This window comes from Eleginops maclovinus, chromosome 18, assembly GCF_036324505.1.
Source record: "Eleginops maclovinus isolate JMC-PN-2008 ecotype Puerto Natales chromosome 18, JC_Emac_rtc_rv5, whole genome shotgun sequence".
Lineage (NCBI taxonomy): Eukaryota > Metazoa > Chordata > Actinopteri > Perciformes > Eleginopidae > Eleginops > Eleginops maclovinus.
In genome coordinates, this window is record NC_086366.1 from 24,543,227 (window position 1) to 24,615,315 (window position 72,089).

Here is a 72,089-nt window from a genome sequence, read left to right on the forward strand (position 1 = left end):
CTGATAATGGATATCATGTCTGCTAGCCAACGGTGCCAAATAGGATTCTGCTTAACATTATTGTAATTCTTCCTATTTCTTACACATCCTTACAGTTACAAATGTTAGACCAGGATCTGTTTCCAAACAGGTCGAGAAAAGTAAAAACAAAGTGGCGTGTAACAATGCCTGCCAGTCACATCTTCGTAAGTTTGCAATTGAAATGAGCTAAGGGTTGGCTAGTTATTGCAATCGTAAAGAGAACACTGACTGGCTGCAGTCCAGAGATAAACACGGAGCTTGCACACTCTTTTAACATCACTATTCTTAAAGGTCAAAGCATGAAGGCAGTGAGTATTGTATAACCACATTCACAGACTTTGGTTTAGAGGAATATTAAAGACTTCCCTTAGAAACTACAGCCCTTTTTTCTACACTATGAAGTGTAAAGAATGTGCCATCCAATAGCATGCCTATTTTAGTCTTACGTGTGGGTGGATTTCTGACTAGGCTGCTTGGTGCAGAAGAGAGGAGCCTGCAGCCATAGCAGCCATAATGTGTTAAGGTGAGACAAGACGAATGGGGCCAAGCGGGACTGGCTGACAACTGACTGGATGTGAGATGGATGGAGTGAGTAAGAAGCCAGGAGGGAAGGAGAAGATATCGAGAGAGAACAAGATACTCTTGAATTTGGTTCTTGATAAAAACCTATGTCGACGCCAACGGTGAGGCAGAGCAGATCTGAGGGTTCGATATCCTCCTGGGTGTAAATTAAAGCCATCAACATAACTGCTGGCTCTGCAGTAACGAGGGTCTGTCCCTGTGGGATTGAGCGAAGGCTGAAGGCTTCTGACAAAGCTTCTGTGAAGTCATTGCAGGCAGAACCAGGCAGGTATTTATAGACATGATGGTCGGACTTTAAGGAGCTGCTATTGTTAAGAGAAAGCTCCTGCTTCTTAGTTGTTGCCGAGGGTTGTACAGATATAATAAAGTCTATACTCACACAGATGCTAGCACACATACATTACCACACTGTGAATGTAAAAACAGCTGTTTTCTTTGAGGATAATTGAGCAGGAACATCTGGACAGTAACTTAACTGCAGGTAGAAAAAAAAAGCTTCCTTCAACCTTCATCTAAAGTATGTGCGTGTGCATGTGTTCATGTCATTTGGTGTCGATACCTCCTCCATCATTCATAGATCATGTTTCCCACTCTGCAACAGGGGAACATGACATACATATTCCAGATCAGAAAGACGCTCTTTGTTCTCAAAACTGTATACAGTCTGGAGGCATCTAAACCCCAGTCGTCCAATTCCATCACAAAGTACAAACTACATTATGCCACGGCATTATGCAACATATCAACACAAAGGTTTGAATTGGCTCATTGGTAATTCAGAGCCGCTTAACCACAAACACAACAAAACCACTACACAAGAAATTCCTGCTGTTTACCATTCTCACTCTCATCTCAGCCAGCCGGTTGGAAAAAAGAAAATGAGGAATAGTGCGATGCAAACAGTGGCATCTGATAGCAGAGCCTCTTTTCACTGCCCATACACTACTTGTAAGAAGTTGAAATTGACAGAGTATCGCCTGAGGGAAACTGCAGGGAACATTGCATTGGAAGTAAAATATCAAGCTACTGAAGCATGATTTTCTCCGTGTTACCTCTTCAACCATGCTAGATTCTCAAGTGGGGTCCATCAGCAAACACAGCCAAGCACTGGTCAAACCCACAGAAAGTTATTTAATATTCTAGCCCAGATCTTAAAAGTTTCCAAATAAAAAATATGTTTGCTTAATGTTGAGGAATTGTATCAAGCTGATGCGCAACACATCTAGAATATATCCATTTGTAAGGATGGAGCCATAACAAAAAATCCAATCTGGGTCTGAATATGTCTCACTATGTCAGCATCGCACAGAACACATATGTGAAACTGTCAAACAGTGAGGAATAATGAGGAGAAATGTACGGGGTTATACGTGCTGTCGCTTTCCATTGCTAATAAACAATTTCAGGAATAATAGCGGATATAACCTCTGAGAGTTTGATCAAAGCTGTGCTGTTTATAATGAGGTCATGATAATGGAACATTCATTGGCAGTTTCAGTTCATGTTCTACATACACACATCAGGAAATGTAGGATTCAATTTCTTGCAGCAGGACATTTTGACACGTGGACAGGATGAGCTTGGAGTCAAACCACAGCTTTTTGCCATATCATTAACATCATTGCAAGCCGCAACTTCATGGACAAAAGCGATGCAAAATCTTCTAATTCTAAAGTCAAGAATGCAAAAAAAAATATAATGTTCTTATAAACACACATCTCCTTCAATGCTTTTCTTGCAAAAAGAACCGATCTGAGACAGTATGATAAACATTTAGGTCTTAAGATAGGGTTGGAAAAGTTTAAAGCTGCGTTTACACAATATGGTACGGCTCAACTCAATTCACGTAGGCTATAGTACCAGGGTTTTGTCTAAACCAGCGACGTGTAGTCAGGGGAGGCAGAGCCTCACCCGCCAAACCAATGTAACGAGAAAAAAGAAGAAGAAAACAATTATAATAATATTTAAAATGTCTCCACTGATCTGTGTTGTAAATGCGATTCCTCTATGATTCCAATCGCTTTTTATAGATACATTTGCAGAGCTCCGCTAAAACTACATGGGAGCGATGATAAGTGAGAAAGGGACGAGCTCTGCCTCACCTTACCACACAGAAACTGGTTGCACAAATTATTGCCCGCGTTCCAGCCAGTTTCTGTGGGGTAAAGTGAGCCAGAGATGAGATCTGCCTCACCTCAGATGCGTCACCCCACAGAAACTGGCTGGAGCGAAGTCACTAAGCGCATGCCTGTTACCATCTCACTGTAGGTCACAAATGTAATGTTTGTAGATCCCTTTATTACATGTGTCATCGCCATCCATAGTTTCTAAATAACTTATTTCACGTAGCCTATATATGATATTTAGCCAGTGGACGAGTGGCAGGCAGCAGGCTGACACTGAAACTGAGATGTCTGAGTTACATCCTTTCTTATACTCTCATTTTTTCTGTAGAGAAAGTACAGAAACAGTAACTCTGGATGTATTTGTAGTTTGAATTGCAATATATGCCTCAGCAGCTTTAAGACTTGAAGAAACTAACATTTTCCCCTTCGCTATAATGCAGTATGTTCTCCGGAAAGTGGGCAGGGCCGTAATTTTGGCCGGAAGTGACGTTAGCGCCCTCATACTATATTTTTCTAGAAAAACCCATCATTCCTTTACAGGAAGTCAGGTAAAACCCTTGACATGAAGGCAGCACTGATGCAGTAGCTAGCCTTAACTACGGACCTATAACCACCTGACAATGTCACTTAAATATTCCAGGATCCCCTCAGCATCAATCTTTATCTTCGAGTCACAGTTTTCTGTTTCCTTGCATCCCTATCACTGTTTTCTGGAGGCTTTTCCTACCCTGAGTTTTTCATGAATCATGTATGTCCACTATGTAAATTAACCGATGAGGTCTGTTCATCTGTGATGGTGTCATTGCTCGCGACCATACTCTTCCTTCAGGGGAGAGTTTGGGAACTGGAGGGTAATTTCCAGCCTAGTTCCTGCTCTTGTTTCTGAGAAGCACTTAGGAAACAGAGTGAATAGGAAACGAGCTGAAGAGCATCTGCATGGATGAGTGGCAGAGGAGTGGATGTTAGAGCTCTGAGCCAAATAACTCATTAGAGGAAATGTTCCTCTGCAGATCTGACCTTTGCTTGTTGAATTGCTTACAGCTATAATAAACACATGGCCCATTCATCCATAGCTCATAACTTATTAATTTGTATTTTCATAAAGCAGAAGCAGGCGAGTTAAAAATGGTTGCAAAAACGGATATCTCTCTGGATGCTCTGATATTAAAGCATTGGTAAGAGCTTCTTTGGCATTAATTATTCTATTCATATTTTCATTGCTAATTATTCTTATAGTCTATAAAATGCTATTCAAGAAATTCCTAAAGCCCAACACAAGATCTTTGAATTGCTTGTGTAAAAAATGTCCAAAACCTTAAAGTTTTTCCGGTAACTAGCAAGTGAATAAAGACATCAGTGAATCCTCACAGTTTTGGGATTTTTGCTTTAGAGATGTACTTAAACAATTAGTTATCAAAAGAGGTGAAATATTTGTTTTTGTTGATTGACTTATTTGTGAATGGACTTGGCTGAAAGCAGTAGTTTGTGCAGTCTAAAGCTGTTGCATGACCATGAATTCTATTAACTTATGTTTGGAGATAGAGCTGTCTATTCTAAAACCAATGGTATCCGAGACAAGAAGTGTGTTTATTTTATGTTGGCTTAAACTTACAGTTGCAAGTGAAAGTGTTTTGTGAAAAACACTTGACTGTCAAACAAGATAATCGGCTATTTGTGCGTCCTTGTATTTTACACTGTGTTAAGAGTGCTCGAATAACAGTATATACCAGGCAACAGAATGGGACCACATCTTAACTAAACATGGCATTATTCCAAGTTCTTTCTATGTTGTTAATGTTGGACATGGACAAAGTGGCAGAGCTGCCAGAATACATTACCTTTTCTTCAAAAGGTTTTGCAATTTTCTGTTGTTTGTTCAGAGTCTGCCACTGACCTTTCTTCACATCCTGATATCCTGCCACCAACAATCATGAGCATAATTGTATCTTCCAGACACATTTATTTCTGGGGATGCATGCATTCAAAAGAATCCCTGGATTCGGAACTGGCAAAACACACAGCAGCTAATAAAGCAGCATGTTTATTAGCTACACCAGAAGTGGAAATTACAAATACTTTTGGAAATGTTGTAGTGTTATAAGATTAGTGGCGCACTGATGACCTGGGGGTCATGAACAAAGATTATTCTATGTTCGGAACTTCATATTTTCTGATTCAACACTTTTAGAAGACTTGCAACTGTTCAAAGGCAAATGTTTTGGCATCAGCAGTACAGGCTGTGCTATGGTTAGATGGGAGCTTAGGCTAAAGAAAACCTAATTTATCATCCGAGCCATTTTTGAATATTCACGTCACCATTGTAAGGTATTGACTATAAGACTGCAAATACAAGCAGCCAAAAATAAGTTTACTTTGGAGGGCGTCGGACCTCAGCCATTCAGATTGAGTTTGAACTGCTTCTCATTTTTGTCTGATGGTGCCAGTTGACGAAGCTCTGGCATCTGATAAGGATACTTCCTTAACGCATTCTTTTCATTGGGTTTCCAAACACACCAAACTACGAGGGTACCTCAGGACAAGCCCCAAAAGAACGTGCAGGGATTATGTACCCTATATCTGCACGGGCAACACTTAGGATCACTCATGAGGAGCTGGCAGCATTTAGATGTATAGGCTATATTACTCAATAACATGCTTAGGAAACTATAAGCTCAATGTCAGAAGTTTCCCTGATGACCTCAAACGCAAACGCATGAATTAACTTCACCTTCCCGGGCGAATACATTGCCTGCAGTGATTTGACTGAAATGAAATCGATTTTGAGGTATGTTTGACTGAGCCTTGTACTAACTTTACTGTCACGCTCCAATTGAAAACAAAGGCCGCCTGGTATGGACACAGTAAATTAGGAGTAATCCTGTTTAGCCAGGGCTATGCTGGCTCATACGATGCTCCCGACGACTGGAACTCCTGTGTTGGTCTCATGTTTGTTGTTCTTTTCATTCTGACTGAAAACCTGCAGCCAAGCACAATAGCCTGTGTAGCAGTTGCTCTTCTGTTGTGTAGTGCTGCAGACTTCACACCTAGTACACTTTCTATTTCCTTCTACTATCCATCTTATCTCATTTTGCGATTCACTTTGTACAACCCGTTCTCCTCCTCTTCAAGCACTCCACTTCCCTCTGCCCTTGCAAGTGAGCTCAGGGTTCAGGTCTAAAACTCATTAGTTCCAGCGCCTTATAATCCGTTACAAACAAACAGGCAAACATCCAAGATTAATGGCAGCTCAGTGGCTGAGAAAAAGTCTGCCTGAGATTTAGGGCTACCACACAGCTTCACCCTGGCATGCATTTTCCCAGACAAACACCCCCACATACACACACACACATCTCTGCCTCGGTTCCAGTGTGAGAGGGACTGAGAAACTGACCGTTATTTTACCTCTGTCCCTATCAGTTGTTCAGCTTGTCCATCAGTCTTTTGTCTTTTCTTTCCGCCGTCTCTTCTATCCTTCTAAGTACAGCCACAAATGGAGGTCTGGGGGAGGGGGGGTTGCCATGGCAGTGGATGCCATGGACCTCTCTGGACAGTACCCACAGCCTAGCATTCCGACATCCCAACACTAACCCCTCTTGCCAACTGCAATAACAGTCAGTAACAGACAAAGGCTGACTGGATCTCGCCTTTACCATGTTAACGGTTCAGAAATGACATCATCATTCCACATCCAGTTCACATGAGTCAACAGCAGTCTGTGCGTGTGTGTGTGCGTGTGTGAGTTGGTCTTTGGTGCTTCTTTGTTTGAGAGCCAGTTTGAATTTCCTTTGGAGTCTGAATTTCAAGTTCAGCCAACCTATCCTAAGGCCTTGGTTTACAGTCAGTTCAGGATTTACGTTTGCCACCCTAGGATTAATTTGACAATACAAACCAAGTTTTCAACAAAACATAATGAAAGAAAAGCGCCACCAAATTTCATTTTCACATTTAAAAGAAAATGTGGGTACAGATATCACAGATCATCTAACAGACATGGGGTTGATCTTAAAATTAAATCAGGAAAAAAGTCATTGGAAGAGGAGAGATCCAAATACTAAATACAAATTGATGAAGTCTGGGAACCGTTTTCTCACTTTCACTTGTTTTCTTGAGTTTATTGCCTCTAATCCCTGAATCTGTGGCTAAATGTGCAGCTACATGTTAATCCATATGCAAACCGAGCTGATCCGGTTTCCATATTGAAGTTTTGAAGGCGTAGAGCTGATTGACATGAAGCAGGTGGAGACCAACAGGACCTAAACAGACACACCAATGTTTTAGCACATACAAATCCCCCGGACTCCCAAAACAGAGACTGGGAACTTAATCGGGATATGTAATTATGATCCATTGTGGGTAGCTATGGGGAAACGTATTTGTGGTTATAAAGTTTCAAGGCAAGTTTCACAGGAAATCTAAAATGTAGTAGTTCTGAAGAAAGCACAGAAGAAAAGCAAACTTCAATAACTCACTTTCATATCTCCCTTATGGAATAAGACAACAAAGGCTACATTTACCAAAGCAATATAACTTAAAAAGGATGATATCAATCTTCCAGGTTCCCCAAATGATTAAACGAGGACCTGAACCATCGGAGCATGTTGCAGCTGCTGTAGACTATACATTACAGTGGGTCCTTTATAAATCCCATTATGACTAAAACAGATTTCCTGTGGCTGGTTCTCATCGCTCTCTTACCACAACAGCTCATAAAGGTACCTCAATCCTAAGTAGACATTAACCAGGTTCCTTTATTGCAAAAGTTTTGATGGAAAACATGAGGCTGTCATGTTTGTGGCATTGACGCCTTCTAGCTGTCTTGTTGGGGCTGAGTGGGAACACAGGCCTGCAGGGTACATAAGCACATCAGGCTCGGGAATAATGAGATTTTCCATAGCTCAGTTTCATCAGCCCTCCACTCAGGGCCACATGGCGATTCCTTCTCCAAATCACATAGTGCTGACAGGGTTGGAGTGCTCTCATAATGTAATGGACTAATATACACCACTTATGTAAACCTTGTTAGAGCTGCTGTTGCTGGCTTTTGTCTCTGCAAGGACACATTTTTACTTTGCTGTTTTGACCAAGTTGCTGTAAATGTACATATTCAGTGCTTTGCAGCTTGACCTGCTCATTACCCACAGCAGGGCTCTATGCTTCACTGATTTTTTTACATGCTGAGGTGACCCTGTCGGTACAACAATGAAAAGAAGATTGTGAATTAGAAAGCCAGAGCACAGTACATCATTAAATAACATTATCCAAAAAGGCAAGGTTCCTGAGGATGATCTTAGAAAGCTTCGGAAAAGGTTACCAAAAACATTCAGAACTTAAAAGAACTATTTTGGAGATTTCAATTTTGTTTCTTTTTTTTCAACCTTTTCCACGTCTTCCAGAACATGCAGAACCACTCAACATAAGAGATTCATTGGATCCATTTCAGCGGCAATGCTGACCTGGTGAAGTAGATAAGCTGGAAGCCAGATGTGACTAATCCACTTCAAATGAAGTTTCTCTGCTGATGCCATTACATTCATTGTTCCTACTTTGAGTGAACATTTTTTCAGCCATGGCAGACCTGGTACATATTAACGTCTTATTCACCAATTAATGGGTTGGTCGTGAAGTCAGGTACCAGGAGAAACTAAGAGCAATTGTCCGGTTTTTGTTTTGTTTTTCTCAATTTTTGGATGAATATTTGATATGAGTGAGTTCCTCTTGATGATGGTTGAACCATTTCTGACCAAAAAGGATAGCATTTTTATAGCAGTTGTACCGTCTTCAACATTACTGCAAGCACTTTATACAGATGCAGGGGCTACCATAATCAACTTCCAAACACCTTTAGTCATACCATCGGGAGTAATTTGTTTGTAGATACATCAAGGATAATTCAAAATGTTGTCTGCAGGGGCTGGAATTGAACCTCCAACTTTCCGTGGGTAGACAACCACAAAAAACTAATTAAATTTGTTTTGAAACACCATGATTGTCCTTGCTTTTCTAAGCCATCCATACTGGAACACCAACATGAAAAATAAATGAAGGTAAAAAGAAATTTCAAATTGCCAGCATTTCTTTGAAGAAGGTAAAAACACAGATGTGTGAAAGGGCTAGGCCGGTGTGCTCCTCCAGACATGGGTAATGATCCTAACCATAGCCTGCAGGCCTCCAAGAAAAGATGACCTGTGGTGCTCAGATGGCAGTAAGCGATGAAAGTGTGAGGAAGCTGTTCTCTGCTTGTGTTTAGTATGCACGGCCACGCTCCTGGCTGTGGCATGGCAGCAGAGTGTTGATTCAGATCAAAGCCCGCTGCTGAGCTCAATTCAGTCACTCATTCACAACTGCAGAGCTTGCATCCTAATAGCCTTCGTGCCATGATCTCTGCCGAGGGATGAACACTTCTTTAGCTCCGGATCAGTGTAGTTGGCCTTAGGTGAAGTGAAGCTCATATTTCACACCCTCTCCACCCACTCTGTATTTGCTCTTTTTGTTTTGACAGTCACTTTGAGTTGCTCTTACCGATTCACTGCTGCTTTACTGCCTGTCTGCAAGCTCAAGCTAACTTCATCTTCTTTTTTTCTTAAAATACCAGAGCCAGTTCTGACATGAAAGTCAAGGGGGAGTGACTGTTTGAAAAATGAAAGAGAAGGGCACCATGCCTCCGTCAGTGATTGTAGTTTATACAAGAAACAAGATGTCAGCTCTTTCTATAGTGGGCCAATCACAACACTGAACAGGTGAGCTTGAACAGGTATGAGAGAGGTTCATAGGGACTGTTTTCTTTGACCCATACCTAAAGCGGTGCACATATTCTCATCTGCTGACACCAATTCAAATTACATGTATTTGATACCTAACCAAACCCAAGAACTGTTCTGATGATCGTAAGAATAGTTTTGTAATTGTAAAGACAGATTAGAGACACCAAGCACATGGTCCCGGATTTGAACCTGGCTCCTCTCCACATCCCTCAAGCTCCAGTACATGTGTTCTACCAACTGAGCTATACAGCGGCCCATGGTTCAGTTTTTTGATAAAGCTTACAGTTAAGGCTAGCTGGCGTTAAATCTGCCCCCTATATGCTGCTTACTGTTTGAGGACTTTCACTTTTCATTTGGTATGCACTCATGTCCCATAAATTCATGTAACTAACTCAGCAAAAACTCTGTGGCTGTTTTTGTGTCTCTCAGCTGGCAGGTTGCCACTATTAAAGGTTACGTCTGAATCATGAATTGTGGTTTTGCCTGTTGCTCGGGTCTTTTCAGGCGCCCACTTTGTTATTTTTTGGCGGTACCTGGAAAATGTTTGGCATCCTCTTGGATCTACTTCCTAGGAATGAACGGGGGCCTGCCTCCAGCTTTAGATGTCTTTATACATCATGTTGAGGATTAGTTGCTGTGGTCCAGAGGACTACGGACAAACCAGGTCAAACGGTTTGCATTCACCTCTGCTATCACAACGTAGAACATTTAGCTCCTAAGTGGGACAAAAGTAAAGCTGTATGTCTGGAGGCTTGACTACCCAACAGCTACTCTGACAGGTGATGGACAGGTGTTACTACTTGTACGCTGACACGTCACATAGCTTTACACACACACACAAACACACACACACAAGGCTAAATTCAGTTTGCATGTCCAGTCAGCCTCTCAGGGTTAAATATTCTCCGCACATTCCTCAGAAGACCGAGCCCAACAATCAGTGCCCTCCGCCTGGCTCATGCCACTCACACACAGCCTGCAGTGCAAGATAAACAGAAGGCCACTGCCGTTTAACCCACAGTTAATGAGTTCACTGTTTAACTCTGCTGCTTTGCTTCCATTACAATCTCTTTGTCCACATATCGGCAACTTTCAGAACAGTCTAAAAGTGAATTTGAGATGACATGATACACATAACAACGTATTCTAACAATGTTTCTCTCAAGCATTACTATTTTGTCTACCTTGAGGGTTATATTTGTGGCCTGCAAAGAGATACAATTAGTCCACACAGATAAAGCTAGATTAGAGTTGAACAATAAATGGATTCTTACCCAAATCAGAAGAATAGAAAGAGTGCCATTTTCTATTGGTTGACATATTTTTATAGTTGGAACCTTCCATGGCCTAACAAGTTGTTAGTCCCCTTAACATGCAGCTAGCTAATTTTGTAAATTAATCTGTGAACACACAGATAACACACAGGCTACGTAGTCAAGTAGCGACGTGTTTTCATAATTTATGTGTTAGGTCGCATGGCTTTGGACAATGCATTAGCCAGTCAGTCTTTAAAGCTAAAATCTGAAAACTAAGATGTGGTTTTAAATGCAATGAGACAAAATGTGAAAAGACACATGTCATTTTGGCTGGTGTGAACTACCAGCAGTACATTGGAAAAGTTAGCTCCTATCAATAAGTACAATGCAACTCCTTAGATTTTTGCATTCCTTGACTTTGAGTAATCTATCACTGTCTGGTTTGAAAATAAGACTCTGACAACGAGTAGCTGCAGAGAATATAAAAATGTCATTATACTGTGTACACAACCAAATAACTGGATTTTGAATTAAGAAAATGAATGCGAGTTAGTGAACAACGCTGCTCTTGGATTAACCTTAAAATCTTATGTCATACTGCCTTGCATCACGAAGTAGGAAGCCTCAAACCACGCTGCTGTCACTTACAAGAAAAAAAAAATCACTTTCTCCAATCCTCTTGGCCTCTGTCCACTCTCTGCATAATTCATGGCCATGGTACTAATACATTCATGTTTGGTGGCTTCATGAAGCATTTTAAAGAGAGAGGCCGGACCGGGCTGACGGTCTGTCTGTCAGCTGCGCTTCCCTGCTCTGCTGGGAGCCTCTCAGTTGCTAAGTGGCTGTTTCAACATCCACGACAAGCCGTAGAGCTGGGACGCACGGCAGCACCGTGTCAATATTCATGCAGGGCTGCTGAGTGAGCTGACATTTACAATGTGACGAAACATAAAAGCAATGGGAAGTGATGCTCACACTCCTGGGCTGCACACGCACTGGTACACAACGGAGTAAACACATGGTGGCCTTGCATCATTTCTAACCCCCTCACGCCATTCAAAAACAGTATTTCATTCAATTTCTCGCAGGTAATTGCAGTAACAGATGCATTATTTGTTGACACTTTTATCCAAAGAGGCTTACAGTACACACACGTCAATACTGCACACATGCCTGGGACTCTATTATATGTTTGCAGGGGCGGGAAATATAATGTTCTGATAAGTAGACTCCTATTTAACCCCTGCACAAAAAATAACTGGCTCCTGTATGAGGAACGAATGAAGAAAAAATACACTGACACTGGACATTACATATAATTTAGCTGACGTTTTCATCCAAATCAACTTACAAAGCACATCTACATTTTGAGGTAGTGGTCATTTACCAATCGAAAGGCTTTGAGTTTGATCCCAGCCCCCGCAGTCAATATGTCGATGTTTGCCCAGACAGATGAAACTACGGTCATACATGCAGCCTCTGTCTCTGTATGATTGGTTGTATATGTAAAAGTGGTCGAAAAGGCAGAAAAGGCGCAATTAAGATGCAGTCCATTTCACATTTTCAGTTTAGTATCTTGCCCAAGGACACTTCGAGTTCATCAAGTTGACAGCAGGTATCAGAGATCAAACTACTGACCCCATGGTAGGTGTTTTTTTCCTGAAACAGAGCACAGATACTTTACACACACAGCAAAAACCTCACTGTGTGCATGTCAGAGGTCAGAGATTGAAGCTCCTGCTAATCCCACAGCCAGACCTCTGTTGGCACACTGTGAGCCTCCAGAATGGATGGGAAACAGCGTCAGGGGGCCCACCACTGGCTGTTTGCTACAATTTGGGGGCATTTTTTCATGTTTTTAAATATCTCGTTTATATGCTCAGCCCAACTCCCTACAGCAGCCCTAATCTGTCACCATCAGCGTGGTGGCAGCGGGAGTTTCTTTGGTTAGTCATCTTCTTTCATCTGGCTGGCCGGCCCTCCTCCTGTTAGACCTGATCCTCCCTGGTTTTCTGTCCCTCTGCCTCTCCTGGCAGTTCTGCTGGACAGCGAGGAATCACACCAGGGCGAGAGAGCATCTCGTTCACAATGACACGGAGGGGGGAGAATCGACAGGATGGAAGAAGTGTGTGGGAGACTGCCAGAGGGAGTGAAGGAGGGAGATAAGAGTTGAGGCAGACATAGATAGAGAGGACATATGCACGGGCCTCCCTGCCTATCTGAAACTAAAGTGTTTATTTTGACTGCCTAAAAAGCTTAGGGGAAAGAAACAACAACTCTAAGCAGAAGTAGCACCAGAGGGTAAGGTAAAACAGAAGCATAAACATTAATATTACACGGATTAGTGAAATACTGAATTCTGATTGGTCAATTTCAATATTCAGCAGTCTGCTTTTCCCTGATACTACACCATTCATGAGGATGCCCTGGTCAAGGGACTCTGGGATTGGAACATTATCCAGCCCAGCTCAACTGATTTTTTTTTAGCCCCTGCCTCAAAGTGATGCCTTAGACCAAATGTATTTGCATGATTGCACATTATGCTCTATCCGCATAAAGCAATATTGTTCTCAGAGCTTGTATTACCAACATTCTACTCAAGCATTCACATATGTGTATAATTTAGTGGTGGAGATCTGGCCCATTTAGCCAGAGATCCAGGCCAGTCTCCTGATCCCCTGAATAAGGGGAGACTAAAAATGCATTTGACCTTAGCAATATTTGATGAATGTGTTCTGATCTGCCAGTTAGATAGTTTCAGTGTCAGTACAACTGTTGGAGATCAGAGCACAGGAGAAATAAGTGTATCCTGTGGTGGTAAATGTACAGTGTAGCTTTGAGTTTGCCCTGTGCCTTGCAGTTCTCCTGCTGAAGCAGAACTGTTGCAAGAGAGAACCACAAAATGGAAAAACAATTCGACATAACAAAATAAGCAAGTAGCCTGGCGACAGCAGCAGAATCCAAACACTAGAGAGGGGGTTTGTGGAAGAACAGTTTACAAAGCAATCAATTACACGTTGGGAAAACTTAGTTGATGACACCAGGAGGTAGCTATGCCATGTACTCTATAGTTCTGTACAGTACTTTCATAAATGCAATTTGAAACCAAAACTAACCGAATCCAATGTATTTAATGTTCTTTCAGGTTTGAAAAAAGTGTGAAACATTCCTCAGTAAAGGAAAACTAGTGATGAATGTTGATGGGAATTTCTGTATTAGCCAACTGGTGGTTCTACAACCGTCAGTCACATTATTTGACGCAGATGAGCCCAAACATGATGCTGCCATGGTGCAACATGAAGGCCGAGCTTATACAAAAGTGTACATTCTCTATAGGTCCAATTGCTCAAAGATCCCTGGAAGTTTTAAGTATTTTTGAAATCCATAGTCAGGCCATTTTGGTTTCAGGCGCCACTGACCAGTTTTCCTCTGAATGAACGGAGCCTTGCCACTAACACTGTATCCAGTTCTCTTTATACATCCATGCATCTAACCAACCTCCTAACTTAAACAACCAAACTCTTCCAATTTGCTTCTGAAAGTCACTATTTACACAAAATGTCCTTGTGAGAATAACATAAGCTTTAACAGTAACCATGCAGCGGAACTGTTGGCCAACAAGCCACACTATATATACACGGCCCAAGCATCGAATCAGAATTTCAAAGGGCATTTGTAGTGACACACTCTAAATTGAGTCTTAAACTCATCACAGGCCATCAGTATCACCCTTCCTCTCCAGTCTCAGTGCACTTACCCTCAGAGAGCCCGCAGCTTTAGCCATCATATTAGCTTGATGTGACAGTCTAAATCTCCAAATCCAATCTCCAAATTAAAGTTCCCTCCAGAGATGGTAGCCTAGGCCAGTTGTTACTCAGCTGGGACTGTGAAGCATCGTGCAGCCAATAAAAGATTCCAAATAGACTTCCATTTCTATTATCTACATATGTTCTTCACTTTGCTGTGTGGACAAATGTTATTCCACAAGAAGCTCGGCTGAGAAATTGCCAATTTATCCAATTCACCAAGTCCCACTCTCGCTCTTTCTTCTTCTCTTCCTCCTGAATGTGCACCCCAAGCCTCCCACCTGCCCCACCATCCAAACACACACACACACACACACACACACACACACACACACACACACACACACACACACACACACACACACACACACACACACACACACACACACACACACACACACACACACACACACACACACACACACACACACACACACACACACACACACACACACACACACACACACACACACACACACACACACACGGTTGTTAGCTAAAGCCTACATTTATGCTCAATAAATCCAATAAAAGCCATGTCAAAATGTCATATCAGAGTCACAATCAGGATCCTTAAGTGGTTTAATTATTCCAGAGAACATTCAGTTTCGTGCTAATTTAACAATGACATGTAATTACAAATTTGAATAAAACTATTGATAAAAAAGAATATGTAAAAGTCAGAATGTGCAATAAAAGAGAATAAAAAAATATTGATACAAATGTAAAAAGTAAAATATCCAATGAAAAATAAAATAAAATAGAATTCAAAAATGTGTATAAAAATAGGATTCAAATTGGAAATGACATGACATGTAGCAGTGGTGTAAACTGGTGTAAACATCTCTGAAATATACATATATATGCGGTACAGTGTGCCATGGCTTATCACTCTGTCATCCGACTTCTACCGTGCCATCGACGGACTGAGACAATTAGCAGCAGCATGCTGGGAAACACACTGACAAAGTACACTGTGATGTGATAAGATCGCATCTGTGTGTGCTGATTTATCGTGTTCAAACTAGCAGCAGGGGAAAATCAGCCGAAATACCCGACATCATCGGGGAACATCTGAACAGAATCAGGGCTGTTTCAGTCCTTTGTCATCTGAATTGCACTGATGCTTCAACACAGCTGTTGACTAGAATCTGTTAGTCTCGTGGTGTTAGTAACTGATGGTGAACACATACATAAAAACAAAGCTTAAGGGGTAACAGTGTTACAGGCACACACCCTAAATCACTCAGGTTTTTGGGGGCAGGCCCATTGGGAACCAGTAGACTGGTAGCTGGAGTGGTGCCAGTTCACCTCCTTGGCACTGCCAAGGTGTCCTTGAGCTCTCTCCATTATTGCATGTGTTTTTGCGTGTATGTCAACTGAGACATACCAGCCGGTGGTGGAAGAAGTAAAAATAATAACACCACAGTTTAGAAATATGTTACAGGAAAAATATGGCATTCACAATTTCACATCAAAATGTAATTAAAGTAACACAAGGTATAGTGCTCATTAGGAAGAATGGCCTTTTTGGGGAATTATCTATATTGTATTAGAGGTTTATCATTATTGATACATTAATGAGAACATCAATTTAGTGGTTAAAGGTGCAATTAACTTAAATAACATGTTATACTGCCAAGTATTTGAATCCAGAGTACATCATAATTCATCAGACAATGTCATTTTTGTATTACTGATATGAACCTGCAAAGTTCAAACTTATCTTTTCAAATAAACGTAGAGCAGTTAAAAGTTATCTTTTTCCAAATGATAGTGAAGTACTGTAGAAGTGTGAAGTACCATCAAATCTAAATACTCAAGTTAAGTACATAACTTAAATGTTAAGTAAATGTACCTAGTTACTTTCCACCAATGATGTCAATTAAGTAAATACTGATATTCCATCTGGGATTAATAATGCAGGTTTTCGTTAATTGTAGTCCATCTCAGTGCACACTAAACCTAGTCATGAATGGGTGTGTGTGTCACTCTGTAGTAGTATAACATGAAGTATTCTCTAAATGGGCTTGGTGTCTAGGTTAAAGCAACTAGATTGGAACATTCTGTAGTCATTAAAATAACATATCAAGACTGCTGTGTTTTTGTGTTCACATTACTTCCACATGCCCATATTATTGGCACCAATTGGATAAATAAAGTAAGTTTAAAGCTAGGCTCAATTGAAACAACTTTTTTGATGTATATAATTGTCTCTGATCTTCTTGTTAGCCTACAGTTCTTTGCACCATTGAGTAAACAACATCTAAACTGCAGTTGCTTTTGGGACTGACATTTTAAAAGTTAAAGTAAGTGTGTTTAAGATGTTGTCCAATCGTCGCCGTACACTATCTTTGTGTGTATTGCTCCAGCTGAATTTGAGTGCCGGACAAAATTGTTTTAGTCCCACAGTTGGTTTTGTTTCTGTCGGATAACTAGATGATAAACAAGGACAATAGTGTCGTGTAGAGACGTATCCAGCAGCTACAGTGGAGATTACTGGCAGACAAATGTGAGAGAGAAAGACTGAAAAAGAAGAAGACAGGAACTCTTCCTACAGTGTTGTTCAACTGACACTCAAGAGCCCATGGTTACCATCAGGCTGCATGTGTGTGTGTGTGTGTGTGTGTGTGTGTGTGTGTGTGTGTGTGTGTGTGTGTGTGTGTGTGTGTGTGTGTGTGTGTGTGTGTGTGTGTGTGTGTGTGTGTGTGTGTGTGTGTGTGTGTTAAAAAGAGCGAGAGGGGGTGAGAGAGGTGCAGTGAAATGTTAATGAGGGCAGTGGGATGTGAACAAACAGCTTCCAGCCTGATGAATCCATTCAGACAAAGACGGAGACAGAGACACAGAGAGAGGGCTGCTTCAGGGGGAACTTCAGGGGTCAAACACACCAATTTGAATATAAATGGACACGGATGACCCAGCAGCTCAGTGCTGTGTGTGTGTGTGTGTGTGTGTGTGTGTGTGTGTGTGTGTGTGTGTGTGTGTGTGTGTGTGTGTGTGTGTGTGTGTGTGTGTGTGTGTGTGTGTGTGTGTGTGTGTGTGTGTGTGCAGCAGTAATTTTAGCACGCCTTATATGTGCTCATCTGGTGATTGCAACCCAACAAATAAGGAGTAGCTACATGGTGTTAAACTTCAAGAGAAAATCAAGAGCTGGGGACACAGTCGGCTAATAAAACGTTCGAAAGAGTTCCTGATGATTCAGTTCATCATCCACTTACTGCGTCACCAACAGCTGGTGAAGTGTGTTTTTCTATCAGGTTCCTTCAGTATCAGTCATTACTGTTTTATACCAGGAATGAGAAACACCTGTCTCTTTGAGGATATCTTGTATTTGCAGTGGCATACAAACAATCATTGTCTCTGCTGGCAAATATTCAGTACCGTCTCAGCAATGACTAGTCAAATTGGAAATACAGTGATTTAATAAGATGATTGAAGCATCAGTCAATCCTAAAATTAAATACAGAGTTCAATCCCAAAACAACTGTATGTTAAACGGTCTTGGAAATATTGTCTTCTGGGTTTGCATTGCTATGGTAAATGTCTATGTCCTTGTTTCTGTGTCTTAATATTAGCTCTGACACAAAACTAATATCCTCTCCTTATCTTTCCCATCATAGTCTAAAGGGAGAGCCTGTTGCCTTGTGGTCACAACTGTCTTCCACATTTATGACCCAAATCTTTTTTCCAAATATATCTTAGAGGAAACAAACCTGCTCCCTGGATTATGTCATAGGGTGGATGATTGGGTGTACAGGCACAGGACTTTGACACCAGGTATCAAGGTTACATTCCTCCAATTTCTACCATCTGTTTTTTGATTTACTAACATTGTCAACTACATGAGGTCACATTGAGAATGTCAGAGATGTTAGGGTGTTGTGGTTGGATGTGTTTCAGAGGGTAAATGGGCATCTTCCATTTAGTGGGTCGGTGGTTGGATCCCCAGCCCCTGCAGTCAGTGTGACAAAATGACTTTGGGCAAGATACTTCACCCCAGATTGATCCCGTAGGCATGTAGCCATCTAAGGTACTGAAGTTTGTGTAAGTCACTTCAGATAAAGTGTCAGCTAAATGACCTAATGCAATGCTGTAGAATGATCCGGCCGTGTTGGAAGACCAAAATATTTATCGTTGTTCCAAACAGAGAAGCTCAAGGATTGGGTGAGAAAGCCATCAATCACAGAAAGGGGCGAGTATTTGTTTACATGTAGTGATAACAGAGCATATTTTAATCTCTGCCATTTGCTGAACAAGACTTAGGCTGCACTTGTGTGTGAAAACTAAAAGATAAAGTATTATGTGGTTTAAGCATTGAAGCAGTTACCATCTGTTCTTGTGCTTCAGGTTATTAATCTATTTTTCTTTATTTGACACCGTCATCTTTCTCAGTAATTTGAGTTGGCTAAAGATTTCAATAAAAACATGCATGATATAAGATTCGCAATGATCACTTTGATTACAATGACATTACATTTCATTCAGCTGACGCTTTTGTCCATAGCGATTTGCAATAAATGCATTCAACCATGAAGATACTGACTCAAAAAGCAAGAACCCTGCAAGTATTAGCTTTCAATAAAGTCAAACCAATGTAAGGGTGGTCATTGGCTTCAAATAAGCCAAACATTTCTAATTGACCAAGGTGAAGACAAACAGTTGGTTTTCAGTCTGTGACGGACGTTGAATTGACTCTCTGATGTACGTATATCAAATTGGAGCTGCTCCACCATTTGGTAGCTGGGTCCGACTGGCCGTGAAGGAGTATCGAGCCCATTCGCTGATGCAGAGCAAAGGACACGTGCTGGATTGGCCAGTATCAGTGTCTTGAAGTGGAGACCTTCAGTTTAAATGTGCTAAGTTTACTAAAAAAGATAATTTGCTAATGCCAAGTAGATGTGCATGAAAAACATTTGTAGAGGTGGATTGAAAAGGCAAGGTGAAGTTAGAGGTTGAGGTTTTTTGGTTCCCCACTTGTGGTATGTTAAGTCCTGATTACAACAATAAAGCATTGTGTGCGTGTCCTCTGTTTGAGGTAGCTGGATATGCTGTTCGGCTTTGAGAACATTTGCTTTGCATTAAAAGAAGCTTTATCAATGCTGCTGAAAAAAGGAATTTTAATAAAGATAAGAATTGTAAGTAAGTTTAAAGCTAGGCTCACTATCCTTTACATCCTGTCAGGGTTTAGCTGCTGTTTAGAATTCACCCCTTTGAGCTCCTCTTTCTCTGCATTTATAGATAACAAAGACTGTTTTTCTTCACAGGTTTTGATACCTCTGTGCTCACTTGTCAGGCCTTTCATGAATGCAGCCACACACACACACACATACACACACACACGACTCTCTCTCCCGCTTTAAAAACACAGAGATGATATGTCCGCATCTTTTCAAATACTCTCTGTGTGAAATATTACTATCTGAAGGTGCAGTGAGACTTAAATGTCAACAGCTCAGAGAAACTGTCTGTCTCCGTGGCCTGTCATTGTCCCCACGCTGTTTTCATTTCCATTTGATTGACTGTACACCAGCCCTTATCTATTCCCCAAAGACATTCAACATCACCAAACCACTAAACGAAATGGATGAATATAAATAGAAAACCCCTCTTTCCTGCTGGTCAGAGGTCAGGGACAGATACAGAGCACAGGCCGAGAGCAGCTAAGGTTTCATTGTTCTCTTAAGGACACTTTAGCAGAGTGGGAACTTGAACCTTGGGTCCTCTTCTTGGAGTAGGTTGTCTGTAAATTGGCTGATTGTGTTATTATCATGAAGAGTGGTTTGGCCTTCTGTTAGAGCTGAATGGACCACAAATGTTGAGCAAAAACACTGCAACTGAACTTCTCATGTAAGCAGAGCAATATTATTCTCTGTAGGTATCGAAGTGACAATGATATCATTTGACTCCTACTTTAAAACTAATGTGAATTAATAGACAATATCACAAACATTTTAAAATGTACCTTAACCCTAAAGAGTCGACCGTCATGCCGGCGTGACCAGATCACATGAACATTGCCGGCTGCTTTGTTCCATGCAAATAGACCTGCAGTAAACTCGTAGATACGATGATTTAAAGTATGAAAAATGGAAGCACATATTTTAATATTTCAAAATAAAACTTTTACATTATCAGAGTGACATCCCCTGTGTATTTTTCCAGGTTTTAAAATGTTCAGATGTTTGTGTTACCCATATAAGAAACAAAATCATTTTCAAAATCCATTTTTATGCTTTTTAGTGTGATTTTGGGTCCAAAATGTTCATATAATATGTCAAATTGAAAAAAAATAACTATCAGGTTATATAGGTGAGGTTGTCCCAAAAAAAGATACCAAACATTGACATGCTAAACATTTCTTAATGGGGTTTAGTAAGACAAATTAAATAAAAAGAGTAGCTTGAAAACGGCCAAATTAGCCTCAAGACTCCAAAGGGTTAAAAGGGGCGATCTCCCCCAATTTCTTGTTTGGTTACTATCTTGACCTCAAGACATCTACATGATGGTTGTGAGTCATCAAATGTTGTTGGTGACAGAAAACTTGCCATCAAATTAAGTCATTTCAAAAAGTATCAGTTTGGTACCAATAGTGAAACTGCAGTCAGAGAGATTGTCATCCGTAAATTCAGTTCTCTTCAGACAGTAACTGTCATGAAATTATCCCTGGCTGAGTGAATGTTTTCTCCCTTCCTGCTCTACTCTGGTCCATTACACTTTCTCGTGTTTCCCGTGTTCATCACTTCCATCAATACACTCCCTTAACCAGTGAGGAAATGGACAGTGGGAAACCCAGTCAAGTGTATGGCTCCTGTGTGTGTTTGTGTGTTGGGTCGGGGTACAAAGGTTGAAATGAGACCCATTGCTCAACAAAGTCTGCAGCCTCTCTGTACAGGATGTAATTTAAACTGCTTCACTCTCCTCGTTGCTGTTTCCAGCCTTGCTAGGCTGCACTGCTTTGTAAGGACACTGCTTTTGAATTCCATTAGGCTAGGATACCTGGCTCATGCCCTACTGCAAGCATCAAGACATGATTATCCCCTGCCTGATTTGGATGTTTGACATTTGCCAGAACTGTTTCTTTAATCTCTTTACCTTGTCCAGGTTTTATCCACTGCATCTCTTACTGTACAAACTAGAAAAATACAAATCCAGGATACTATAGTCAGCCTTCCCAGTGGCTGTATGAAAGCTGAATTGAAACTGCTCACATGGCACACATACTGATATCAACAATGTTACTTATTGAAATTTATAACATGACTAGGTCAAATGCTCTGTAGTGATTGGTCAGTTTGATCAATCTGCTCTTTTGAATGGTAGTAGCGATAAAATGTGAACAGATGTGGACACTTGGAAAAAAAGTGTCTAGAAAACCCCCTGTTTTTACTTATGAACTGTCACAAGTTGCTCAACCAAATAACCACAGACTGACTGGTCCATAGGTTTAGGGTAAGGGTAACAACTCCAACCCTAACCATAGCTTTAGGTTTGCCCAAAACTTAGTGTGAACTTGGTTGTGACATGGTGTGTATAAATGCATAGGAAATTAGTTAATTTGAACTTGAAAGCAAGTGTTCCGCCTTCAGGCTGTCTCATAAGACAAAAAAGCCATAAGCTAATGTGTTTACACTCACTGTCTCTTGTAATAGTTAAAGAATGCAACAGCAATAAAGACTGCAAATATCATCCACTCTACATCATGTGTAATCATTTAAATCTGTAATGTGATCTGTAAGGGAATACAGGCTCATTTTATATGCAACTGTCACTGTTCTTAAGTATTTTTAAATTACACGTTCATTTTTTGTGACAGTCCCAGTCAATGAAGACCAATTACAGTGCTTCTACAAAAATCTGAATTGGTTGGCTGGGTCTTTTTCAGCCAGAGTTGTAAATGGAAAAAAGGTCAGAAAAAAAGATTAACGATGTGGGTGTGTGTGTGATTTTCTGTGTGTCTCTGTGTGTGTATGTTGTCCAGAGGCAGCCAATAGCTAAGTCGAGCACATAGTAGGGGATGGGTAATTACCGTTATCAGAGCCCAGCCACGCCGAAGTCACATCTACAGTCCCTGGAGCCTGGTTAGAGCGGCAATCGGGTCTCATCCACACACACACACACACACACACACACGCACACACGCACACACGCACGCACGCACACACACTCCCTGTAGTAATCCATCACACCTAGTGATGTAGTGTAGAAGAAGCAAACCTCATGCTGCCTCAGTCTGCAGAGGAATGAGGAGGAAGCAGACACACTGAGGAGAGGATCAGTGATGCAAGGCGGCTGAAAAGTTAGACACTACCAGCAGGCCTTTTAACATCTACTGACTCCCTTCTTCACATTCACACAGCTCTACACACACAGAGAGACAATTGCAGGTCTTGGGAGTGCAACCAACAACCTCCTGGTCACAAGCCTTGCTGATCTCTGGGCAGCTGCTGTCCCACATGATCACATCCAAAGAGAAAGGAAAGGACACCACAGCCTTCAGGCTACACGGCCACAGAGGCAGGTTGCAGGGCTGCACAGTTATGACTCACTCAAATTACTCCAAAAAAGCTCCAAAAACCATGTTCAACAGAAAAATAAAAGCATGTGTGATCTGCTCATATAAAGAAGAGAGTTCATTCGACTCTGAAGCTGTTTATCTGTAAGACTAAAAGCTTATAGAACAGCAGTAGCCTGTAACTTCTAGCAATACTCCTTTTTCAAGTCAAAACAAGTCAAATATGCACTGTTATAATGATGTCTGGCAGTTCTCTCACAGACTGCAGATTAAATGAAAATGAAGTCGGTACACAAAATCTCACCTTAGCAGAAAACCTGTAGAGGGTTGTTGAGTTAATAAATACTGTGAATATTTGTATATACTTAATAGCTAAGAAATAGGCATACTTGAGGGATATGCTGACATTTATCGTCATGAAAACACTACAGGCATGAAAACCTTTTGGAGTAGAAAGTAATTCCTAATAAAAGGAATAGAAAGTCACAGTGAGGAAGAACTAGGGGCCATTTCTTTTGTCTCAATACCTGCAGATTGTTTTGTAGACTAATAGTTTGGTCTATAAAATGTCAGAATATAGGTAAAAATATCCATTTCAAAGTCTAAGCTGATGTCTTTAAATGTATTGTTGGTCCGTCCTAAACCCAAACATATTCACTTTCATACAAAGTAAAAGAGAAAAAGCAGGAAATCTCCATATCTGAGTGACTGAAAAAAGGCTTTTATTCTATTGTAGCATAAAATGAGTCAAAGGATTATCCAAATAATTGGCAATTATTTGACTATTTGTCGCTGCTCTACTGTAAAAGTCACATAGACTTTCTGTGTAAGACTACAAAGTGTACCTCCTGGGAAACTCCATGCACAACATCTGCAATGCAAGCAAAACAAGTTCAAACTGGTTTTGTCTACAGGCAAGGTAGAGTATTTTCTTTTAAGCAGCTTCATTGAGTTTTGTGAACTCGATTTGTATTACAACATTTTATAAAACACAATTCAATCTCAGGGAATAGTGATTTGTTGAAATATTTAAATTTATCAAACACAAAAAAAGTATAATGTATTTATTTGAGGCTTTAGAGTCAGTTTCAGTTTGCTTGTTTGAACGGTAAGCCTACAACTATCCTTTCTTGTAGTTCGAAGAAAGAAAAAAAACATGGTAGAAACTTACTGTGTGTTTTGAACAGATAAGTAAATAACGGATGAAACGCATAGACCTACCACGTTAAAGGACCGTCTCTCATTCGCTAAAATTCCACAGAAAAATAACTGATTGAACACTTTTGATTCAATATCATTTCCAGTTATATTAACCTAACCTACATTTACATTATCACAACTCATGACACAACGTTTGACAGCAACAGGGTAACTTAGATTTCCACGTAGAAGCAGTTTAAACATTCACCGCCAAGAGCACAGGATCATCTGAAAAGCCGTCAATGGAAACTGCGTGGAATTGGGCAGACTACTTTCAAAAAATGCTTGACAGATGATTGGAAGAACCATTTGTAAATGTAACTCTTTCCAAAGCCTGTTGAGTATTGCTTTTAAATGTCTTCTTATTGGTCACTGTGACTCTCATCAACAAAAGTGCATTCTTCAAAAAGAAACCAACCAAATCTATTTATAGATTTATTGAAAAAAAAGTATTATGAATTAAGTTTGACTTTTAAAACCACCAAACACGCACGCACGCGCGCGCGCGCACACACACACACACACACACACACACACACACACACACACACACACACACACACACACACACACACACACACACACACACACACACACACACACACACACACACACACACACACACACACACACACACACAGCATTATCTCTACCAATCAACTACTGTAAGTATTACAACACATGAAAATACTCCTTCATTTATTAAGGTCAGGTTTTACTACATTTTATTTTCTCTTCACTATCCTTTTTCTACATTTTTCAACGCCTTCACCCACATAAGTTGCCGGGGAACAATGAGCAGCTAGAAAAGAGTCAATATCACATGAAAGAAGGAGCGCAGAAGAACTGTGTATAAAATCGAAATACAATCATAAAGAGAACAAAGTCAAATCATTGGAGAACAATAACCACAGCAAAGTCAAATAATACAAACAAGAAGAATACAGGGTGAGTGAGAAAAACAAACTAAGACGGAACACACCGAAATAAAGTAAAAAAGAGGCCAATAATGGTGTCAGTGCTGGAGGTTAGTTGTGGATGTTTAACAGCCAGTGTGAGTGAATTTTGAGAGAGTAGGAGGGGGTTGAGTGTTGACAGGAAAGAAGGACCTAGGATAGAAGGAGAGCATTGGTAGAAAGATACAAAAAAGAGATAAAAAGGCAAAACACTGACGGGCCACTGAACAAAAATGGCCATCAAGCAAAACCCTTTTTACTTCCATTACTGCAAGTGCCATGATGGATGTGAGCCTGCATCGGTGTGTGTGCCATCCTTCTTACTTGCACTAATGCCTGTTTGTCATCATTTGGTGTGCTCTCCTCAGCACAAACAGAGATGGAGTGTAGAGGGGCTCATTCTGTGAGTATTTGTCCCCTATTTCACACATCAACACATGAGTGACTCATGTTGAACTCCAGACTTGAGTGAGCAGTAGAGGAGGAGAGGTCGAAATAAGAGATTCACCAGTTAATCACAAATCATTTTCCCTGTTCCAAAATTAATATTTGCCCCAGGAATCTAGAAGCTGAAGTTTCAATTGCAGAATGTTGATGACGTTTCAAGTTTGTGTTAACCTTTTATTCATACGGCCTTAGCTTGCAAATGCAAATTATTGAAGACTAGACATCTACCCTTCCTGTCTTTTATATAGATTGGTGCAGGAATGAGTCGTAACATCGGGAAACTTTTATTGGTTTCTTCGACTTGAATTCAACAATTATTTTACACGTTTTTGATTAAAAGCATTAAGTAAGGTCTTTGGTTAACACAAGCTTATGAGAACTTTGTTTCACGATATAAAAGAAATCAGTGATGCTGCACTTGTGAATGCCCAAAGCTTCATATAAACAGCGGTTGCTCACGAGTGAAATACATCTACCAAACAGCACCAAACCAAACATGAGTCCACTTTTAGCTTAGCTTTGTTGATGCAAATGACCAGTTGGTTTAAGAGCTGTTAGAGACGTTTTCAAAGGAAGTATCATAAACGTGTGTGTGCCATCGTTTTTTCTGTAACTGTCCAATATCATAAAGAAATAATCCCAAAGCTTTTTGTCAATGAACCCTTGGACTGCTAGCTTCCAGTTCAGCCTTTACTATTGGTCGTCATTGCTCCAGTCCATTTTCGTTTTCCTATGGTTGGGTTTCCATAGCAGTAGCCAAGTGGATGTAAATGAGCTGACAAAACCATTTCTATACTTTTAGCCGGAGCATGCCACTGACACACACAAATATACACATGCAGACTTATTACCTCTGCCAAGCCCCATGGACAGCTGTGGTTGTGTGAGGGAAAAAAAGGCTTTGACATTCCCTGCAATTGTTTTTCAAAATGTATTCAAGAAATGAAAGACTAGAGGAGCAACCAAGCTCCAGTCTCAGTTCATTGCTATACCCTTCTACACTGGAGCTCGTCAAGTTCTACCCTAATGAGCTATCGATCCCAACAATGCCACCGAACTCTACTTTAAACACAGAAATGTTCCCATTTCCTGCCGACAAGGTCTCTCGCTCTGAGCTACAGCATCTATCAAAGGCAGGAAGGGATCCGGCACTGCAGAGCCCCAGCCGATTGGTCAACACCTTCGGCGACAAACCAGAAATTGATTGAGAGGTCGGTGCTGACAAACAGCTCTGCTTAGAAGAAAAAGAGCCGGAGTCACAAGCAGTTTGGACCGCACTGTATCACCAAGCCGCCCCACGATGTCACACAGTCTATTTGTTAGTCTGCCGCGGCTCTGCCTCTGCTCCACAGCTCTGCACTGAAAATAAAACTTTTTCTAAAGGCAGAAATATGAAAACACGTTTCTGTATTCCTTCTCAGTAGGCCTCTATTTCTGTATTCGTGCATCATAATGAGAGGGTGATGAGAGTGTCTGCTAGTCGGTAAATGATTCCACAGAAAGACTTACTCCGCTGAGACGCAGCTGTTCGTTCTTGACTTTTCCATTTCACTGGCATATCAGCATCGTTTCAGAGCACAGCACTGAGCAGACAAACGTATAACAGGAATTCATTTCTCTCAAATATTATGAGGCTGAGGGCCAAGAATAAAGATCTAAAATGCAGGTTCGGTTTGGTGAGACATATACTTTTCTCTGATTAATCTGATGCCTGACTGTGAAGAGGTCAAACTACTGTTATAAAACCACTCTTGTATGCAACACATACTGCCAATGATTTTAATAGAAGCTTTACATGAGTGTGGCACTATATAACAAGTCGTGAAATCATTAGATTGAAAAGCATAAGAATCCATGGCACACTGCCTATTTCAATATGCTACACTGTAAGCATGGGGGATTTTTTACTTTTCTTTTACAACCTTGTGTAATCAGGCCTTAAAAATAAATTGGCCAGCTGTTCATTTAATATCAGCATTGACACATGGGGGCATAATTAACCCTCACATGTCGAAATCTGATTTAAAACTTCAGCATCATGCATGAAACATAAGTCAATATGGCAACACTCCAGAGGATGTTTCTTTCAAACTTGTTAATACTTGATTCATTCTATTAGTTTTACCCGTCTGGTTGGTTAAACAGGCCGAAGGCTCTGAAGAATTGTGATTGGCATTTTTCAAAAAGTCTTATGGCATTATACAAAACTAACGATTATCAGTTAATCATGAAAATAATTGGCAGATTAATCTTTTTAACCTATGCTCATTTTGAGACAAAGACATCTGACAAACCAACAATATGTGACATATTGTCCTCAAGAACTTTCTTTAATTAGTAAATCAAATCATATTGGCAATCGGCGAATACGCAAACAACAATGTGCCTTCCACCCACACAATGCCAGCTTTCAGTTAATGACACATCTCTGTAAGAAAAAAGTACTGAGATAAGTCAGCCCTGAAGCCTGTATTATACTTTGTGCCTCTGTGTTGCATTGTGGGTCCAAGTGATACATTGCCTATACTGCTGGGTACCTCATAGACAGCTCAAATTGACAAAACTGACTGTATTGTCCAGCATCCTTTGTGACCCTATGCAGAATGAACATATTGCAGTCTGTTTTGCAGTATTTCTGGATCTTAACTCACATCCATAGGCCGAAAAAAACTTAACCCTAACCCTCCTTTAATTGTAACTGTCACGTTCTGTGTGACATAAAACAATCTCTTGCTGTCGCAGCTTAAACCCATAAAACACTAATGTGTTTGCATAGTTCATCTCTTATTGAAGCTGTCCAAATGGCAGGGCAGGTTTTCTGATTGAGTCCTTTCGCCCACATGCCAACACTAACCCAGGACACAAGGGATCAATACCCATCTGTTTTGGCAGCAATGAGTGCCAGGCAGGCAGACATGGCAGGTATAAAGGAGCGTGTAGGGGCACCGCAGACATCTCAGTCTGGTTGCACGCTACAACATGCTACACTATAGTTGTCTGGGGTAGCATTTGCTCGGGACGATCAGACGATCAGTTGTTCGATCCCCAAAATTGCTCCTGTAGGCATGTCCATTGTCTATTTTTCTTGGCAGCTTTGTCTGTTGCAACATTTATTGTCAGTTTTTTTTAAATCTTAAGTATATTGTATGTTGCATTTTTGGAGGAGCCTGAGACTTAAAATATGTTTAAGCTATTGACCATATGACAATGAAGCTTTTGAATCCTTAAAACCTTTGAATACAATAATATTACCAGAAATGAAATGTAATGGGCTGCTGCAATAATAATGATGAAAAAAAAGAAAGAAGCAAACCAATGGAAGGACTTCAACACTGTTGAAACTGATAGGGATGAAAAAACAATGGTACGTGATGTGGAAAGTAATGAGGGTCAAGTCAAAAATCACACAAATGTCAAAATACATGAGCATTTGACAGTACGACCCCACTTCTCTTCACACTGTGTAAGCATTGTGCCTCCTGCTCACATTCCTGCTCGTTGACGACTTGAATCTGGATTTTCGGCACAATTACCCACACCTCCAGGCCGGTTACATGATCCCTTAACTGCCCTCCTGTTGTATGCACATGGATATGAATCTAGCAGAACAGGAGCTGTGCCTTCTGTTCCCATCATACACATACACATGAATGGTGGGGGGAAACAGGGTACCTCACCACCTCCAAACACGTGCATCCTTAAATAGTGATTTTCCAATTATATTAGCCAAAGCACAATTATTCACCAGTAATGACTGGTAATGTCAGCAGTCAGACTGGCAGAGAGGAAATGAACACTAAATGGATGTTTTCTGCAAACACTGGCAAGAAGTTTTCTTTTTTTTTCAGTTCACGTGTCCGTAAAAATAGGTCCTCCTGGCACAGTGTCAGCTAATCTGACACTGTAAATGAATAGCCGTGGACATGATTTAACATGACAAAGAGCTCCCTGTTAATTATTCTGCTTGCTGATTAGACAGCTGCAATAGAAATGGGGTTCCTTTTGAAGGCCAATGCAGTAATTAATTTAAACCTGGTGGATTCAAGCTTCATTTCCAGGTTTGGTTCGCGGTCAGGTGAGAATAAGAGTGCAGACAGCTTGGACTTCTTACAGCTTTTGCTTAGAATGAAAAAAAACACCAGGTGTATAGCAATTTTGTGAAATAGCCAAAACGATCTTAAAAAGAACTCTTGATCAGAACAACCTAAACCTATATTTCAAGAATATCATGGCCAAGATAGCGGCAGTCACAGACAGAAATGTGACTTACTATATGAAAACTGTACTACAAGATGAAACAGATATTATTAAAAACACAAAAAAGCAGAATACAGTGATAAAGCCTCCGTCTCATCTGAGCTACTCTTGTTTGACAGTAGATTGACTTTGTAGGTACAGTATATAAAACCTGCATACTCTAACTCATCAACAAGTGGAATATAATATAAAGAATTCTGCTAGAAACACAAACAGGTGAAACAACAGATGCTGTTGTACACTACACTAGTCACTACAGAAATAATCTGGTACCATTTGCTTTAACGTAGATCCTGCATAGGTCAAGTTCCAACAGGAAACTCATCAGCATCCACAAAGATAAGTACTCCGTATGCTTGTTACCTGCAATTATTTCTTAATCACTTCCACGTTTAGTCCAACCCCTTAATGTAGGGGCGACCCAAAACAATACACAGGCTACACGCTCACTCAGTATTTCACTTTCACTTGGCTAACAACCAAAGCATGGAAGGATTCAGAAATTAAACACACTGTTTTAAAAAAAAGTCATAGTAGTATTATGCTGGTGAAGAGGAAAAAGGGTTCAACACAGGACATTACTTACATGATTTTCTTTCCCATATAAATGTAATGTTCGACAGCGGCCGGCGACTGAAATATTTTTAGCTGTTATAACATATATTTTCCCCCATTGATGACGGTGACACACACAGATTTATGCAGTCGGAATTTCAAGACGGACCGAAGTGGTACCGTATCCGTGGCATTTTCAGGTCCTCAAATCAATTCATATACATGGTAAGTCACTTGAAATGTCAAGTGCTTTCATCGCTTAAAATTCATGTGGTACCACAGCTTTAATCTTTTACCCTTGAAGTGACACTTCGTCTGCTTTCAGCTGCTGCGTGTTTACTGAAAGTTCACCTGCTTTCAACTCTTCCTCTTAAACAGTCACTGCATCTGCTTTGTGTTTCTCAACAAACTGGCAGTTCAAATGCACACATGGACTTTTTAAAGACTTTCGCTTATTACACTTTTACCTTTGAACTGACACCTCAACTCCTTTTAACTGCATCTATGCACATCAATTGACAGTTCAGACACTTGTATTGCTTAACTTTAACCAACACCTTTACATGTTTTTAATTGGATATGCAACTCTCAGGATTACACTTGCAAATAACTAACACTTTAATACATTGCCGTGTTTTGCACATGCAATTAATATTATAACATGATATTAAATGTCCCTTTTATCGAAAGTGACTTACATGCACTAACGCTGACAATCCTACGGGAGCAATTTGGGGTTATGTATCTTGCCCAAGAACACTTCAACATGCAACATATGGATCAAAACACTGACCCTTCAAATGGTAGAAGATGATTTTTCCTTGCTGCCACAACAATTTATAAAAAATGATTGTATAATTTTAACTTAAGATCGTTTTCCTTTTGCAAGAACTTGGCTGATATAACTATATGGGCATATGAGTAGTTGTGGTTGTTACTTTTTAATCATAAACTTCAGATTTCAACCAACGCACTTTGTGAGGACAACTTGGGTTCAAGTGTCAAGACTGAATTCTTCAGCTGTTGGGACAAAAATGCCGTCTTTTGACGTGAAATAAAAAGTAGCTTTCCTTCAAAATCTGACCTGTTGGCACACGGAGTGGAGGCCAACAGAGTCTACTGGCAGCACTGTTCAAGACAATGACCTCATGTTAATGGATCCGAATAATTGTTGACATGATTTATTGATGGTAAACTGATACAGCACCTTGAAATCGTCGCTCAAACAAGGCCGACTCTGGATTATTAGCTTTCCAGATGCGAAACAGCGTGTTTGGCTACCATCCACATGCAGACAGCGTGTCCACAGCGGTGAGCAGAGAGGCAGGTTGGCGGTGAGATCAGGCGAAAACAACACACACCAGAGCAAAAATAAGAAGGACCAAACACAGATGAGAACGACAAAGACAGACAATACTTCTGGGCATATGGGCCAACACAACCACCATTCAACAGCATTCCAAGGGTCGCTGACAACAATAGCTGGTCCCCACACACACACACGCAATACACACGCAATACACACACCGACACACACGCACCAGCCAACTGCACCAACAGTGGGGCGAAGCACCAGCACACTAACCCAACCCCCCAGCCTGGATGAAGAGGGGGAACCAAAGAAATTCCCCAACTCTCTCCCTCTCAAACAGAGAGAGAGAGTGAAGGAGGGGGGGGGGGGGTACAGAGTGCTGGCATTTGGCACGAACAGACGCTCACAAAGCCCTCGGGAGCCCCGAGATGAAGGAAAAGTAAGGGGGAGGGTGGAGGAGGAGGAGGGGTTGCAGCATTGCCATTTTCAAGCAAGCAGCCTGTGGAGCAAGGCGTTCAGGGAGAAGGAGAACAAAATGAACAGAGGGAGGGAGGGAGTGTATCCATCTCCCCCTTCCCCCTTCTTCTCCATGTGGAGGTCACTGTGCTCGGCAGGGAGGTCAAGCAGTGCAGCAGCTCCTTTGCAAAATCTCATGCACGTTATCTGCAGTGATGCAGTCACAGTCCAGACAGGAGGGTGTAGCCCACACTTTATCACATACTGTAACATCCATCAGCAAAAGTGACATCAATGTCAAAATGATCAAAGCTAACCTCTTTAGCCCCTCTAGATCCAACAGTGGGATCCCATGTTGTGCAATTGAGCTAAATAGAAATTCACAATGTTTCCAAAACCATAAGATATGTATATTATGCTACATTTGAGGTTTTCATGAAATGCTTTATCCGAATAAATTGAATTTTTGACTAACAATGGGATAATGGGGAAGCCTTAAGCCTACTGTAGCTCCATTAAGAAATAAGAAAAAGAAAAAGTCAATCAAATTGTTGTAGAAGTGACAGGGCAGCCATTTCACGCCATTGCTTGATCTTAATTTCATTTTCTGATACAACACTGTCAGAGACAACAGGAGGGAAACGCCAACACTGATTGGCTTTTGCAATACAACATCACAAAAAATCTGATCAAGTTAAAAAATGTAAACTTTCAGGAATACCAGATGGTGTCCACTTGTGTCTATATGCATCTTTGCATTAACTTTATATGTTAACACGCCACGTAAAAAGTTCAATTTGCACCTGAAATCAACTCACCATTAGACGTTCTGCTTTGTCTTTTGCCACTGGTGCAGTAAGAAGAATATCTCTGAACTATGAATATACCATGCCTCTGCTCTGACTGTGCAGGACTGACAATGATTTTAAAAAATGTATGACTTTGGACAGCTGTGATTTTGTCTAAAATTCCCAAATCTTGCCTCGATTGCAATTTTTTATTTCCATTCGGCTGAAGAAGCTCAGCACATAATGGAAATATCTCGATACAAAGAGACCCAGCTCATATCCTCGGGTATCTAGCTGTGGGTATGATGGTGAACATCTTTACAAACACCAAAATGATGAAACCTTTCTTTAACAGTTAGATGATACAAAACTAAAGTCATTTCCATGATTTCCAAGCTAGCCTTTCTACGACTAGCTTGCTTCAAAGGCTGCCGAGCGCTGTTTGATAAAAAATTATATTTTATCGTTGTTTAAACCTATAGAAACCTTTGAAACTTTGAAATAGTATTCCCGAGGGTTTCGTTCTTTCGCACGGTTTTTGGTGATTTGCATCATTATAGTCTTTAAGTGTAGGGAGGTTTCAATACACTTCATCACTATTCATCTTGAATAAAATATGCTTGTTTCAATACATTATATTACAGTTCATTTTGTGCACGCTTTTTCCAGAGTGACTTACATTAAGTGCAAGCAACCATGAAGACACAAACTCAAGAAAGAATCCCACAAGTACATTAGTTTTATCAATTAGCCAAAGTGGTAATGCATTGGCTTCAAATAAACCAATAATAACTGTTACTTACTGGGATGCAATTTTTTATTTTATTGGACAAGGTGCACTCAGTAAACAGTTGGGTTTTAAGTGACAGAAGTTGTGTTGACTTTCTGCAGTCCTGATATTAGCTTTTCTCACCATTTCGGAGCCGGGATAGCAAAGGCAGATAGCAGGATTTGGGATATTACTTTTAAAGCCTAAACAGGAAAACACATGCCGAAACAATACAGTTTATCTACAGTGCTGCAGGTTCCCGTCTGGACTGGACAGTAATCGTGTCGCTTTTCCCCCAGGATGATAGAAAATGTATTTGGAACACAGTAAACTCACTATCGACACATACAGGGGACGAACACTATTTTTCCCCTGGTAATCTCTGGGCGAGCAAGCTAACGCTAGCTGTTAGCAGCCCGCATAGGGAGGATCAATTGCATTAAATTGTGGTGCATTCAGTCCATAATCAACTATAATGACTGTTGGAAAAATGGAAATTATGACTTCATCATGATTCAATGTGTTCAAATGAAACATTGGAACATATTGCTAACAAAAACAAGTTTGCAAAAGTTGCTAAAGCAGTGTTTTTATACATAGAAGTTGTTTTTTGCTCAACATATCAAGGTTTTGTGAAGAATCGTTAAATTCACTGGTTTTTGTACCGAAAAACCAAATGTGAAGTATTGTGATCTTAACTAAAAAAAATGTTTACAGTATAACAAAAACAACAACGTTGGTTTAGGATTTCAGTTCAGACTTTCACGTCTGAAAACACCTTGGTTCCTAGCTCAAATAACAGCATTATTGGCTCCAACAAAACCCAATGACATGACAGTTTACACGGCACAAGACTGACTTCCAATTCACAAAAAAACAGGTAAGAGAGAAGGATATGAAGAAGGAGGTGCATGGATAGGAGGTGATGCGAAACAGAGAGAGAAAGAGGAGTTGGGGGAAGAGTTGATGCAGACTAACGGAATGAGGATGTGTTGGAGAGATGTAATGAGGAGCAATGAGAGGTGTAGGGGTAAGTGGTGATGAGGAGCCGAGGGAGGAGGAAATGTTGGGGAAAGAAGTGATAAAGAGCAGAGGAGTAGGGGGACTAGGGGTAGGAAATGGCAAAGAGAATAAAGAGGAAGTGGTGTTTGGATAACGGGTGATGAGGAGCCGAGAGAGGAGGAGGTGTTGGGGAGCGATGTAATGTGTAGAAGAAAAAAGGAGGAGCTGTAGAGGTATGAGGTGATGAGGAACAGAGGGAGTAGGAAATGTGAAAAGGAGAGGAGATGAAGAGCAGAAAGAAAGTAGGAGGTGTTAGGAGAGAGATGATGAGGAGCAGAGAGAGGAGGAGGAGGTGTTAGGATAAGATGTGAAGGGGAAAGGAGGATGAAGGTGCAGGAGTAGGAGGTAATTAAGAGTAGAGGGAGGAGGAGGTGTTAGGAGTAAGTGGTGATGAGCAGAAGACGGGAGGTGTAGGCATAAGGAGCAGAAAGAACAGGCGGTGGAAGGGAAAGAGGTGATAAGAAGAGGAGGGAGGAGGAGGAGGAGGTGTTGGGGAAAGAGGTGAGGAGGCAGGCAGGCACAGACAAGTGAAAAGACAGATGTAAGGTTGTTTGGCCGCCTGCCTGCCGGAGAAAGGTGAGAGGAGGAAGCACACACACACAACCACACACACACAACATGTATGTGCACAGGTATGTGTGTTTGAATGTGTGTGAACAAGTCCTCACAGCCAGGCCATACACTGCATATCTCAAATCCCTTTCTCCTGCATTCTTTTTCAGACACCTCCTAATAAAAAGGACAGTTAATGGAGCTCCACCCTCACTGACTGCTGCTAACCTTTATCATGCAGCCTCCTTTTTTGACACCCTTAGGCTACATGCTCACTTGTTTCAACTGAATTCTCATGGGACACTTCAGGACCAGCCCTTCCATCAATGCAGCAACACACACACACACACACACACACACACACACACACACACACACACACACACACACACACACACACACACACACACACACACACACACACACCTCTGAACTCTAACGTGTCTGCACTGCCATCACACTCAGCCTGCAGGACTCTGACAAAGAAGATCCAATGATGTGTCCTTTAGTGATTCCAGGCTTCCAGCTGATGAAATGGCACACTCATTATGATCCCTTTATTTCCCTCCCAGAGCCTTCCAGCTGTGTTAGTGCTGGCTACAATGGAAATTAGCAAGGTAGGCCTGTTTTATAAGGGCTACTGTGCTCAAAAAGAGTAGCTGAAGTTGCCCTTTCAGATGCGTAATCGATGCACCTGTCTCCATGAATGCTATTAATAAATCTGAGTGTTTACGACTTGTCACCACATTCGTGTTCAATAATGCAGGTCGTAAAGCAAGGAGAAAGCGATGACAAGTGTGCATCGATTAGGTCCAGGTGACTGCAGCTGGGACCGGGACTCTCACTTGTCCCGGGCAGTGGAAGGAGCCCCGCAGCAGGAGCCCTGCAGCTCTGCAGTCCTTCAGTAGCCCCGGATCCCTCCACTCTCAGTGGAACCTCACAGCTGCAGCACATCCCAGAAACTACTACCACACCAGATGTTACATGACTTGGGTCACCCACCTTGTCTCACGTTGTCTCGCAGATTTGAATAAGGCAAAAACGCATCCCGGGCTGTGGACACTCGTTCCCCGCATTCACACCACGCGTTTGTCCGCACGCTTCTAACTTTGCTCCGGTATCTCAGCCGGGACTGCTGCAAATGTCACGGGACTCAGCCGGCCATGCTGCGGAATATCCCGGTGTAAAAGTCCTTCCTACTCGGTACCATCCACACCAGCAGGGTAGCTTCTACACTGACACACTGCTGACTGACGGCTCCGTTTGCGCGCTCTCTGCACTACAACTGCTGCTGCTGAGCTGGAGATGCGCGCTCCTGACGCGGCAAGGTCGCGCGCATGGGTGTGCGGTAACAGCGCAGCCTACCGGATCCTCCGTAGATTCTGTTTATACATGAATTCAATTAAATACCTGTGTTGGAGCTATTCATTGATTTGATTTATGAAAGACTTCAACTTTTTAATTATTGCTGTTTTACAGATTGGTTTAAGAATCCGATTATTTATTAATTATTGATTTATTAATTGATTAATTATAATAACTGTATTAGTTCATTTGAGTAGTTTTAGTTTGAAGGCAGTTTTAGGCATGGTCGGATTTGGGATTTGTATTGGAGACAGGTGGAGGAATGATTGCTTGAACAAAACACTTATTCATTGATATAATGTATGGATGGATCAAAGGAGCCTAAAGATGAAAGTACTGGTTAGCTTTTGCTGTTACATATTAAGGGATAAGCAATAACAGCAATAACATTGTCAATGAATTGCCGTGGATAGAGCAAAATCAGCTGAAAAGGCAAGTTTAGATTCATTATTAGCATCGATATCATTGCAGTCTGTGTCATCTGAAAACAGACCTGATATGCTCTTTGAAGTCCGTGAATAACTAAGCAGACTACATCATAAAAAGAGATATTGATTAGGTTTGTGTTGATCCCAGCTGATAGAGGCAATGAGCGAAAATTATTGGCACTCTTAAGCTAAACAAGCTCTAAACCAGGAGAGTATTATGGAAATAACTTTCCGTATATATGAAATTAAAGCAGTTACACTGAAAAATATCATGGCTTCATGGCAAAAGCAACGGATGGTAGTTATATAAAATACTCCAAAAAGTGTGAGAAGGTAATACAATAAAAAAAAAACAATCATATCACTATCATTTATTATTTTAGTATTTATTTTTATTGTTACACCCCAACAATCTGAAGTGTGGTAGTGATACACCTCTAGTAGATGGTGGTGATGCACTTAAAATGATAGTATAGCGACCAAAATGATACAAAAAAATAAAACTTCTGCTGAGGCACCAGATAGCGAATCTTAGTAGGCCCTACTGACAAGAATATCCATTGTTGATTTATTTCCATTCACCAATATGAACTAAGTAGCTACAAGGAACAGGTTTACCACATACTGTATAATTATCCTGTGTCGCTTCTAAGGTGCTTTTCCCTGTGGTAAAAAAACATGTGAAGGCACCCTTGCGAAGGTTTCAACAAAGAAAGGTTGATAACTATGTTTTTCAATTTTATGATTAACTTATTAAAAATAAATCTCTACACCTACATGGCTTGATACAAAGCCAAAGTAGCGAAAGTTAAAAATAAACGGTTGTGACATCAGTTGCAGTTAGTATATACAGCTATGCTTAACCCAAACATTAACTCTATTTTTAAATCACTACTTTAGAAGCATAGGCCATATTGTTGGGGTGGATATGGCTCAGTAGGTACAGTGGTTGTCCTCAAACAAAGAGTAGGTGGTTCAATTTTCTGTAGTCAACATGTCTGTTTGTGCAATGTAATAGAAATGCAGTCTTTATTCTATATGTGTGTGTATTCAACAGAATCGGTGCACCTGCTATAACAATAAAGCAGTCTCCTCTTTATTTGAAATGATAAAGCTAGGACAGCTTCAAACATGCCCAGACCTGAGCAGATGGAGTCTTTTCAGCTGCTGACTCAGTGCCAATGAAATGTAAAAAGAAAAATATGTGGCTGTATTGGAACGACTCAATTCTCTGTCTTTTTCAAAGCATGGGGACTATGTGAACATTTAATTACAGTTTTACATTATGGAGGACTGCAGGATATACAGAAAAGCATTTGTTTCAGCTTGTGAAATGTTCCTGGGAGACGTTACAGTAAGCACTGCCAGATTCTTTCAAACCTTCGACCACTGTCAGTAAACCCTGGAAATACAGCATAGGTGGTGAAGGCAGCTGCCAAACTAATTCCCTAATAATTCCGCTTGACACATTTGCATAAAACTAACATGTTTATCCTTTTTAGACAGCTCGTTCCACATGTTTCAACTGTGACAACAGGGAGCTGTCCTTAGGTGAGATCTTGTATGAACTGACAGAAAAGCTGGGAGCTTATGGCTGTAAAGACAAAAGAAAGCTGAGTGTTCTTGAAGATGCTTCAACATTTAACCTGCTGGCTGTTTGAAAGGATCCACTTGCCCATTACACCCTAATGGTTATTGACTGAAACAGGACACTTATCCCTTAGATAAGTCTAAATAAATAATAGACGTTCAATTATGCCTAATTACGCCAAACTATTGACTGGTGGATACAAAAACCCTTGACTTCCATCTTTATCGTGAACCACATCACTCTGCTCTCATGGGGAAAGCCTGCAGGCATTCTGCTTCAGCCACAGATCAAACTGGCCTGAGGCTGAATCCATAAGAAGTATCAGGAACTCATTTTGCTCCTAAAGAGCAATGCAAGAACTGTTATACGCTATATTTTGACTGTTTGGATATTGAATGTGGGCAGTGTAGGCACACATTTGACTGAATTTCCAGAAATAGGCAACATAATTGTGAAAGAAAGCTTGTTTTAATGCTTTACTGTTGTGCAAATATGAGCGCACTGTGAATTAATCAAAACACTCTGGTGGGAAAAAGGCATTTACAGTATGTCTGTTTTTATGTAATGAATGTGAATGCTCAAGTCTGTTATTCCTCTTCGGTAAAAGCTTTATTTGATATTGTCAATTGCCATCAAAAAGCCAGGATTTATTTGTTAAGCCTAAGCCCGTGGCATTTTGTTGTTTTGGATAAATCTACCTTTTCATATCAGCCAAGTGTGAACATATATTGAAAAAAAAATCTAAATAATATACACACCGAACAGCCTTTACATTACTGACAGGTGACGTGAAGAACAATGATTACCTTGTTAGAATGGCACCTTGTGATGGCTGGACGACTGTGAAAAGCATCTCCAAAACTGTAGCTCTTGTGGGGGGTTCCCGGTCTGCAGTGGTCAGTACCTACCAAAAGTGGTTCAAGGAAGGAAAACCGGTGAACCAGCGACAGGGTCACATGCATTCAAGGCTCATTAATGCATGTTGGGAGCAAAGGCTGGCCCGTGTGGTCCGATACAAACAGAGCATCACAGTTTGTTGTGTGTGGGGCTGTGTAGCCGCATACCGGTCGGGCTGCCCATGCTGACCCCTTCATGGAGACGGTATTCCCTAATGGGAGTGGCCTCTTTCAGCAGGATAATGCGCCCTGTCCCACTGCAGAAGTGGTTCAGGAATGGCCTCCAAATCCCCCAGATCTCAATCCAATTGTGCATCTGTGGGATGTGCAGATAAACAACTCCGATCCATTGAGGCCCCACCTCGTAACCTACAGGACTTAAAGGATCTGCTGCTAAGTCGTGGTGCTATAGACACCAGCACACCTTCTGAGATCTAGGGGAGTCCATGCCTCGATGGGTCAGGGATCTTTGGGTCGCAAAAGGTGGACCTACACAATATTGGGCAGGTGGTCATAATGTTATGGCTGATTGGTGTAAAAGAAATGACATTCTTCAATAGTACTCAAACTACTAGTGGACTACAAACTGAAATAAAAAAAACTCTTGCTTGTGACTGATAATATTCCAATAAGGGGCTTAGATTCCTTTAAAAGTCAAACCATAAAAAACATGTGGCATGAAACAATTAAATCCAAAAGGATTTTATATTTAACCAAAGCTGAATATTCCGTAGGAAATATAGTCCCATTCAACCCTTTTAAATAAAAAAAGAATTGAATTCAAGAGACTACGGTGAATATGGGATTTAAGTAAGTGGGTATTTGACTGATTTTAATACAAGAGGAACATTTGCAATGTAAGAGTTTGGGAAACTAAATTGAAAGATATCTTGTTGTTCAGAAACACCACAGGAATCACATTCAGGAGATGCCTGAGGCTTTTTAGTGGGAAGGTTTGGAATAATAAAAGCTCTGGTGAAAACACGGTGATTTTCATTGAACTCAACAGAACATTGATATATCAAATCTGACACAGCAGTCATCCTCTGAGAACAACTGCATTCACCGCAGTTCGCATGGCAATCTTTTCAGTAGCTGTTGATATTTTCACTGTGCTCCAAACTGTTGGATTGTCTGACAGACATGACCATCCCCAGGCCCTGTTTCCTCTTTACAAAGCCATGTATGAATGTCTGCATACAATATACTGATGATGAGCAGTTCATTCAATTTACTAAAAAGACTGAGCCCTTGTTTCGCTTGTATTCATCTTCATGTGGTTTAATAACAAAGGCATGGCACAAACTCAGCTTGATTTGTTTAATAGCAGCATTATCCCTGCCAACATTTTCCAGTAAGAATTTATGTACAGCTCAGTCAGCGACTTTGGTCTTTAAATAGAGCTGCTGGAAAACAGCAGGGTAAAATGAAGTGACCTTTGAATGATATTTTTGTCTGCACTATCATTATTTTCAGGAAATGGTGCAGAAAGCCCTGCATTTCCTTGTCATGTTTGACATAGCTGGTTGAGTGTTAGCTGAAGCCAACAACTGGAGAAAGTGCTGCATAAAATGACAAGCCTCTCTCTCTTTCTCTTTCTGTTCCGACTTAATTTGAAGGCATGATTAGTATAATTTTTTCACAGATAACTGATGTGTTCCCACAGTAAACTGTCCCTCCCTATCTCACCTGGGGTTTCCCCTCTCCTGTGGTGTGTTATATGGGTTTTCAGTGCTTGTAAATGGTCTGCAAAGGTTAAAATGCCAAAGTTCCCTCCAAAGGGAGTTTCTCTCGAACACAATTCCCCCCCTGGACTCCTCTGTTTAATTTTGCAAAACAAAGTGACATCACCATGTAACACTCGAGCTTTGATTGGCTCCAACACATTGTAAGTAACAGCCTATGGGGCGGGACATCTCCAAGCAATTAACCAATCACAACAGAAACAGCCAGCTAACCAATCAGAGCACACTGGGCTCTGGTTTCAGACAGAGGGTGAAAAGAGGTGCTGCAGCACAGGCAGTATGAGAAAAATAAAGAGCTTTTTGAACAAAGCATGGAGACATGTCCCAGTAGAGACACTACATACAAATATGATCCTGAAAGTTAATACTATATGTCCTCTCCAATAACTCCACCGTCTAAAGTAATAATATATATACTTGACAAGAGTATCATTCTACAGCAATGCCAAAAGCTTAATTAGGTTTTACTCAGGTTCATGGTGTTTGATTAGTAAGTCAATTTTAAACATTTTTTCTTCGGAGTGTCGAGCAGAGGTCAAAATCCTGGGTACGGGGTGTAAGCAGCGCACTGTGTGCCAGGTCTTAACGGCTTTTGTGTCTGATAGTCAGCCGCAGAGGTGACGCATTCTGCCCCAATTCTAGACTGTATTTATCAAAACAATACAGAAGGCTCTCTCGACTAAAAGCTATGGGATTTTTCCTCAGGATTTTGGAATATTGCACAAAATAGGCTTTGTGGCAAAAACACGTTTATGATACTTACATGTTTTGTTCAGCAGGATATTTTCCATATATTAACACCCCTTGTGTAATACATCACGGTTAAATTACTTACGGCAACACAGCTAAGCTAAAGGTGGCTAATGTTTGGCACGATGTCCTTTAGTAGTCTTATTTAGCCACTTGTTGGCAAACACTGTTTTTCAGATGTAAAAGCTTCAGACTTTGATCATTTCAGTATTTGCTGAACTATTTTATATTGTAGAATGAATCGTGAAATCCTTTTCAACTTCTATTAACAGCAAACTTTATTCCAGACATCTCACAACAAACATTGACTTTTATACAAGGGTCCTGGAAGTGCTAAAATGCTACTTATTTCCAGATTTGAAGACTCATTCCTGCACCACTTTATTGCATATGCATTAAGGTAGGATCACCCAGTAACAGGATATTTGCACCTGTTTTGTTTAAAAACTGTAAATCCCAGCCGCTTCACTTTTACAGTTTTACAACTCTTGAAAGAGTGTGTGTGTGTGTGTGTGTGTGTGTGTGTGTGTGTGTGTGTGTGTGTGTGTGTGTGTGTGTGTGTGTGTGTGTGTGTGTGTGTGTGTGTGTGTGTGTGTGTGTGTCAACATTGCTATGTGCTTATCATCAATAACTTCTGTGCTCATCAGAGCCTGGCATTGCCTGTGCATATGAGCTATATTGGTTGTGAAATTATATTCTAAAATATTTCTGTTATCATCCACGTTTATTATGGATAAATGTGGCTTTCATATTGACCCGAGCCTGCCCAGGCTTACTCACTGTGATTAAATGTACTCCGTAATTCTGTCCAAAGGGAAAAAAACACACACTTATATTAATCCATAAGTTAAAATACAGCATACCAGATGTTATGGTAGAGCTCTGATGCTTAAAAGCTACCTATCTCTGTACGATGCACCAATTTAAGTTAAGAAGGAGTATTAAAATCAACCTATATTTTCATAGGAAGCCAGAGCACTCAAGACAGGTAATAATGGAGACTCCTCTTAAAGAGGCACTCCACTGGTTTCACACAACCAGCTGTCACTTTTTCTCAAGCTGTAGATATCGCTATTCCGGCACTTTTTCTCTAATGGAGCTTTGTGAAGTCTGGCCATACTGGTGTCACTGGGGCTATTGCAATTTGTATTTATTGAAGGTTATAATTACCAAAATAATTCCTTAAATGTTAATGATATTGACAGATGCCTCATCGTCACTAGAAATCAACAAATCTGATTGGTTTTCTGAACAAATGTTTGCCACACAGAAGACAACATTTATGTACATTTCCATTAAAACATGGCAGAAAGGTTTTATATTTTTTCATTCCGTTGAAAACATTTTCAGACGATCATGACCTTTAGGAAGTTTCTGTCTTACTTTTTTACCACGCCAACATACTGAAACAGCAGTTTTAACTTTTTTTAATGATCCTACTTAACTGTTGACTCAGGGAACTTTGAGTCTAGACCTGACCTCTTACTTGACACCATGAATCATCGGATCCAACTCCTTGAACGCTGTGTGGAAATAAAGCTACTGCCCTCAAATGACTCCAGTTATACCTGACGGGTTATATCTTCATGGTTCACCTATGAGAATATATTTCCGCACCGGCCTAGTTTACTTGTTGGTACCAAATTAACCTTACCTTCTCTCAATGAAAATCAAGAGTCAGTGTGTGGTTTCTCTTCTCTGGGCTATTGGGCAACACAGCGGACTTTGATAGCTCCCTATTGCCCATTTTCCTCCAAACCGGTTCCAGGGCCGGTTCCGGGCTAGAGTCTGATTAAGGTCTGGGTCTTCTTGTTACCACCGCAGCGGGGGCGGCTCTAAGCACCAAAAGACGGTTCTTAGCTGGCCCCACTTGGCTGCCCAGCAAGAACCAATATGTCACGCTTATGTCGGAGGCAGGATTAACCTGATCAACAACAACAACAAAATGCCGCAAGTTTTGTTCAGCAACACAAGAAATGGCAAAACCAGGATGGATGCCACCAAACTTAAGCAGCAGTAGACCCCTGAAGAAAGAAATGACCTCCTCAGGATTTGGTCCTTGTCTGTCCAGGTGGGCTCGACAAAGCAAGAGCAACATGAGCAGAGCTACGTTACAATCCGCCATTGTTGTTGTCGATGTGAGGGATTTTCGCACCATGCGGGTGTCATAAGCAGGCAAGTAAGCGGTAACGCCATAACGCAAACGATGATGCAATGATCCAGCCCTACTCCGGCTCTGAGCGGTGCAAACACAACTGGTGCTACAGAGTATAACCAGATAAGCACCAGAAAAGCTCAAGAACGTTTTAAGATAATTTAAACACCATCATTCTGAGTTCCAACTGATCATATCAAATCCTTCACTGAAGAAACGCAAAATGCAAAAGGGTCAGCATTGCTTGGTTTACCTTAAAATAAAAGACAGATATGCATTGTGAGGACTGATTTTCAAGAACTGCAGACCAATGAATTCTCCATGTTACAAAAGGACACATATTATTATACATATAGCATAACAAACAAGAATATAATATGGAGGATAATAATAAGTGTGATACTTCATTGGTGACTTTTGAGTCAGGATAAGAGCCGGTATATCAGATAAACAAATAGGAGAAGATCTCCATACCAGAGACAGGGTGTAAGAAAGCAGAAAAGCAAGTGGAGCCTTTTTAGGAATCTCAGCAGTGTTGCCTCTTCTGGTTAGTGCACGACAGAACAGTGTGAACATTGTGAAGGTAACAGACAGCCTTCTCCCTCTCTTTACACTCTTTTATCTTATAGCACTGTCTACAGTCATCTCTGCAGCACTGCTTTCTGTTTGTATCACTTCCTCCTCTCCTCTTCCCCATGGCTTTTTCCCCCTCGCCTACCTCTGGGTTTTTTTCTCTTTCTGTCACTTCATCACAGCGTTCAGATTCCCCTTGCAGTCCCTGCTCTGTCTGAGCATGATTAACATGGAAGCACACACCATCCCACAACTCTGTGTGATGACACAGCTCACCACCTTCAGAGGGAGAAATAACCACACAGCCAAAACAAAGATAGTCCCTCTGCACCCCTGCACTCTCACACATCCCACACCTAGCTAGCTGCAGAGAAAACATCACAACCCACCTGTGGGTCAGAGAAGGCCATAGCCTCCAAGGTGAGAAGCCCAAAGGCACTGGCACACTGGGCCCTGTTAGGACTTCATCAGTGGAGGTGTTTCTGGGACTGGGTCATCATTGAGTGCATGAACATTAATTAATGTCTCACTTGGCATTAGTTCAGCCCCCTGTGCTTATTTTAGAGCATGCATCTTTGTTTTTGGGCCCTGGGTGCTAGTTTCTTATGCATTTGAGGTATGTAATGTTACTTTCTGTGGTGCAGGAATTAGTTCTGTTAGTAATACAAGCTTACAAATGTTCATGTTTTGTTCACCAACATAAAACACATCAGTAATTACCCTACCAGTGATCCTCTGAAGGTTTTTGGTGTCTTAAGAATGGAGGTTGCTAACCGGTGGTTAAAAAGACTACTAAATGTTGTCATGCCTTTAGCTTAGTGAAGACATGTGACCATGATGTAGTTTGTTGATAGCATTACATTATCCTTTTACTTCTGGCAATTGCATTCATCTTTCAAGTATTAGGAAAGTGGTGTTAATAATTGGAAATTGTCCTGTTGTCCCGTTTGCCACGAATCTTATTTTCTAGAATTTTTCAAAAATGATTAGAAAAGCATATTGCTTTTTGTCGAGTGAGCTCGGGCAATGCTAACTTTCAGGTGATCTTTCAAAAATACATCATCATGGCACCAATCTAGTGTTCTGCTTGCTCATAACTGGGGTTGTTGATGTTTTATATTGTGGAATACTGTAACTCAATCTCTCACACCACCTATTTTTATAATTTAACCATAGTGGGCGGTGAGCTGCCAGGGGGTTTGGCTCAGTTCTGTGGTTAGCAGAGTAGCAGTTTGCATGCTAACACCATAGAACATTATATTGCATGGATGTATTAATAGAGCAGGATACAGTGTAGCGGTACATTCTTGTTGCCAATGTGTCCCAGTGTCAAACTGTGGTACTGCAATAAGACAAGATCCCATGCAAAAACAAATTTACAGAGTCTGCTTCTAAAAAACATTTTTTAAAACTGCTGACAGGTTATCTCCAGCTGTCAGCAAGATAAGATAGAATACTATATATAACATGTGATGATTAAGGGTTCCTTCAGACAAAGCCCATTATAAATGTTTCATATTTGAGTAGCTACTGTACATTAACTTATACCACCACATCCAACACAAATATTACAATAAAAATGTGATTTTTGTTAAAAAGGTACATTAACTATCCAACAACTAGCTTATATGTCTTGCAGCAACAGCTTGCTGTATGTGATGTAAATATAAAGAGATACTTCACCTAGGATAACAGATTGAGGAAAAAGTAGATATGTGATTTATTTAAATGCATTTGCCAGAAGCAATCGCTGAAACAGCTGTTTCCTTGTTGCTTGATTTTTTAAAACATTTTCATTAACATCTTTTAGCGCAGCCATCTAAAATAACCTAAATTGTATTTGTAATATGATTTGGTATTTCGTTGAATTATCATTTCATGCAATAATGAGCCAGTGTCCTTTATGATTTTTTTTTTTCATTTGTTGAAACCCAGAATGAAACCTGACTCCATTAACCAGTTCACCCCTCTTTACTTTACTGTTAAGGGACCTACTTTCTGAATACTTAAATGGATGCTGTTTTTTTTCAGGCTTGGTGAAGTTCCACCTGTGTTCCACCCATTCACACAATCAATACTTCCCTATAATCAAAGCCTAGTTATCATGTTTTCAGCTGCTGTTCTGGCAGCAGTGTCCAATTTGCCAGCGGCAGGATGTTCAGCTCACACACACTCTCTCTCTCTCTCACACGCACGCACGCGCACACACACACACACACACACACACACACACACACACACACACACACACACACACACACACACTTCCTGTATTGTTGGTCGGCTGCGGGGATAGGGATGTACTTATCTCTCCAGGCTATCATCCTATTGACAGCAATTTGGCTGTCACAATGTTATCTTGTCCTCCCCTCCTGTGACCTTTGAAAGGATCTCCATGTGCTACATTAAAGTGAAGCAGTTAGTGCAAAGTCAAATTGCTTCAATCTTTATTTTCTGGCCCTGTTTAAGAAAAAGCACAACGATTTACCCTTTCATTCTTGGATCCAACTCAAAAAATGGTTGCAGTGACTTTAATGTCATTGAACTACAGCCTTCCTGTGTATCAACTTACTGCAGTAGACTCATAGCCTACAGGTAGATGATGGGATGGGGGTGGATTTGTGAAATGCAACATGAACAGCTGCAGCAGTGCAATGTATATTAAAGGTGATTCCATTGGATGAATTGCTCTGGTGCCAACATTTAAATTTTATCTAAAAGTAAATACACCTGTCCTGGACTTCACCATCAGCAGCCAATACCATTTCAACTCATTCTCATGAATATCTTATTAATACTAATGCGTACCAATTAAGAAAGTGTTTGGGATGGATATAACTGTAAATCCATATGATTTTGATCTGGGATTACTCTTTAATATTATGATCGCAGACACAGGCACATTCTAACAATGCTTTGTGTGCTGCGCGCATCAGAACCCCCCCCCCCCTCAATATTTAAGCATGGTTTGAACCATTACTTTTAGTGACTGGTCCCCATTAGCTTTGTACATAGAACAGCTGTTATAAATATGGGTGTACAAATTATAACAGAATAAGTACTTTAGATTTAGTGTAGTCTTGGTTCTGTATCATCTTATTACTGTTGAGAATACAAATATTGAACATGTTTAATAAAAACACGGCATTTGATATAGCGTAATACACATGATATATGCTCTAGTAATCTTACTTTTAATTATTCTGTTTATAAACATAATTTAATTTATTTGATCTTTTCATTGCACCTTCCTACTTTCACTTTTTGTGCGTGTATAAATGTTTCTCTTTGTCTTTTATTTATTTAGTATTAAAATAAAGCAATTATCCATCCATCCATCCATCTTCTCTCACTTTTCCGTCAGGGTCGCGGAGGTAACAGCTCCAGCAGAGAGCCCCAACCTTTCCTTTCCCTGGCCACATCAACCAGCTCTGACTGGGGGATTCAAGGCGCTCCCAGGCCAGCAAAGAGATATAATCCCTCCACCTGGTCCTAGGTCTACCCCTCGGTCTCTTCCCAGCTGGACGTGCCTGGAACACCTCTCTAGGGAGGCGCCCAGGTGGCATCCTCACTAGGTGCCCGGACCACCTCAACTGGCTCCTTTCAACGCGAAGGAGCAGCGGTTCTACTCCGAGTCCCTCCCGGATGACTGAACTTCTCACCTTATCCCTAAGGGAGATGCCAGCCACCCTGCGGAGAAATCCCATTTCGGCCGCTTGTATCCGCGATCTCGTTCTTTCGGTCATGACCCATCCTTCATGACCATAGAGGGTAGGAACAAAGATGGCCCGGTAGACAGAGAGCTTTGCCTTCTGGCTCAGCTCTCTTTTCGTCACAACGGTGCGGTAAAGCGACTGCAGTACCGCTCCCGCTGCTCCAATTCTCCGGTGCAATCCTTAGCCCACCGAACTGCAGACCCCCTCCCCCATGACTACGCCTCGAAATCCTGTCCATGAATATCACAAACAGGATTGGTGACAAAGCGCCGCCCTGGCGGAGGCCAACCCTCACCGGAAATCGGTCCGATGTGCTGCCGAGGACCCGGACACAGCTCTCGCTTTGGGAGTACAGAGATTGGATGGCCCTGAGTAGAGACCCCCTCACCCCATACTCCCGCAGCACCTCCCACAGTATCTCCCTGGGAATCCAGTCATACGCATTCTCCAAATCCACAAAGCACATGTAGACCGGATGAGCGTACTCCCAGGCCCCCTCCAGGATCCTTGCGAGAGTGAAAAGCTGGTCCGTCGTTCCACAACCAGGACGAAAACCGCATTGTTCCTCTTCAATCTGAGGTTCGACAATCAGCCGGACCCTCCTTTCCAGCACCTTAGAGTAAACTTTCCCGGGGGGGCTGAGTAATATGATGCCTCTGTAATTGGCACACACCCTCTGATCCCCCTTTTTAAAGAGAGGAACCACCACCTCGGTCTGCCACTTCTTCGGTACTGTTTCCGACTTCCACGCAATGTTGATGAGACTTGTGGGCGGATCTCATCCACCCCCGGGGCTTTGCCACTGTGGAGCTGTTTAACTACCTCAGTGACTTCACCCCGTGAGGATTGGAATTGTGATTGGAATTGATCCCCCTTACTCCAGCTCCGCCTCTAACATAGAGTGCGAAGTTGTCGGATTCAGGAGTTCCTCAAAGTGTTCCTTCCACCGCCTTAACACACTATCAGTTGAGGTCAACAGCGTCCCATCCTTACTGTACACAGCTTGGATGGTACCCTGCTTCCCCCTCCTGAGGTGTTGGACGGTTTTCCAGAACAACTTTGGTGCCGAACGAAAGTCCTTCTCCATGGCTTCTCCGAACTTCTCCCACACCCGCTGCTTTGCCTCGGTCACGGCTGAGGCTGCTGCCCTTCGGGCCCGTCGATACCTTGCAACTGCGTCAGGAGTACCCAGGGATAACATATCCCGGAAGGCCTCCTTCTTCAGTCGGACGGCTTCCCTGACCACCGGTGTCCACCACAAGGTTCGAGGGTTACCGCCCCTTGAGGCACCTAAGACCTTGAGACCACAGCTCCCCGCCGCAGCTTCGGCAATGGAGGCTTTGAACACCGCCCACTCTGGTTCAATGTCCCCAGCCTCCACAGGGATGCCTGAAAAGCTCCGCCGGAGGTGTGAGTTGAAGGCCTCCTGGACTTGGGACTCCTCCAGACGTTCCCAGTTCACCCGCACTACACGTTTGGGCTTACCAGGTCTGTCCAGAGGCTTCCCCTGCCACTCGACCCAACTCACCACCAGATGGTGATCAGTTGACAACTCTGCCCCTCTCTTCACCCGAGTATCCAAAACATGCGGCCTCAGGTCCGATGATACGATAACAAAATCGATCATGGACCTTCTGCCTAGGGTGCTCTGGTACCACGTACACTTATGAGCATCCTTATGTTTGAACATGGTGTTTGTTATGGCCAATCCATGACTAGCACAGAAGTCCAGTAACAAACCACCACTCCGGTTCAGATCAGGGGGGCCGTTCCTCCCAATCACGCCCCTCCAAGTGTCTCCATCATTGCCCACGTGTGCGTTGAAGTCTCCCAGGAAGACTAAGGAGTCCCCTTCAGGAGCCCCATACAGGACTTCTTTCAGGGTCTCCAAGAAGGCTGAATACTATGAACTGCTGTTTGGTGCATAAGCACACACAACAGTCAGAGTTTTACCCCCATGACCCGCAGGCGTAGGGAGGCGACCCTCTCGTCCACTGGGGTAAACTCCAACAAAGCAGCACTCAACCGGGGGCTTGTGAGTATCCCCACACCCGCTCGGCACCTCACACCTTGGGCAACTCCGGAGAAGAATAGAGTCCAACCCCTATCCAGAAGTAAGGTTCCAGAGCCGACGCTGTGCGTAGAGGTGAGCCCCACCAGATCCAACTGGTAACGCTCCACCTCCCGCACAAGCTCCTTCCCCCCCAGAGAGGTGACATTCCACGTCCCCAAAGCCAGCTTCTGTCGCCTGAGTCTGGTCCATCGAGACCCTCTGCTTTCACTGCCACCCTTTTGGCAGCGCACCCAACCCCATCGTTGTTTCCCGTAGGTGGTGGGCCCGCGGGACGGAGAAGCGGAGGTGTTGCCCACGCTGCTTTTTCAGGCTGTGCCCGGCCGGGCTCCGTGGCAAGCCCGGCCACCAGACGCTCGCTGACGAGTCCTCCTTCTGGGCCTGGCTCCAGAAGGGGACCCCGGGCTTCCTCCGGGCCGGGTATCCTCGCTTCCAATTGTGTTATTCATGGAATCTTTTTTTAACCAATCTTAGTCTGGCCCCTTACCTGAGACCAATTTGCCATGGGAGACCCTACCAGGAACACAAGGTTCCAGACAACACAGCCCCCAGGTTCATCGGGGCACACAAACCTTTCCACCACGATAAGGTGCTGGTTCTCGGAAAGGAGAGATTATTAAAAGAGCAATTATCACAAAACCCAATTCAGGCAGGGATAAATTAAGTATTCTGACTTCTTACATTTTTGGCCTGTTACCTTGTTGGTGTGAAATGTGTCTTGATGATTTTGTGTATTTGGAGCTGATGGGGAATTTAACATAAAAGCTCTTTTTGATGGCTGCTTCTGATGGCTGCTGGGGAAATAGCAGTGCAGGTCTTTCCTCCTGCAGTGAGAGAAAGGGCTCTGCCAGTTACTGCTGCTACATGGCAAGCTTTCTAGGACACATTAACACCCCTCTGTACTTGTCAAAGCACACAAGGGTGTCCAGTTTTATCTAATAAAAGAAAAAAAAGAAAACGGCAGGTAACAGACAATTCATATGATGGTTCATGCAAAGAAATTGGCAAACGATCTGATGTATGATGCTCTTTCCATCCACCTCTACATGTTGTCGTTCACACTCAAGCATTACAGTGTCATACACCTTTGCACTCAAAATATTGGATGGTGTAAAAAATCCCCTGATTTCAATGTTTTTGTTCTCTATCAAAACTAACAGGACAAACTCACTGAATATCAAAATGAACAGTTTGTTGTTTTTTTGTATATATGTGTCCCATACTTGTGCCAATAAACTTTGAAAAATATATGGGTTCATGGTGTGGCAGCTAACTACAACCGTTGTATAGAAAATATGTTATACAGTTTGTACTTATATATAAATATAAAACAATTACGGGCTGTTGTGATATTGTTACTGATATCTCCAAGCACTTTGTTACTTAACATTACTTATTATACCAGTTTGATTGGATTGTTTACATTTAGGTTAAGAACCAAAAGAATCTTTATCGGATTGTTAATTTTAAAGGGGCCCTATTCAGCTCATTTTTCGGTTCATGTATGCTTTTTGTGCCTTTACTTTGACATGTTTACATGCTTTTAGGTTCAAGAAGGTCTCATGAACGTGGCAGCTGTTCCTGAATAAACATGGTGATCAAAGTTGAGCTCCTTTTTAATGTCATACTCTTTGACCTGCTGCCATGTGGAGAAAAATATCAAAGCATCATGGCAGGATCCTCCAGACACAGCAACAGCTTTCTTCATAAAACCTCTTTTTCCACTTGAATGAGTTCCATCTAATATCGTGCTGGGCCTAATTTGGTTCGCAGTTGGTTCAACTTGACAATCAAGTATGAACCAGTTGGTTTTTCCACCAGCCAGAGACCAAGGGGAGTCACAATTGGACATAACCATTTACATCGCTTCAATGCCAGCCTGAATATCCCTCACATAACAACAACAACGATGGACTACATTGGAGCTGTGATCATATTGCTATTACACTTATGAACTGGATTGATTGGCAAGCACGACTTCTCCGTCTGTTCTCCAGAGTGACCCACTATAAAAATAACTCCATGTATCCGCACATTAATAATTCACCATGAATGCTTTGATGAGTAGGTTTTTGTTGCTACTGTAATGATAGCAAACCAGTTGTTAATACTATGGTGAATAGTTACAATATGTCACATGTATGCCTGGTTTTTATTTGGCATTTATAGAATGTATTGTTGCCATTTTGGGATCTTGACACTAGTGCTTCTGCAACAACTTTCTACTCTCACCGTGAACTGATCGCCCCGGGCTTTCGGTTTCGTTGGTGTCCCAGCAAATAGTTGGTGTCCCAGTTGAATACATTTTTGTGAGCAAGAGCCGGCTCCGAACCGGCCCTGGAACAGTGTCAGTGGAAAAGGGGTATGAGTTATCTAGTACTTCTCAATGCATAGGCATTGCAGACAGAGTTTGACAAATATGATACAAGAGTAGAGTTGCTACAGTTCAGTGTAGTGTTGGAATAGCCAATGTTTGGTGGACCAATTGGGGGGGTGAATGATTTTTGATAAGCTAAGAGCAGTCAGTCGTTGGCGATTGGAGGAGAAAAGAAATTAGCAGTTAAAAATGTTGATTGGTAGTAAGACGACAATCTGGAAAGTGAATAAGGAAAATGATCTTTCTGTATTTTCTACAAACCAGCATTTGAGGCTGTTGGGAATGGGCATTGTCATGGGATGGATCCCAGATCTGTTCTGTTAAACAAAGTAACCTGAATGATTTCCAGTCCTCTGTGCATTGTCAAGCTACTGAACTAGGACTCTATCGTTTCCAGTTCCAGACGGGAAAACAGACTTTTAAAAATATTTAATATCAAAGTTAATGATTTCTGCCTTGATCTTTACAATTAATCTGTTTCAACATTCATACATTCATCACATTTCTGTACAAGGGACTGATAACACATTTTGGAATTAAGCTTTTTTTCCCTTCATGCAAGTAGAAACGGCAGCACAGGGGAATTTAATTGTTCAGACCCATGCTCTGGATAAATGGAAGGCTGTTGCGTAGGGAGAAAGGACTAACCTGCAGCTCTATGAGACTCCATGAAATGTAGGAAACCTCTTGGCGAGAACGACCGTTTGGTTGAAGCCCTGAAGTTCGACTGGGCCCGGTTATTGCGGTATTTGTCCCGGCCTCATTACACCGCTGGCAGTCAGAGCATAGTGTAATTAAACGGCACTCCCATTGCAAACAATTATTATGCCAAGAATAGCATGATGGCCTCAGGAAAAAGCTTAGGAGGACACACGTTTAAAGTTAAGTGTGTCGTGCTATTTTAAGAACGTGGCCTGTGGACGACTCATTGGCTCACTGTGGAACCCCGACCCTTGCCACCTTGTTGGCTACCACTACCACAATGTGTGCATTCAACAAGACGAAACATAACATTGACTATACTATACAGATCGAATTAATTAAAATGTGCTGAATGGTAATGGTTTCATATTCTCTGTTCAGGACATGGTTGGGGTCAGCCATGTCCTGAGCAGTGGATATGAATCGTTATGATCAAAACAGAGATACAAAGTCAGAAGAGTTATCAAGGTGAGACTGAGCATGTTAATTTCAATATAAAATGCAATGTTTAGTCCAAAATCCAATATACCTTAAAGGGTCTTACATATTGTGATTATACATCCAAATATCAGCCCAGACTTTAAACTCTCATTTAATGAAGTGAAATTATTCATCAATTTTCACAGAGCTGCAGAAAAAGCTGCAAAAGGATTTTATTTCGAAATAAGTCAATGTCCTTGTCAACCTATGGAGTTATATGAGGAATATACTGACTATGCAGTCTGTGAGTTGGAAATAGGGATTGACACAGACAGAGAGAGGTATGGGTAGCAGAGAGAGATAGATGATGTGAAGGACTCAGCGCCATGGTGCTTTCAGCAGGAGAACTGAATTGACAGCTATAGAATTATAATGTGAACCGGCAGGAAGGGAAGGGTTTGGAAATTATTTTTAGCACTTAATTATCTGTACTCTTCTCCTTTCCTACCCTCGCCTTATGCCAGAAATATATAATTTCCAGGTTAACATTTTCCATTCCTTCAGAGCACAGTATGGACATCCATGAGGACACATTTACAGCGAAGGACCTCCTGCAGACAGATTCTTTTTTTTGTGCAAATTCAATTCACCAAAGATTTTAGCCACACTGCACATATGGATCAAATTTAAATGGAACATGGTGAATTATACAGCATTCACATAAACCTTGGTGTATGCTGGTTCTTTAAACAACTGTAATGTAAAGCTGCAATTATACAGAGCTGTACACCATTTACAGAGAAGCTGTGCGTCTGTGAATAAATCATAATCGCTACCGGGCAATTTACTGCAATGATTATGAAGCAATTTAGTATCTTTTCAACAGAAGGAGAGAAGAAGCATGGACATCTTACCTTTGATCACAATCTGACAACCTCCAGAGTTTTAATTGACCTGGCACTTTGACTGACTTTCTTTTATATTGAGGTCTGTCTGGACAGGATTAATATTCAGAGGGATATAGGGGATAAAAATGTACCCATGCTCCTCAGTCAGTCAGGTCAAGTCAATTATATTTAATCAGCCCAATAAGAAAAAATTGCTGCAAATGAGTACTGCATACCCAATTCTCTCATCGACCCTTGATTCGGGAGGTTAAACTCTACCAAAAAACCCTAAACAGGGTCAATATAGAAAAAACTTTGGGAGGGACACGAGAGGGGATCTCTCTCCAACACTAAATTTAAGATAAATTGTAAACATATATCTGAAGAGAAATCCATGAGGACATTGTTATGCTCATGTTCGGGTTCATATTTGTATTTAGTGCCTCTACTGGGACATGTCTCCATGCTTTAATGTTTAAAAAGCTCTTTATTTTTCTCATACCTCTTTTCACCCTCTGTCTGAAAAGCCAAGTCGGCTCTGATGGGTCAGCTGGCTGGCTCTGTTGTGATTTGTCAACCGCCAAGAGAAGTCCCACCTTTTAACCTATCGCATACAATGTGTTGGAGTGCAAGCCAGTTGAAGCATGTTACATATAGCGATATCACCTTGTTATGGAAGTAAACAAAGTCGTTTCATGCAAGAGGGGAATGTGAGGGAGGGCAACTCTCTCTGGAGGGATCACAGGGATTTATTACCTTTGCAGACCATTTACATGCACTAAAATCTATTCAGCCCTGGAAAGAATTAAGAGACCACTCCATATTTGCCTTAAATCTTTATCTCTACATGTATGGAAGCAGTGTCTGTTGAATCCCAACACAGAGAAATGTTGTCAGTCATTTATATAATACAATAAAACAATTAAAAAATCATTTAACTCAAAGACAAACCTATAAAAAATAAAAACTGGAAAAATGATGAAGCTGAAGTGGTCTCTTAATTTTTTCCGGAGCTGTATAACACACTACAGGAAAGAGCAAACCAAAAACACATAAAAGGCTCCCTTTAAGGAACTTCAGTTATCTCCAAACAGACTGTACATATGGGAGACTGCAAAGACTACACAAATGTTCAAAAGTCCTTGTCTCAGACATCCAAAAAACCCAGAACAAACACAGAGAGGTAAAATTGAAGGGAGAGGAAAAAGATGTGAGGCTGAACCTGCTGTTGGACAATCCGAACATCTGGAATGAAGCACAACAGCCAGAAGAGAGACAGAGAAAGTGGGTGGGTGTTGATCAAACACAGAGAAGAAAGGGAAAAGAGGAAACAGGGAGGACAAGAAAAAGGGATAAAGTGAGGTAGAAGAGATTGAGCGAGAGGAGGAACAAAAGAGAAAGGCACACAGCTGTACTTGTTGGACAAGAAAAGAAGATGCTGTGGTTTTCACGCTGACAGGACAAACATGGACTAATTACTAGGCTTAGCTTTGCAAAATGCTCTAATTGAGTAGTAAGAGTTAAGATCCCTGCAGCATCGTTACAAACCATTTAAACACTTTAAGTACAATCAGGCTTCGGTAGCAGGACGGTACAAAAAATGAAACAAAGGTTTGAATTAGGATCTCTGTATCACTCCTGATGTTTCCTATGTTTCATAGGTGAAAGGATGTGATGTTGGTGTTGATCCAAAGAGAAAGTATAAGATAAGACGTACTTTATTGATCCCAAATTGGGATTTTTTTTTTTAACGTTTAAACCAAACGCAGGACCAAAATGATTGTCTGTAAACTGTAAAGTCCACTGAGACAAATTTAAAATGTGTGATATTGGGCTATATAAATAAACTTTGATTGATGGTCTGTCAAACCTTCAGAAATCACTGTTGTTTCGAGTGACTGATACTTGATCGAAGTGATTTCAAGAAGGCGTAGACATTTTCATTTTAAAATAGGTCTTTACAGCCTTATACTGTACATCTTTGTATCATCAGCGTACGACTGGATATCATTCTCATCGATTCATTCTCTTCTACTTGCAGCAGGCTAAGCAGGGTACTCCCAATGTTTCCAGCTGGTTCTAGGGGACCCACAGGCGTTCCCAACCCAGGGAAGATATATAATCTCTTAAGTGATTTGCTTCACAGGTAATGTTCCATTGTCCAGGCAATCCTAAAATACTCCCTGTTGTTCAATGATGAAAAAGTGCTGACGTTTTTTTCTATCATATAGCGTGATAGGTCTATCTAAAGTTGTTGTTGCATTACAGTTGTGCAAGTATTAACATCACAGTTGCTGGTGCTTGGTTTAAGTCTCTTGCTCTGGGGTTGAAAAAACGTCACTGAGAAAGGTGTGCAGAGGGTTTGCTTGACGGACGGAGGAAGGTGTTGTCGTCAAGGTAATGCAGAGTTCATCAAGCTAAGATCTCAGGAGAAGAAGCTTTTCCTCAAACGGAGAATCCAGTAGCACCCCCCAGATGGAAACAACTTCAGCAGTCAAATAAGAGGATTTCCTGACAGTACTGCATGTCCTTCGTAGATAGAGCTTGTATTTAGATCAAGGGGGGTTAAGAACTGATGATTTGTTGGGCATTTCTCCCATCCCTCTTCAGTTCTTACAGGGACAAAGCCTAATCATAAAGCATTGTGAGACCCCCAGTGAGGATGATGTTGATGGTGCAGCTATAAAGGTTCAACAGAATCTAGGGAAACATGGAAACCCTCGGCCTTCTTGACCAGCACTGAAGAGTCGAGCTTCAAGAAAACATGTGCAAATCTGTGTGGAGAATCAGGTGACACTTTATTGGATCTCTGGCAGACCCGTGGGAAGTGACTGGGACTGGAATGATCTGTTAATGCAGATGCAGAGGAGGAAGCACAAAAGCTAAATGTGTTTCCATCCATCTGGGTTCTGATTCACAATTTAGCATTACAAACCTTGGTGGAAATGCAAGAAATGTATTTGAAGCCAACTTTAGTATAACTGATTAAGCAATAGAATATAAAACTAAATGTGGTCTGGTAAGGACATTATATGAAGGTACATGGATCAGGCCCTTCCTCCATAACAAACATGGGTAAATCTCTCACTCCAGCACTTGTACTTTGTTTTGCACCGGCCAATACGCTTGCTACTCCCTCCTTGTGGCTGGGACTGTTGTACCCTTTGGCAAAAACATGACGGTTTGCTATCCTGGCTCGAACATTGGTGGAATGAGCTTCCCAGAAATATCAGGAGGCAGAAAGTCTACAAGTCTTCCGTCGCTGAGAGAAAACCCACCTGCCCTTTGGCAAATAAAAAATATAATATAACACAATGCTGACAGATAAAAGAAACGAAAGCACAGCTGGTGTTCGCAAAGGTAGATGTTGTACATATGTTTTCACAAAAGTGGATTTGGAGCTATAGATTTAGTTAGAAACAACGCCATCATGTTGGGTATAAATTTGATAGATGGGCTTTTGTGTGGTTCTGTTTATCAGCGCTCTCTCAGGTTCATCACCGCAAACCTCAAACTGTGTGGTGATCTGTGGGGATTGATGACGCAGCAAACATAAGCCTTTGCAGGTAAACATTAGGAGATCTCTTACACCCCAAGTCTTGGGGCTAATCTAGGCAGAGAAACCTGACTCATTCCCCAGTTCTTTTATATACTAGCTATCAAAATGCCAAAATGTGGAAGCAGTAAACATGGTAGGCAGAACTATCGGCTCATGAAATGAATAAATGACTCACACTGAAGGGCTGAATTGTATTTCCAACTCCAGATGTGTTTTGCTCTCTGAAATGTAAAACATCATTTGTCCCTTCATGGAATCACCTCAAGTCATGTGACACCATATGTTTATCGAAGATGGCAGAGCACATTTTCCATTTTTTGTCTGAAAAAATATGCAAAGATTAGAGCCATGCACTGGGAGACGATTTATTTATTTATTTCATTTTCAGCAGTGTGTAGACTCCCTCTTGTATACATTCACTGACTTCTGACATCTCTTTGCGTCCAATAGTATCAAAAACACATGCCACGAGGTCAAAAGTCACACCTTATATTCAACAAAGGCCTTTAAACATAAACAGGAACCTGCTAATAACACAAAGATGGATGACCTCTGTGTGTGTGTGTGTGTGTGTGTGTGTGTGTGTGTGTGTGTGTGTGTGTGTGTGTGTGTGTGTGTGTGTGTGTGTGTGTGTGTGTGTGTGTGTGTGTGTGTGTGTGTGTGTGTGTGTGTGTGTGGGTAGTGGTGATTAATGCGTCAGTGAAAGAGCAATACACACAGTTGTTTTGCAAGTTGGCCAAAAGGCTTCTAGGTAACAGCCCAAAGCGCAGACAGCTGTTTACTTCATCCTTTACTTCACACTCAAGAGGGGTAGTGGAAACATTGGACAAGTATTTCTTGTTTACCATCATAACATAATGTCTAGTTGTGAATGTTGAAAAATCAGCTTGTTATGTATTTGCCCCTATTTTATTTGCATTTGATAAGATTGCATCAGATTATTTTAGGTTTGATAGGATTATTTAGATTATTTAGGATTGGATAAGATTATATTAGACTATATTTTAGATTGATTTTAAAGATCCGTAATGTGAAAAAAATTAATTATGCAGCATTTTTATATAACATTTCATATACATGCAAAATACCAAGAAATCAATTAACAGTTTACATAAACATATAGTCATAATAAAAAGATAACACAATATAAAAAACAGAATAAATTATAATACACAATAGTCCAATTTACTACTGAATCAAAATATATAAACATAAACATGCATTACTAGTACAAAGATCCTCCCCCGCACTAAATCCTCTGACCACATCATCCCCATCCTCATCCAACTGCATTGGCTTCCTGTTCAATCCTAGATCGACTACTCCTGCTCATCTACGAAGCCCTCCAGAACCTGGCCCCCAACTACCTGGCTAACCCCCTTCAGGAGAACACCCCCTCTCGCTCCCTCCGCTCATCCTCCACTGGCCTGTTACCTGTCCCCACCCTATGCCTCGTTACCATGGGTGCTCGGGCTTCTGGCTCCACTGCTCCAAGTCTCTGGAACTCCCTCCCCCCACACATCCGACAGTCCAACACAATAATCGCATTCAAGTCCCGCCTCCAAACCCACCTGTTCAGATCAGGCTACTCAGTGTAGTGCTCACCATCACCTGCATCCCCTGAATAACCAGTCCCTTCCATTTGTCCACTTTGTCTCCTCCATTATTGCCTGTTTTTGTTTTTCCCAAATTGGGATCAATAATGTACTTCTATTCTATGTCACTTTTTACCTCTTAGAATATTTACTAAATTGTACGGTGTCCTTAGGTGCCATGAAAGGCACCCTTAAATAAAATGTATTATTATTATTATTATTATTATTATTATTATTATTATTATTATTATTATTATTATTATTATTATTATTATTATTATTATTATTATTATTATTATCTCAGACAAATTGAAGTTGACTTTTGATTGTGTTATGGTTTTGTGTTTTTGTAGGTATTGGTTAGCAACTGTGACTGACAGAATATTGCTTTCTTATGTTACTTTTTTATGGTTATTTCATTTTTATTTTGTATTTTTATTAAGAATGGGCAGAATAAGATTTTCTTCTCCCTGCTCCTTTCCACCATGTGCTATAAAATGTGTTTAATGTGTACATTGATTTTTTTAAAGATATTTTTCGAGTGCTTTTATTGGAGATACATTGTTGAAATGGGGAGACAGAGGGGAAGACATTGCCTGAAATTTCTGTGGGCTTGGGACTCCAACTTGGCTGCTGACACTGCATATGGACCCGAAGCTCTAACCACTGAGCTATCCGGTGGCCCATAGCAGCTTTTTAATTACATTTTAAATGCAATGAGGGTGAGTTTGAGTACAATATGTACAAATGATCATTATCTAAAGGGGTAAAATGGAGTAAAACCCGGTTAAAGATACACAAATAAAAGCTGTTTTAACAGTGCTGTGTTACAGTTACAGTCAGCCCCTCCACCAGGGAGTACTTGCTCTGGTTCTGTTTGTGTGTGTGTGTGTGTGTGTGTGTGTGTGTGTGTGTGTGTGTGTGTGTGTGTGTGTGTGTGTGTGTGTGTGTGTGTGTGTGTGTGTGTGTGTGTGTGTGTGTGTGTGTGTGAGTGTTTGTGCTACTTTCCTGCAATTGTACACCAGCCTCCACTTTCTAACAACTTTGATAAAAAAACAAAACAAAGTAGAGATCCAGCATTTTGGGACGTAAAAGATTTCTTCAAAATGATTGAAACGTATTTTCTGGATGATTCTGGGACAATGGTTAGAAAAGTTTGTCTGGATCCCTGCAAAACAGCCCAGAGCATTTTTCCATTTACTTCTTGTTTTCTCACTTAAACACAACTGCAATTGCGATATATCAACTTGTTTCACATTAGCATACTTTAAATTCAAGAACAAAAATGTGGAACATGGCAAAAGTCAGTAGTGTAGTTTAGTGTAGTGAGTCTAGCTGCATCATGTTCACATTTAGGTTCTTCACAAATGTTTCGAAGGGTTGCAGTTTTGACCATAGCACTTCTAGCCCAAGGGATTGTATTTCATAGGAAATTAAACAACAGAAATAATAAACACGGGAGGAGTATTAAAAACAAAATTAGATCATCAATGCTTTAACCTTAAGGGTCACCATTATGTTCATTTTCAGGTTTAAGTTTGCATTTTGTGTCTCTACTGTCCCATGTTTACATGCTCTAATGTTCAAAAAGGTACTCTCTTATGAGAGAGCGACATCCAAATGCAAACTGTTACTTCAGTCTGCTGTGTTGCTTTGATAAAAACAGTCTGGATTTGGGGCATAAAGCGTCACATCTGCGGCTGAATATCAGACAGAAAAGCCATAGTACCCAGGAGTTTGACCTCAGAAGAAAATACTTTTAAAATTGACTTACTAATCAAACACCATGAACCTGAGCAGAACCTATTTAAGCTTTTGGCATGGCTGTAGTCTTGTCAAATATATAAATTATTCTGTGTTTAAATTGTCAGAGGGTGGATTGTAAAAGATGACTTATTCTACTAATTTTCAGGTGAATAATGGTTAAGCGTCTCTCCTGGGACATGTCTCCATGATTTAATGTTCAAAAAGCTCTTTATTTTTCTCATACTGCCTGTGCTGCAGCACCTCTTTTCACCCTCCGTCTGAAACCAGAGCCCAGTCTGCTCTGATTGGTTAGCTGGCTGGCTTTGTGCTGATTGGTAAACTGTTTAGAGATGTCCCGCCCCTTAGCCTATCACCTACAATGTGTTGGAATGTTATATGTTGTTGATATGTTACAAAGGAAACAAACGACTCCAATGGAGGCATTTTGTTGAGAACCATTAAAAAATGATGTCTCTATTTCTATCTTAAAGCTACGTAGATAAACTAGCAGAGTGTTTTTTTTCATGAAGCAGCTCTATTATAGTCCAATAAACAGCAGCCTTGTCAGGAGAAAGCAGGTTTTGATTTACTGGCTCTCATGTATCAGTAACCTCATAGGAAGCAAATGACAAAAATGTAGGAACCTCTGCTAATCTGATTTATCGCAGTATTACAAAACATTTAAATGAGTACTAATTTGATTGCACATTGATGTTGCAGATGCAGCTGCGTGAATAAAAATGTGCTATATCAGTCACATATTTACATATCATTTCATAAAACACTGCCCAACCATAAATCATGCAGATGTAATTCCGGGGTTTCTTACATTCCTCTCAGCTGAATGTTACCCAGCAATTTAATATCATTCAGGCTTTCTTTGAGCTGTCTGCCATCACTGTACCTTACATGGGATATTTCAGGGCCGAACACACTGTATGTTTTTTAATGATAGAGCTAAACATGTTTCCAGAACGAAAAAAAAACATATATTTTGCGATGGTGTTCCTGCTTCTTAATGACACGTCTGCAGTTATCTTGAACCAGTTACATTTACTTCTTACTTTCAAAACTAAAGACAGCACAGGCACAGCAGTTTTTTCATTAGAAAGCAGCTGCTGTTGTTAGCTAATGTAAGGTAACATACTGTGTATATCAAATAACAAATAATGAAGTTAATTGTTTGAGGAGAGTACATAAGAGATCCAACATGGGGACTTAAATATGAGCATTTAGTACATCTCCATTTTAAGATTTAAATACTCAGTCTTGGGGGTGTAACGATATTTGTATTCCAAATGTTTTGATACAGGATGTTGGTTTAGGTGATTCACTTGCTTTTGGTACGCCCTAACCAAACAGCTATAAAGGAATAGCTCAGTAGTTACTATATGGTTCAGTGTACCAAAAGTAGGGTATACTAAATCTAAAGGGTATTTCAATTCAGCCACAATCTAAAGTAATCAGTGTTGAAATGGAAACTTCTGGAGCATGTAGTCAAAACACAATGAGACATCAGAAGAGCTGGAACTTGATGACAAACACTTGTGGTTTATTTGAAGTTACGTCTACAGAACTGACAAAGACATTTGCTGCAGCCACAAAGTGACACAGCTCCTGCCTAACAAGTTCTGAAGATCTCTCTCACAGTCCCCTGTATGTAGTTGGTTCTGAGAATAATCAACATTAATCATGTCAAGATAAAACCGGCTCAAAAGCACTATAACTGTTGTCCCTGGCTTAAGAATGTACGTCAAAGGGACACACGAACCCGCCAATGTGAACTACCAAAATGTCCCTAAACAGCAAACTATCTCATGTCAGCTTGTGCTGGACCCGTACCAAGCAACAACAATAAGACAAAGCTGCTTTCTCAGACAGAGAGCGCAGCACCCCAATGTCGCAGGCCTGTGCCCATCGAGGGGAATAGAAAGTGATAAACTGGGTCAAAGGTATGGGCCTAGGAAATATTTTCCTCAACAGGTGGAGATGAAAACAAATGTAAGACCTACTGCCTTGTTGATTGAAATGGGGCATTTTTTTTTACAAATTGTAGTCAAGATACAGATATTGAGAGAAAGGGTATGACATGCGACAGATCCATAAAATAAGATGTACCTTTATTAATCCCCGTCGGGAAACTCAGTGGTTTAAGCAGTAACAGAATAAGAGTGAAAAACCGGACAGTGTGGTTCACACAGGATAATAAAACAAAAAAAGAATGAAGGACTTCAGTGAACATACAGTATACATTTTGTAACGGGATTGTTAAATATATTTACATTGATTGATATGGGTAAAAGTTATTGTGCAAGAGTGCAGGCTTGATGTGCAGTCCGGGTTATTGTCAGTGAGTCACATGGTTAACCCCTTGTTGTGCAGCCTGATGGCTACAGACACAAAAGAGTTTCCCAGGCGCTTAGTGCTGTGCCGAGGTGGGATGAGTCTGTGGCTGAACGTACTCCTCATCTTCACTAGCTCTGCATGGAGGGGGTGGGAGGAGTTATCCAGGATACTGTAGGCACCAATGTGACCATAAAGTTAGTAAAGCGCCTTGACCAGTGGGGCATATGAGCTGAGTGGATGTCTGAAAGCAGTGCTTGAGCATGCCAGTTACAGAACGTAAACATGTTCCTTTAATTACAATGAGACTTAATATTTCAATAAACAATATTTAATCTGCATTACAAAACTACATTATAAAAACAGCGGAGAGAGAAAAATAGGGGCAGTTATTTTACGGTTCACATCGGGAAAATAAAAAGTGAACCATTTTTTTTCTCAGGTGTTGCCTCCAAAATTCAAGTGTGTGTGTGAGAGAGAGAGACAGAGACAGAGAGAGAGAGAGAGAGAGAGAGAGAGAGAGAGAGAGAGAGAGAGAGAGAGAGTCAGAGAACTAACATGTGCCACAGTAATGTGACAATGAGAAGGTTGTTTTTTTCATAGGTGTTGCCTCTGTGTGTGTGTGTGTGTGTGTGTGTGTGTGTGTGTGTGTGTGTGTGTGTGTGTGTGTGTGCGTGTGTGTGTGTGTGTGTGTGTGTGTGTGTGTGTGTGTGTGTGTGTGTGTGTGTGTGTGTTTGAAAATAAGAAGATGTCTGATGAACTGAAGATGAATAGCATTTGTAAAGTCAACTTTGACAACTTTGTTCGACATCTGTGCACAACTAGAACATCTGAGCAACAGAAATCAGTACAGTTGAGAGAAAAACATGAGTACAGTCATCAGGAAGATTGATTTTTCTCTGGTTGTGCCTCCAAATGTAAGGGTGTGTGTGAGAGAGAGAGAGCGAGAGAGAGAGAGAGAGAGCGAGAGAGAGAGAGAGACAGACCGGACTTTCATGCAGACCGGACGGACTAGCTCTCGACTAGACTTCCCTTCCACGGCGCAATTGCATCTTTTCTGTAGGTGAAATTCGGGAAAATCGTGGATATTAATGAGGGGAAAGCTGGGGATTATCCAATCACGTTGGTTAAGTCCTTGATCCAATCCAAAAAGGCCAAAATCCACCACATGATTGCATTGCTCGGCTTTTGCACTTTACGGTCTTCGGGGCCTCGCAAGAGTCAAGTCTCGAGTTAATAGTATTCAAGTCCAAGTCGAGTCGCAAGTCATGCCGAATTTGATCAAGTCAAGTCTGAAGTCATTAAAATCATGACTCGAGTCCAAGTCATGTGTCTGGGGTATTGGGATTAAAGTGATGTAGTTTTGATGGCGTTATATATGTTCTTAAAATCCAATTGTATTGTATCAACTTAAGCTATGTGTTAATTGTTTGTTTTTGAGCCTTCAGGCACTCTTCAGACCACTCCTCTTCAGAGATTTCCTCTTGTAGATCAAGCCTCCAGCTTTTAAGTTTATCTTCTGGAGATTCAGGTGACTTGGCTACAAAGATTTTACAGAGCAGCGATAGACCTCTGAGGCCAACCACGTGTTACTAATGTCTTCAACATTGAGAGAGGTGGCTGAGTAAGTGAGTAGTTTTGAACTACAGAGATAGAATGTATTATTTATAAAAAATTAAGAAGTGCTTACAAGGAATATCATTTATTGTAATTCAGTAAAAGACATTCATTTTCCATCATTGTACAGGTCGGTATTCCTGCTCAATCCCTTGTTCGCCAACATCTTAAAAACCAGAATGTTCTCTACCAGGTATAAATTTACTATTGCCCCATATGGGCGTGAAAACTGATAGTGGGGGGGATCCCCTATATATTTTTGGACCTCATGCCAGATGTGTATAGTATTTCTTAGAAAGGGGTTGTTCGTGTTTTTATTAGCTTCTTTGGCTCAGAAGAATAAAGATAGCTACTTAGCGGTAACCCTTGAGCCGAGTGTGCTTCAATTTTGACCCACGCTGGAGTCTCCTCTGGGGAGAAATAGCACATGGCTGCTCTCAGTTTTGCTGCCCAATAGTAGCAGCATAGGGTGGGAAGTTTCAGACCCCCTCTGTCATAAGGCAAATAAAGTAGGGTCAAACTGAGCCTAGAGCGTCTATTATTCCAGATAAAGTTGGTAAATATTTTCTTACATTTTTGAAAAAATGACTCGGGTGGGGGTAAGGGGATTGATTGAAAAAAATAGAGCAATTTGGGTCGTGTATTCATTTTTAAGATGTTAACACGACCGATTAAAGACATTGGGATTAAAGTCCATCTGTTAAGCGTTTCTACCACAGAGTCCACAACAGGGTTATAGTTGGCTGGAACCAGATCATTAATTTCAGGTATGATTTTTATTCCTAAATAGGTGAATCCTTTCCTATAAGCCGAAAAGGGAGTTTGTATTCTAGGTTGCTGCCTCTGTTGTTCATTTAGATAAAGTATTGAGGATTTATACATGTTAATTTTGTAGCCTGAAAATTCCCCAAAGGTCCTTATTAGTCTTAACAGAGATGGAACAGAACACTGAAGATTTGATAAAAAAAGAACAACATCATCCGCCTAAAGCGATATTCGATGATCCAAGTTACCTACTGAGATCCCAGATATAGATGGAGAGTCTCTAATAGCCATGGCAAATGACTCCATTGCTAACACAAACAGCAATGGGAAGAAGGGGGAGCCCTGATGTCCGTACAATGAAAAGGATGTAGAAGTAATGTTAATAGTCACCACTTCAGCTGTTGGGTTCTTATATATTGTCCTGATTCATTTGAGAAAGCCTTCGCCTATTCCAAACCTCTCCAACACTTCAAACAAATACTTCCACTCAATTTGGTCGAAGGCCTTCTCTGCGTCTAAGGACAGCAGTGCCATGTTTGGTGACCCTCTTTTTTCATAAAAAATATTTAGTACCCTTCTAACATTATGAAAGGCCTGCCTCTCCTGGATAAAACCATTTTGATCATCTTTAATAATGGAAGGCAGCAGTTCGTTTAGGCATCTCGCCTATCTGTTTTAAGCAGTGAGATTGGTCTGTATGATGCACAGTCAGTGGGGTCCTTTCCTGGTTTTAGCATCAGTGTGATTAGTGCCCCTCTAAGACATGGTGGTAGGCCCTCCCTTTCGTATGACTCCAATAGCATATCCAAAAGTGGTTGTATTAGCTTATCTTTAAATTCTTTATAGATTTCTATAGGAAGCCCATCCGGACCAGCCGCCTTTCCCCACGTCATGCTGAATATGGCTTCTGAAAGCTTGTCAGTTCCTATCATATTGTTTAGTTTTCCTTTTGAATCAGCTGAGATAGTGGGGAAATCTAATGAACTTAGAAAATGTTCCTGTTGGCCTGAATCATTATGTTCGGATGTATGAAGTTTTTCAGAAAACATTTTAAAAGCACTTCATTTGTTAATTTACCGTTTCTTTTAATGCTCTTGATAGCCCTTTCAGATTGCAATTTTTTTATATAAGCTAGCAGCTATCTGTTTACTAGATAATTCACTATATTGAGTCCTTAGAACCAAAGGTTCTGCTTGCAGTTATGGGGAATCTTGGGTAACATTCCCATCCTCCATATATTTAATACAACCCTCCAGTGAATTTAATTTGGATTTAAAGGATTTGTTCTGCGAGCTAGTATAGCTAATAATCATGCCCCTAATGTATACCTTAAACGCTTCCCAGCATACAGTTGGAGAGGTTTCGTTAGTATTCATGCTAAAATAGTGGTCAATATGTGTCCCTACAAATTCAACAAATGTTCTATCCTGTATCCATCTGGATTGAAAACGCCACCTAGGTGGATTCATAACAAGATCAGTGTTATTAAACAGTAAGGAAATTGGTGAATGGTCGGAAAGGACCCTCATACCAACACTTTGTAATCGTTGACATATAAGACCCATAGAAACCAGGAAATAGTCTATGAGTGTGTTTGGTGAGTGGCAGAACAACAAGAATATTCTCTGGATACTGGATTAAATGACCTCCAAACTTCACACAAATTCAAATCCTGGATCAGTTGTTCAAGGGTTTTCCTTGTTTGGGTGTGAGACAAGTCTGTCCCCCTTGATCTGTCTATGCTGGGCTTCATTCATTCAAAGTGTCTGTAAGAAGGGTGCCGTGAATAATGGAATATCTGCCTCTTGGGTCATTGATTGTCCTAATTATGTTTAAAGGAATGGATTGATGAACAAGAGTTAACACCCCTCTAGCATGGGAAGAGTAGGTAGGCTGCGATGACCTGAACATTCCATCTTTTCTGGATCTTATGAATATCACTTTGTGGTAACTGTGATTCTTGTAAAAGCGGTATTTTGGAACAAAACCTCTTAGCTCTATTAACACTTGCTTAAGTTTTGATAAGTCATTGAGCCCACATACATTCCATGAAGTTATCTTAAATTATGTATTGGAAGTCATATTCTGTTATCTAAACATAAATACAACAGTATAGAAGAAACAGAAAAGAGCAAAATCCCATAAACACCTGACTGAAATAAAACTGCCTATCCGACCGCTTAACACGACACCAATTGCTAACCGCAATATGAACAAGAAATAAACACATCATAACATTAAAAAAAATTCAACAAAACATCCCATGTGAAATTCCCCAAACGAACCTCACCCCTCCCTTTGATCAAACACTGAGCATCCATTTCCCTCCTAAAGACTCTAATCATGGAGCTATCTGGTCCACAAAACTGAGGAACGGAATAAATGTCCACAAACAAGTCCCTAAAGTGTCGCTCCACCCTAATTTCCATACAAATTATAGACATTTTCACATGAAGAGGCGAGAGTTGCCGTCATGTGTTTCTCGGAAAGAGGATGGATATTGTATTCCATACTGCAGACCCATATCTCTCCACCTTATTTTAACTCCATCGTAGGCTCTGCGCTTTTTATCTGTCTCCTTGGCGACGTCATGGAAAAACATTATATGATGTTTGTCGAAGTGGATTTTACCCTTTTCATATGCAGCTGACATCACTTTGGTTTTGTCCTTGTAGTTTAACAACTTGATCAGGAGTGCTCGAGGCAGATGGAACTCTGTGCGCCCTTTCAATAGTGAGCGGTGCTGGAAACGATTCAGCACCCAGTATTTCAGGGATCCATTTATCCAGAAAGGATGCATCCCTCCCTTCAGCGTTTTCGGGTAAGCCTATCAGTCGCACATTAGATCTGCAGCTACAATTTTCCAGATCTTCCATTTTCTCCTCTTAACTTTCCACCTGTTGTTTCAGCTGTTGGGTTGTTTTATTCAGCACTGAAGCATCCTCTTCCACCACTTCAAGCCGCTCCTCAGCCTCTGTTAATCGACCAGAGTACTGTTTTAGTTTGCCTTCGATAGATTGTATTGAGTGTATCACCGTATTACATTTTGATGCAAAGTCTTCCTTTAGGTGTTTCTTGAAATTGTTAATTGCACTTAGAATTTCCCCTGAGGATTTATCCTGTGACAGGCCTTCTCCCTAGTCTCCCTCCTCCTACTCCATGTCGAGAGTAAGGCCAGGTTGAGACAGCGGTGGCCAATCTTCTTCGGATACATCTTCCAAAACGTTGTCCTTTTTAGTTGTTTTCTTGCGTGGATGCATTAGTAACACAGTTATGACTGTGTATCAGTGATGGGGACGAGACCACCTATATCGAGTCCGAGTCAAGACCAAGACCTTAAAGTGTCGAGTCTGAGTCAAGACCAAGACTTTGGGATTTTGGGGTGGTCGAGACCGAGTCAAGACCGAGTCTTTGGAGGGTCGAGACCTACAAAAACAAGTCAATTTTCCAGACCATGGGTATAAATAGGAAATTGGCGAAAAAAACGCTTTCACTCACACTTTAATTAGCTAAAATACTGCTGTGGCCTACATGAATGTACAGGGTAGATTTTTTAATAACACAAATTTGAGAATCATTGTCATAAACATGCAGGCCTTGTTGCTGAGTTATGTGAGGAAATATAACTATATATATATATATATACATATATATAACTCGTGCAATTTTCAGCTCAGCAAAGTACTATGACCTAGTAACTGTAACGTTAACTGTGGTAAAAAAAAAAACCCTGTTGTAATGTTACTTAGCTTCAATGCAAAAAATAACTAGCAAAGGACCCCACTACGCCCTGTCCTTACTGCAAGTTCGTCAAGATGCATTGTGGTTGTGCACATTGAAAAACGTTTGATCTTTGTTCCCGACTGAAAAGTTTTCTGTGTTGCTAAGCTGTGTTGTGCCTTGCTCAGCTAACATTATATTAATGTTAGGAAACATTATATTAATGTTAGCTAGCTCGTCAGCTCCATCAATGGCATCCGTTGCATAGCTTAGCTACATCACTTACAAAAGAAACACATTTCCTGAGATCGATATAACTTAAACCACCAGTAAATGCAGGTTGTACTTTAAATTTAAGAGAAGAAAAAAAAAACGCTGTGAGGGCTTTGCTCGGTAGAATACAAGTAATAGCGTATTTTAGCCCTCTAGTTCTAATGTTATTCAATCCATGATTCATTTGTCTGTCGCCTCGCCCTCTAATGTTAATCTCTCTCCCGTTTCACTCCTCCTGGCCAACCATTGCTTACTGTAAACGATAGCCAGCCAACGGTCATCTAATTTATCATGACATTAAGGGAAAAGACAAGCTAATGCTGAATCAAATGTCACAAAGCCAACTAGTTGGAAACAGCTAACAACATTAACGTCAGCTAGCTACCAGTTAACATTAACGTAACATTAGAAGTCTGTCATGATCCGTGTTTTGTATCTGTCATGTCTGTGTGTTGTGTGTTTTATTTTGAAATGTTTTCCCCTCTTGTGTCATGTTAAGCTTCACTTCCTGTCTGCGTTTCCCTCCTGTGCCTGATTGTGTCATTGTGTTCACCTGTTGCCCCTGTGTTTCTCCTCCCCCTTCCAGCTGTCTCTTGTCCTGTGATTACCCATGTGTATTTAGTCCCTGTTTCTCTTTTGTCTGTTCGGTCGTCATCATTTCTTCCCTGATCTTGTCCATGTTACCTGCCTGTTCCTGTCGCCCTTCATGTCTGGAGCTAAGTGTTTTTCATGTCCTGTGTTCCCCTTGGTTCATGTCTTCATCAACAGCTTTTGAATAAAGCTTGCTTTTTGTTTTTGACCCTTACCTGCTTCCCCTTGATTTGGTGCACTTGGGTCCTGTTTCCCCAACCCTGACAGAACGACCGAACCAGATATGGATCCAGCAGTACTTTTTGAGGATGCTCCTGTGGAGTTTTCCTACAACATTTTATGTATTTATGGAGAGTGGAGGAGAGCAGGTTCTAAAGAGGCTCAGGATGCAGCTCTTCTTCGTGCACGCCGGGAATTGGCAGATAAGCCATGGTTGGATCAATTCCCCAGAAAGCCTGCACCCTTTCCTTAAACCTCGTGTCACAGCAGCCACCGATCCCTTCTTGGGATCCCGCCTGGCCTTTGGAGGTCCACGGGGCCTACAGCAGTCTGCTAAGGGGCTCAGGGTCCGGCTACCAGCCCGTGCTCCTGCTTCCGAGCCTCCTGCTGCTAAACCTCGCCTGTCCAGTCGCCTGTCCAGTCAACTCCAGCCTCGCCTGTCCAGTCGCCTGTCCAGTCAACTCCAGCCTCGCCTGTCCAGTCGCCTGTCCAGTCAACTCCAGCCTCGCCTGTCCAGTCGCCTCCAGCCTCGCTTGTCCAGTCACTGGGGCTGGTCACTGCTTATGT